The 72,089-nt window shown below is 42.2% G+C and overlaps 1 protein-coding gene and 1 pseudogene across 5 annotated transcripts; one reads left to right on the top strand and one right to left on the bottom strand.

Moving 5' to 3' along the window:
* Positions 1 to 2,207, top strand: part of LOC121395507 — a 7,989-nt pseudogene extending 5,782 nt beyond the window's left edge.
* Positions 2,208 to 11,437: 9,230 nt separating this feature from the next.
* Positions 11,438 to 70,179, bottom strand: phldb3.L (pleckstrin homology-like domain, family B, member 3 L homeolog). Of its 5 annotated transcripts, none has more exons than XM_018226461.2 (16): positions 69,577 to 70,176; positions 64,987 to 65,159; positions 45,546 to 45,799; positions 42,938 to 43,069; positions 25,871 to 26,008; positions 25,333 to 25,461; positions 24,981 to 25,166; positions 24,588 to 24,698; positions 24,260 to 24,343; positions 23,583 to 23,673; positions 21,957 to 22,146; positions 21,573 to 21,651; positions 17,011 to 17,133; positions 16,410 to 16,623; positions 15,524 to 15,609; positions 11,438 to 13,771 (listed from the first exon to the last, which is right to left on the bottom strand). In XM_018226461.2, exons 3-16 carry the CDS (start codon positions 45,777 to 45,779, stop codon positions 13,637 to 13,639), a joined length of 1,932 nt encoding a protein of 643 aa, XP_018081950.1. In that variant the 5' UTR covers positions 45,780 to 45,799; positions 64,987 to 65,159; positions 69,577 to 70,176; the 3' UTR covers positions 11,438 to 13,636. The 5 variants fall into 5 exon arrangements, with proteins under 5 accessions (XP_018081950.1, XP_018081951.1, XP_018081952.1 ...); XM_018226462.2 differs by having other exon boundaries at positions 64,998 to 65,159; XM_018226463.2 differs by lacking the exon at positions 64,987 to 65,159 and having other exon boundaries at positions 42,938 to 43,066; positions 69,577 to 70,179.
* Positions 70,180 to 72,089: the final 1,910 nt, after the last annotated feature.

Below are 72,089 nucleotides of genomic sequence, written 5' to 3'. Positions count from 1 at the left end.
GGTGTAATATTTTTTGTTGAAATAGATAGAGGGTTGAGCTCGGCTGATGGGCTTTAATTAGAACTTCATCTGATGGAGAAATTTAGAAAATAGATGGGGCTGAAGGGCAGAGGTAGAAAGAGAAAATAGAAAAAGATCACGGTGACAAGAAAGAAGAGGCAATGGGAAAACCAGAGAAATAGAGAAGGACAGATGAGAGGAGACAATGGGGCAGATTCACTAAAGGGCGAAGTGACTAACGCTGGCGCAAATTTGCCAGCGTGACGTCATTTTGTAACTTCGCCAATTCACTAAGGGGCAATGGCGTAAGTTGCGCTATGGCGAATGGGACATAACTACACTAATTCACTAACTTGCGCATTTTACTGAACGTTACCTCTTGCGCCAGACTTGCCTTCGCCACCTCAGACCAGGCGATGTGCAATAGAGTAGATAGGGATTGCTTCAAAAATAGTTGAAATTATTTCTAAGTCCCAAAATACGCTGGAGTTTTTTCCTTTTTTAAGGGTGATAGGCTGAAAAAGATCGTAAATTTTTTTGGGGGTACCCTCCTCCCCCCCTACATTTCCTAACATACGGCACCTAAACTATACAGTGGGCACATGTATAGGGCAATATAACAACTCTATATTATTTTATGAAGGTTTCCCAGGCTTGTGTAATGTAATGTATTTGCAGCTACATATACGTCCATTCAACTTTAACTTGGTGCCGTATGCAAATTAGGCATCGCCAGCGTAACTTCACTTTGCTTGACGAATTAACGCTTGCGCAAATTCGCTACCGTTCGCCTCCCTGAGCTCAACTTCGGATTTTAGTGAATTAGCGGCGCCCTGGCGAAAAATTGGCCTGGCGAAGGGCGGTGAAGGCGTCGCTAGCACATTTTCGCTGCTTAGTGAATTCGCCCCAATGGTGGAAGAAAGTTGAAGAGAAGGACAGAGAAGGGAAAGACAAGATAAAACATGATAGCTAAGCATTGGCCAAAGGTTTTGAAAAACTAGAAGAAGAAAAGTACAAGGTGAGGGAGAATTAAGCACTGACCTTTGCCAGAAAACGATAAGACCAAATACAGTAATACTGACATGTTTTCATAACAGAGTCATTATATGTCACGTCTTGTGTGTGTGACCTATAAAAACATCACCGCAATTGTACATTCCAGAGAAGTCCACTCCCGACCCCAACAATGTCCAGTGCTACAGCTGTATTGGAATCACAGGCACTGAATGTTCTTCATCAAATGTCTCCATTGTGAATTGCTACGGAAAATAGGAATATTGTTTCAATGGAAATATCAATTTAACCACTGGTGAGTGACTGATGAAAATGAATTTTATATGTTAATCCTCTTTTTTATCAATTCTCTTTAGGTGTTATACAAACTTCAACAGTGCTTTGCTGTTTTCTACCATATTGTTTATTCAGATGCAGTATCCCAAATGTATGTGATTTAAGTGCAGTTGTTTAGTTTGTTCTACATGCTAGGCCTCTGTTTTACTGGCCTTAGTTGCTGTAACTTGTGTTCTAGATGCACAATTTTCCATCTCCAGAAAATTAATATTTAGGGATTTGCTGCTACAACAGTTTCATCAAAGTATCCTAGAAGAAAAACAGGCCCAAGTTCTAATTGTGTCCACAAATCCCAGCCGGCTCCTACTTGTATCCCTTCAAGTCTGCAAAAATATCACTAAAAATGAAAAAAGGCACAGGGGACAGACAAAACAGAATATAGGGTAATATTGTTTTACAATGTTGCCACCTGTGTAAAAAGCAAACAATTAACTCCACCTTATAAGTGTTACCCTCATTCGGTATTAACCACCAAAATAGGGTTAAAGAACTTCCTTAGAGACTTGTTTAGGTGGGTACTCACAAACATAGAATATCAACTTGTACGTAAAGGATCGTGAAGCACTTCTCCTGGTATAAGCTGTAAATTTGACATGCAGCAGCAAATAGTGTAAAAATACCTCCTTTTTTTTTAAATCAAAAATTAAAATGCACTCACATGGCAATGGTTTTTTTAAAAAAGCATTGCCATGTAATTTTTTAATTTTAAAAATAAAGAGGTATTTTTACACTATTTGCTGCTGCATGTCAAATTTACAGCTTATACCAGGAGAAGTGCTTCACGATCCTTTACGTACAAGTTGATATTCTATGTTTGTGAGTACCCACCTAAACAAGTCTCTAAGGAAGTTCTTTAACCCTATGGTGGTGGTTAATACCGAATGAGGGTAACACTTATAAGGTGGAGTTAATTGTTTGCTTTTTACACAGGTGGCAACATTGTAAAACAATATTACCCTATATTCTGTTTTGTCTGTCCCCTGTGCCTTTGGTGCTGGCTTTTCATTTTTAGTGATACAACAGTTTCATGAATGCAACATTAATGGAGGTGGGAACAGACCCTTGTTGAATGCATTCATTTTTCCCTATACTCAAACATGACTTTGTGGTCAAAAATGATTGCACGCTATCACCAATTGCAAGTCCAACACTCTGCAAGGGCTCCTTAACATGATAGCATATGGTACTGTGGGTATGGGACCCATTATCCAGAATGATCAGAAACTGGGGTTTTCCAGATGTGTCTTTCTATAATTTTGATCTCCAATTTGCCATACCGTAAGTCTATAAAAAATATCATTAAAACATTATTTAAACCCAATAGTATTGTTTTCTCCATTAAGGATTAACTGTACATTTGTATGCTTTCTGGATAACAGGTTTCTGGGTAACTAATCCTCATACCTGCCATGATATGTCAATGAAGCAACTGCCAATGCCCAGATGAGGAACCAATGAGGATCTAAACCCTTCCTATTGGTTTTCAAATTAAACAATCGTTTGGCGACTTGAAAACAGTTCTCTCAGCCCCATTCACTTACAATTGGGGGGTTTGGTTTCCCTTTAACTCTTTGGAAAGCCATGCGGCTTAGCTAATTGTTACCATATGTTACCTACCTCTACTCTAGCAATGGACTAAGCCTGACTGTGATTTGTAGGGTACCAGAATTTAAGGAGAATTAAATTCTAAAATAGAATAAGGCTAGAAATGCAGTATTTTGTAAACTAAAAATAAACATGAACTAATTACACCACAAGCCTAATCAAACAAATGATTTTGGCTTTCAAAGTTGGCTACAGGGAGTCACCATCTTGTAACTTTGTTATACATCTTTGCAAGACAAAGACCATGCACATGCTCAGTGTGATCTGGGCTGCTTAGGGATCGTCATAAATTATCAAAACAGCACAAGTTAAATAATATCTGCCAGGAGCCGATACAGCAAGACTGATTAATAGTCAGAATATACAGACTGCACTGGGTCCTGTGTTGTCATGTAATCTAATGTGGATTTTATAGTTTTTGTATTGTTTAAAACTTTCTCCAACTCTGCAGAACCAGTGGCTGCAGCAAAATAATCCTCCAAATAGAATCCCAGTTTATCTGTTTAAATCTGGCTCCATGATCTTTGTCCCTGCAGCTGGAGTTGGAAACAGTAAACGGGATCAAAAGGCAAAAATAAAATCCAATACAAATCTCTACACAGTCGCTGACTGCTCTACAGGGAAACAAACAAACAAAGCTGCTTGAGTTCTGCATGGCTGGAAAGTAAGACGAGGGCTCCCCCTGCTGTACATAAGTATGATTGTTTCCCTGCTCAGCAGTTAGGGACCATCTGACAATTCCTATCCACAGCAGTAAATGAAGGTAGAATTTCACTGCATACAGTCAGGTTTCTTATAAAAACAGCACATAGTGTTTAATTGAAGTATATTGGAGAATGGTTTCTTTTTCATTAAAGAAAGGAAAAATGGGATTTTATTATTTTGCTTTACATGCAATTTCAGCAAATTGAAAGCAGTATTTAAAGCCCGCCTAATAAGGTGCTATATAGTAATATTAATAGCTAAACCCATGAACTAGAAACTCAAGAGTTGTTTAGAGCAAAAGGTTCCAAAAATAGGGCTGGTGCAGATCTACCAGGAAGGGTCCAAAACTGTGCAGAGGTGGCCTCGTCCGAAGACCAGTAATAGCTATATTTACAATCAGGAACACTTCTAGTACTATAACATGGTGGTTTATTATGAGAATGTTTTTCAGGTCCTGACCAAAAGGATTAAAATTGTGACCCATTGTTGAGTGAATCAGAGTTCCCGTCACAAGTCGCCTTCTCATGTATTTTACAATAATTCTGAATAACCAAAAGAAAAAGTGTGGTCCCATTGATGCATGTGAGCTTTTATATTCTACATGAATGTTAGATACTTTGATTTAAGGAAAGGGATCATTTCAGATCATGTGCAGATTCCGTATATAACTCACTCTCACCTTATTTGCACAATGTACTGAAGGGTGACAGCTGTGCTTATTAAATTGTTGAAAGTGGAGGCGTAAAAGGAAAACATTTCCAAACAATTGATCTTTTCATTGGAGTATTAAAACCTAAACCCTGCCTCGGCTTAAAAACCAGTATTGTATTTACGAGATAAGGTTGAAACATGCCGAATCCTTGATCGTGCTGTAACATGACATGTCAACCTAAACCAACCTAAACAGAGTTGTGCAGAGAAGTGCAACTAAGTGGATAAAAGAAATGAAAACACTACATTATGAAGAAATACTGAAAAGAATTAGGTTTGTTTAATGTAAACAAGAGGTGCTTTTTAGGTTTAATGGGGACTATTTACAAACATGTTCTAGGGCAGGGGTCCCCAATCTTTTTTACCCATGAGCCACATTCCAAATTAAAAAGAGTTGGGGAGCAACACAAGCATGAGAAAGGTTCCTGGGGGTACCAAACAAGGACTGTGATTGGCTATTTGGTAGCCTCTATGTGGACTGGCAGCCTACAGGAGACTCTATTTGGCAGTACATCTGTTTTTTAGGCAACCAAAACTTGCCTCCAAGCCTGGAATTCAAAAATAAGCACCTGCTTTGAGGCCACTGGGAGTAACATCCAAGGTGTTGGTGAGCAACATGTTGCTCGCAAGCCAGTGGTTGAGGATCATTATTCTAGGACATTACAGACAAATTGGCATTTATGTAGAAAAAGAGCTCATTCCTTCATCCTTATAGAATCATATGCAGTATATTTGCTATTACATGAAACTATATTTACTAAAGCTCAAATTTTTCTTGTCAAGGTTTTAAGGGGGAAAACTAGAATTTTTAGTGGAAAAAAAATTTGTTAAAAGTCCAAAAATACTCCATCTCAAACCTGTCGAGGTCATGTAGAAGTCAAAGGCAGATGTCTCTTTTACAATTTGACGATATTGTGATCTGTAATGGGTTTTGTACAAGGGAAATAACCCAAAAAAAAAAAACAAGCGAATCGGGTGTCAAATAAAATAATGAGATACATTTGTTTTAGTAAATAGCCCCTTTAGGGCAGAGACACATGCTGCGTTTCTGGGAGATTAGTCACCCGGCAGCAAATCTCCTCTACTTCAGGGCAACTAATCTACCCGAACTACTACCCCTGCATTCTCGCCGGCTAGAATGCAAAAAGCTTTGTTTTCCGAAGTTGAAACCTCAGGCGACTCCGGAAAACAAATCGTTCCATCGAGTGCCATCCCGCCAGGCTATTTACATTATAGCCGGCAAGAAGGCAGGGGAGGCAGTTTGGGGAGATTAGTCGCCCCGAAGAAGAGGAGATTTGTCGCAGGGCTTGTCTCTGCCCTAAATGTTACTATTGCAAGTTCTTTACACTGTGGCTGCTATAGGCTAAAACTGGAAGAGTATTTTGTTACCTGCATGTTCCTACACACCTGAATTTTTCATAATCATCCCTTGCCATTCAACATAGACAGGATTAGGATTACCAGATAATCCCTTTGACAATAGAGGAATAATTCGTAATTATAAAAAAACTTTTTATTTGCTCACCAGGTAACCAAACAGTTGTGATACCGATCACTAAGATCTCGGTGCCCTGTTCACACTTTATCATCTGAAAGTCTCTTCCCTCGAGATTAGAGCGCATGCTGTGAAGGGAATCTTTGCAACCGTGACCTCTTCAACAGGACCCAGTACGTAGACTTGCCACCCCTGGTTTTGCTTGAGGATCTAACCAGCAAAATGAACAGTTCTTTAAACATGACAACTGTGTAAACCTTTCTGCTTTCAACTGTCAGATTCAGATGGAATAACCACCGGCATGGACACAAAATATGATCATTATCAGACTCTACAATGTCTTCTTATGTAAATCATAAGATCATCAAGGAAGACCAATGGAAATAGCTTGGCAGTTCCTCTCTGTATAATGTTTTTTACTATTCTGTTTACATGTTAAGTTGACTACATTTTAATTTCCTCCTTATGCGTTTATGTATGACTGTCTATTGTGCTGATGAGGCTTGGGGCATAAAGATATCCTACAGCAGCTAAAGGCCACCGCTTGGTCAACCATTATATGAAGTATTACTCTCGTCATCTCCTTGTTCTTCTGTTTTGCCCTGGTGACACCACCTTACTCTGTTGTATCTATCATCCATAAATTGTGCAAATAAACATTGTCAGCACAAGTTTAAAATAGGGAATGAAATGTCAGGCTCAACACCAATGGGAAACACATCACTGATTCATTTCTTAAAGAATACTAGAAGAATTTAAGGGAAGATGTGTTGATGTTGAAATATATTCATGTAAATGATCCAATAGAATTTTTATGGTGGTGGAACACATTTTGAGGTAGGGTCCATGGTCTGTGGGTGTAAAAGTGTGCCACAAAGGTCAACTTTGTTTGGACATTTTTGTTCCTTCAAACTTGGGCCATATTGGAGCTCTGTGTAGTTCCTTCAAATAAATAATCTGACTCAACTTGAACCAGGAATCCACGCTAGACTTTATTTTGAAGGCTAATTATATAGAATCACTTGTCATGGGAAGCAAACCACAGATAATACAATATAATTATTCAAGGTTGTGGAGCTGTGTCTATAAGAAAAGTATTCTCAGTAAAAATAAGACCTTAACTGTAAGAGACTAGGGATGATTTACTCACATAGGTGCAGTTACCAATAGCAACCAACCGGCAATTAGTATCTGTAATCTGTAAGACATAATTAAGGGTATCTGTGTACTCATCACTCTAACATTAAGGTCAAATAAGATTAATGGGGGAATGTAATAAAAGTTGCAAAGAGCAAAAAACTTTGCCCAAATAAGAATTAGAAATCCGCATTTTGCAATGTAATACTCTTCCTTTAACTGTTATTGCATTGCGAATTTTTATTGCGCATTGCCCACTTTTAAGAAGTGCTTGAAGGTGTCGTAATCTTTTGGAGCAAACGCAACAACTTTTTCAGCAAGAAGTTTTATTACATTCACTGCGCACTGGCGCAAACTCTAAAATTCGCAAATCTTCTTCCACTGTCAGAAGTGGTCGCTTAACAGTTTACAGGTTCGCAAAAGCTATATTAAATTTGTGCAAAGGAAAATTTGTTCGCATGAGGCATCACTTTTCGCATTGTTAAAGGGATACTGTCATGGGAAAAAAAAAAATTTTCAAAACACATCAGTTAATAGTGCTACTCCAGGAGAATTCTGCGCTGAAACCCATTTCTCAAAAGAGCAAACAGATTTTTTTATATTCAATTTTGAAATCTGACATGGGGCTAGACATTTTGTCAATTTCCCAGCTGCCCCCAGTTATGTGACTTGTGCCTGCACTTTAGGAGAGAAATGCTTTCTGGCAGGCTGCTGTTTTTCCTTCTCAATGTAACTGAATGTGTCTCAGTGAGACATGGGTTTTTACTATTGAGTGTTGTTCTTAGATCTACCAGGCAGCTGTTATAAGGGCCGGCCTTAGGCCTATTGGACCAATTGGGCCCAATATGGCCCCGCACCTCTGGGGGCCCCGCACCATAGGGCAGCACAGATAGTATTTCCCCCAGCACATGATGCTGCCTGGCCTGCCCCCAACTTTGAGAGTCCAGCCCATCCCCAAATCCATAGGTCCAGCCCACCCCCAACTCTGATAAGGCAGCCTATGCCCCAACTCCATAGGTTTAGCCCGTCCCCAACTCTCATAGGCCCAGCTTTCCTCCAACTTTGATAGGCCCTGCCTGCCCCCAATCCAACCAAGCCTGCTCCCAAGCTGAATCGGCCCAGCCTGCCGCAAACTAATTGGTCCAGTCCACTCTCCTATTTCCTCCCTCTCTCTCTTACCTCGTGTGCCCCTATTATGTGCCCCTATTTCATCCCTCTCATTCTCTTACCTTGTCTGCCCATTTCCTTTCTATTTTGTGCCTGTATGCCCTTATTTTCCTAAATACTTGTTGTGTCAGTAGCCAGCAACACTTTGTCTAGGGGCCCCGCCAACATGGTTCCAATTGGGCCCCACATTTGATAGGACCAGCCCTGTCTGTTATCTTGTGTTAGGGAGCTGTTATCTGGTTACCTTCCCATTGTTCTTTTGTTTGGCTGCCGTGGGGTGAAAAGTGAGGGGTGATATCACTCTAACTTGCAGTACAGCAGTAAAGAGTGATTGAAGTTTATCAGAGCACAAGTCACATGACCAGGGGCAGCTGGGAAATTGACAAAATGTTTAGCCCCATGTCAGATTTCAAAATTGAATATAAAAAAATCAGTTTGCTCTTTTGAGAAATGGATTTCAGTGCAGAATTCTGCTGGAGTAGCACTATTAACTGATTCGTTTTGAAAAAAACATGTTTTCCGATGACAGGATCCCTTTAATATTTTTTCCGTTACCGACTTTAAATACACTCCCCCATAATTGTTCTTGTCACTGGCTTTTTTTTAACCTAGTTTTTTTATTTAAATACTCATTCGGATTCTGATATATAAGGCCCTCTGTGATTTAGTATATAGTGAACATGAATTTACTAATACTGGTGTAGAGTTGTGAATAGGTTTGAAATGGAACAAACATCACCATCATCATCATCATCACGTTTTGTATCAATAAATAAATGTTTAAAAATATAGGGAATGGATTTTGATGGACAAGTGAATCATTGGTTTCTCTATGACAGAATTGGTATGTTGCTTTAAATCACACAGAACAAAAACAACTTCCTTTTTTTCCAAGAAATACCACGTGATGGGACCACAGAACCCAGAAAGTAATGCTGACTCAGCAAGTGAGATGTTTGGGATCATGTACAGTCGTTCTTCTCTTTCTCCCACAGCAATTTGCAAATACATTTTTTATGTGTCACAACAATGAATGAATAGGTCCTTGGAAGCCAACTTACCAAACAGCAAAGCTGCGAACAGACCAGGGGAAATGTGTAACAACATTTGGACCATTTTGTGATTAGCACACATCCCACCAATTCGCCAGTCGCAAATTTGCTACCACTACGCTAATTCACTAATATGCATAGTTGCGCCCTGGGTGCCGAACGCTGGCGACATTGGCATTGCGAGCATTTCATAGCGTTCGTTTGTGCCTAGCGAAAATTCGCTAGTGATCTTGCGCTTAGGTCAATTTGCATATGGCGGGTAATTTAAAGTTGTATGGACGTCTTTATTATAAATGTTGGTGCAAATGCTTGAAGTTACCACTTTTTATTACACATGTCCAGGGAACCTTAATAAAGACAAGAGAGTTAATATATAGTTAATATATATAACATAGTGCCATATGTTATAAAATGTGTGGAGAAAACCGGTTAAAAAGTCTAAGTTAGGACTTCTGCAGCCAATCCCGCTTCAAAAAAGGAAAATTCTCCAGCGTTTTTTGAACTTTAATGCATTTTTAGCTCACAGGATATGATGTAAGTGACAGAAGTAGGGATGCACCAAATCCACTATTTTGGATTCGGCCAAACCCCCTAATCCTTCGCGAAAGATTGGGCCGAACCGAATCCAAATCCAAATTTGCATATGTAAATTAGGGGTGGGAAGGGGAAAATATTTTTTACTTCCTTGTTTTGTGACAAAAAGTCATGAGATTTCCCTCCCCACCCCTAATTTGCTTATGCAAATCAGGATTCGGATTTGATTCGGCTAAAGGCAGAATCCTGGCCAAATCCCAAACCTAATCCTGGATTCGGTGCATCCCTAGACAGAAGATTGAGGAAGATCTGGCTTCTTTTTAGCACTTCAACTGGTCTGAGGTGGCGAAATCAACTCTGGCAAAAGAGGTAACATTCAGTAAAATCCACACTTTAATGAATTTGCAGAGTAACGATTGTTCGCCAGAGTGAAAAGTCGCCTGGCAATAGAGTGCGATTGAACGCTTGCGACGGTCACGTTCACTACCAAATTGGCACCTGCGTCTGTTAGTGAATTTACGATGTCCCTGCGGGTGGCAACGATGGCGAAAAGTCACTAGCGTTAGCCACTTGAGAGCCAACAAGCGACACCTCCCCAGGGACAACAACTAAGATTTAAAGCTGGCTATCAGTTTTATTTCAATTTCCCTGAATTAAATCCCCCAATTATTCACACACACTCACACACACAGTGCAATACTAATTCAATCTTCTATACTGTTCAGGGTGTTGTTGTCATGCCAATCAACGTACGTTGAGCAATAAGCTTTCTCAAGATTCAATGTCGATCATCAATGATAGAAGAAAGAGCACACGCCGCCATGGAACATAGTAGACTAATTGGAGTATGTTCCCTGAATTGGCATTGTGTGCTGAGGAGACCTGTGTTTGTTCAGGTTGACTACAAGGGGGTTATTTATCAAGCTCCGAACATCTGAACCTCGAATAATTCGCAGTTTTCGGAGGTAAAAAAAAACTATGAATTTTTTGAGATTTATTAAAGTCTGATAGTCTAAAAGCTCCAAATCTGAAAACCCGGCATCTAAAAGCTCTCGAGGACCTGTATAAGTCAATGGGGAAGGTCCCAGTGTCTGCACTGATGTCTGTACTGATATCTGATGAGTTTGTGGTTTATTCTTCATAAATAAGGTCCATTCGGGCAATCGGAGTTGCTCGGATTTCTAACTTAGAAATACTGAGATAAATTCGGACCTTGATAAAAAACGAGGCGATTAGTCGCCAGGCGACCAAATCTCCCCAAAACACCCAGTGTGGCCTGACCCTAAGTGTGCTTGTCATAGATACAGATAATAATAATATGGAAAGACCTTCAGTTGTGGCCTCTAATGATACTGCTTTGTCCTCACTTTTAAGTAGGACACAGAGTTGTGATCCAAGAATTTCACACTTTAAATGACAATCTATCCATAATTGCATTTTGTGTCCCAGCCCTCAGGTGTTGAACCCCTGTCTTTGTGAACTAAAGACAGACAAACAAATAGAGAATAAATGATGAATGGTTACTGGCTAGAGATCAGACAGAGACTCATCAGGGGATATAGTGCTTCAAAGTTCACTTTGGGTCTCATGGATAATCTACACTGTAGGACTCCAGCACATCAGGTTTGTACAGTACCCCTACTAAACAGGTTAAGATGTGTTACCGAAATCAAAGCCACAGTGGTTTTCAGTTTTTAATGTTGCTAGATACAATAACACATTTATTAGCAACACAATAGCTTGACCTTCCCAAAAATATACCATACATGTTTATTTATATATAATAAATAGAATACTATGCTGTGTTCATAGCAGACAATTCCAAAGCTTGTTCCAGTACAGAGTAAGCATTTATATACACAAATCTAGGAACTGTACAGAAGTGCAGTGGCACAAAGGTTCTGGAACAAACTTTACACTTTGTAACACACACACACTGGCGATAAAATATGAGACAAAGTTAGTTCCGTTTTCTCCCTCCAAATAATTCCACCCATCTACTGGTTGTCACATCAGGCCTTTTGGATAATGAGTAGAACATAATTGCTCCAAATTAACCAATTATCACAAATCGATGAGCAATTATGACTAAGTGCCCACAAGGCACGAAACGAGTAAGGCTTTTTATTTATATGTTGTTCTGCTGAATAAACTACTTTTTTAACTACATCGAGTAATGGAGTGAAGTCCAGTTTGTGCCGGCCTACTACTACATATAAGTATATTGATTGACTTCCCAAGCTGAAGGTCTGGGGCTTGAGCACCTGGACACCCCATCACTTTTGGTAAGTTAACCTTGTTTCCAATGTCCAATACTGGATGCCGCTTCAAAAATATTTATAGATGAACAACTGTCTCATCCAAGAGGACAGGTTTGAACACATTTGCACCACCTTAAGAATAGTCAGCCTTTCAGGATTCTTGTTCAAGTTTCCAAGCTTTAGAACAGTGTTCCCCAAGAACAGTGGCTCACAAGCAACATGTTGCTCACCAATCCCTTAGGTGTTGCTCCCAGTGGCCTCAAAGCAGGTGTCTGTATTTGAATTCTTGGCTTAAAGGCAAGTTTTAGCTGCATAAAAACAAAGTATACTGCCAAACAGAGTCTCCTGTAGGCTGCCAGTCCACATAGGTGCATTTGGATGTGGTTCACGGCTACAGGAACCCCAGTTTTAGTAATCTGAGCTTGGAAAACAGACACGTTCAACAAACAAATGAAACATTAATCTGATAACCAGGATCAGAACTGCTACATCCCATAACTTAATTACAAAATTAAATAGTTTTGGTGTAAGCAGTAAATCAAGGGCAATAGAATCAGTTGAGAGCATGAAGTAGGTATTGTAGCATCGATGTGTGATTTATAATACATTATTAAAAGACCTCAAAATGTAATTCTCTTTGTCTCCGATAACAGACAAAGGTTCCTTGGCCGATAACTTTAATTATGTCATCTTTCTTCTGCACTGAAACATTAAAGAATACAAACAGATGGTCTATGGTCCTCCAGTTCAAACATGTCTTTGGCATATTGCTGCACATGAGTTTCACACTCAGCCGTCCAAGGCACATTGGGTCCAGGTCCGGACTGAGAATTAAAATAGGCCCTGGAATGTCACAGAGGCCCATTCAGCCCACATAGAGGCCCAAACAGCCCCAACCAGCCCACTAAATATTGACTTTCAATGGGACCTTATAGCAGCCCCTCTGGCATTTGCCAGAACCCATAGATAGCCAGTCCGGGCCTGATTGGGTCTTGTGGTTTAGCAGAGTATTTCCAGAGTGGTGGAAGTTCCAAGGTTCCCCAGGGTCAACCTCCATATGCACATTATAGTGTTCATTCTACATTTCTTGATTATTTATGAGCATTTTACACCATCAGGTCATTCAATGGCAATGCCATCCGTAATTTCCTGAGAGTTTCAGTAACTAAAAATGTTAACAGCTTTGCAGTCTTCCATGTGGCAGTTGCCGGTCTTTGTTTTCCCAACACATTAAAAAAACCCACAGATCATGTTATTTCCAACATATTTAAATTATTCACAAGGCACAATTCATCATCATGTCATCATTATTTTGTCTATTTACATGACTATTTAGTTCAACTCTCTGCAGAGCAAATGTCAGTTCATGGGACAGTATGAGAATGTATCGCAATATCAATGTTGTCTCTTCTTTAATACCAGCTCAGTCAATATGTGGTTTATGTAATATCCAGCCAGCACTTCACTTCTGCAAAGCCGTCTCTTCCTGAAACCACATTTCTTTCACATGTTCCTTTTTTTGTGATTTCCCACCAGTTCCCCTTTCTCATCCTGTCAGTATCTTGTCTTCTCTTAAACCCCCGTGAGTCCCTTGGCTCAGGTCCTTAGACCACTTGCTCTTAGTATCGAGAGTTTTCCTCGGCAGCAGTGACCATGACGTCCATCCAGATCCTCATAGCCTCTGGCGTAGGTGCTACCATGCAGAAAAGGCGTTCAAAGGTTTTCAAGCAGAACGTCAGCTTTGGATGCGGACTCTGAAAAACAAAATATAAAATAGAGTTTTTGTTTTCTTTAAGCTTTCACTTCCTAAGAGGAAGTCCCCTGAAATCAGTATCTGAGCTGAGTGTGAGATAAAAGAAACGCTGTGCAGTAATGGGCACTAAAAGGAATGAACATGTTTAATTGTATTATTGCATTGCCCTCCTAGAGCAAAGACTTTATGGGACATTTAGGTATGCAAGTGCAGTGTGAAAAGTACAGTTTTGGACACACTTTCAGAGTGGGGGTTGTTGTAGCAACCATGGAGCTATTGACAGGTCCTGGGTGGTGGAAGCTCCAAGGTTCCCCAGAGTCAACAGAGCCTGGTCTTCCAGCAGATATAAAGACTATAGGTGGAACCCTACACACTAGTGATGGGTGAATAAATTCGCCTGGTGTGAATTTGCAGCGAATTTCCAAGTTTCTCCACTGTAGAATAAACTTGTGAAACTCCCGTGAAAATACTCCAGCATCCGAAAAAGTCACTCGCATCGAAATCGCTGCGCATCAACACTATTCAGAAGCCCATCGAAATTTTGAGTTTCACAAGTTTTTCAAGATTTTTTTGCCATTTCGGCGAAGCAAAACAGGAGAAATTCGCATATCACTACTACACACTAAAAACTACTAAAAAGCTACACTAAGGGGATTATTTATCTGCCTAGTTCATGTAGAAGTCAATGGGGCAAATTCACTAACCGGCGAAAATTCGCCAGCGCTGGCTTTGCGCACATCGCAGCACTTCGCCAGGCATAAATTCACCTGGACAACGCTACTTCACGAAGATCAGAAATTGCACACAGGGTACCGAACGCTGGTGAAAGTATGCCCAGCAGTTCGAAGTTACGCTAGCGTTGGCTAATTCATACGGCGTGTAGTTAAAGTACAATGGATGTGTATGCTGCAGCAAATACATTACACTACACAAGGCCAGGGAACCATATGTTAGCAAATGTATGGGGGAAAGAGGGTACCCCAAAAAAAACATTTACGATCTTTTTCAGTCTATCACCCTTTAAATAGGAAAAAACGCCAGCGTTTTTTGGAACTTAGAAAAAATGTAAACTTTTTTTTGAGGAACTCCTATCTACTCTATTGCACTTCGCCTGGTCTGAAGTGGCGAAGGCAAGTCTGGCAATAGAGGTAATGGTCAGTAAAATCAAAAACGTAGTGAATTTGCGTAGTAATGCTCTTTTCGCCAGACCGAAAATTCGCCTGGCGTTAGAGTGCAAAATCTCCTTGGCGAAATTACGCCAGCTACAGTTAGTAAATCAGCAAAGTGCCGAAATGACGTTAGCTACTTCGCCCTTTAGTAAATCCGAAGATTTTGAGGTTTTTGGGCAAAAAATCTAAAAATTTGAGTTTTCGAGGGTCAAGCCCGAAAAATTCATACAATTTGAATTTTTTACGATTTTAGCAAGTTTTTTCCTGCACAGGAAATTTTCAGAAAAATGTATTGATAAATAAGGGGAAAAATCGGTGCGTATTTGGTCGGACTATTTTAGCGAAAATTATCATAAATTTTCGGCTTTTGATAACTAAGGCCCCACATGCATTACTATGACGGTTCCCTATTTCCAAGTGTCAGAGATCTGCTTTTCTGAAATGTTTTTCCCTAAATGGGTCCAAAAAAGCAGTTGAGCTTTTCTGCATTGGTTCTACCTCACTAACTGATCGTTATACCAAGCATCCCATGCAGATACCCTGAAAAGTCCCCCTTCTTGAATGGCACGCAAGCAACAAATTACCTTAAACGCACTCCGGAGGTGATCGTAATACACTTCTTCAATAGCCTGGAAATATATCACACCCTTCAGCTTCTGTTCATCTTTATCTGCATGGAAAGGATACAGGGTTTTCAGCAAACAATCCATCTAGAAACATATAGGGGCCGATTCACTAACTTCGAGTGAAGGATTCGAAGTAAAAAAACTTAGAATTTCGAAGTTTTTTTGGGCTACTTCGACCTTCGACTACGACTATCGACAGCGCCGGATTTCACTTTTGGGCGCCCCTAGGCCGTGCGGTCCGACCAGGCGGCCGCGCGGTCCTAGCGCCCGCCTTCCCAGCGCGCCGGCGAAAAAATGCCGGCGCAGCTGGTGCAGTTGAACGCCGGCTGGGCGGCATGCCTCCCCTATTTCTTTGCCGCCCTAGGCCCGGGCCTATGCGGCCTTGCCGCAAATCCGGGCCTGACTATCGAAGGATTCGAAGTAAAAATCGTTCGACTATTCGACCATTCGATAATCGAAGTACTGTCTCTTTAAAGAAAACTTCGACCCCCTAGTCCGCCATCTAAAAGCTACCGAAGTCAATGTTAGCCTATGGGGAAGGTCCCCATAGGCTTAGCTAAATTTTTTTGATCAAAGGATATTCCTTCGATCGTTGGATTTAAATCCTTCGAATCGTTCGATTCGAAGGATTTAATCGTTCGATCGAAGGAATAATCCTTCGATCGTTCGATCGTACTATCTGCGCTAAATCCTTCGACTTCGATATTCGAAGTCGAAGGATTTCAATTCCCAGTCGAATATCGAGGGTTAATTAACCCTCGATATTCGACCCTTAGTGAATCAGCCCCATAATGTGAGAGTGTTGGTGGGCAATGACAGTAAAGGAAAAGTTACAGTCAGATACCTGAGTAATACGCCAGTCTTCTCTTTTGTCTGTCAAACACAAACCATCGTTTCCGCCATGTCTTTATCCGGCCGCCCATCTTCACCAGATAACCTTTACAGCAAGTGGTATTGACCCTGACGTGGGGGCAGGTTTCTACACTGTGGCCCGATGCCTCCAAGTGTGATCGCAGGTCTAAGGTCGGAGGCGAGTGCAGGACCGAAAGGACCTTCTCCTGAAAATATAATTAGACATCCACTTCCATTATACAACTTAATTGCTGGTACAGTCAAACTGGGGTGCCTATTGTTTGTAGGGCCCCGAGTAAAGCAAACTATTGTAGGGGCCCCATTATATATATGGTGTAAGGTAGGACTGTACAGTCTATGGCCCTTCATCATTGGTTGAAATACAACTTAACATCAACAACGACTGAAAGGCTGTTTGTTAAACTGCCACCATCTTGCCCCATTGTCACTGTGCTTCACCACTATTAACTTCAACCACTTTTTGTTCTTTAATGTGCAGAATATGCAGGACCTGGGGAAGCCAGAATTATTTGCAACCCCCTTAAGACATCTCTGTAGAGAAGAGTAGATTCCCCAATATATGACACACTTACAGGTTCTGCTTTGGTCTCTGGCAGGACTGGTTTCTCTGGGACTGGCGCTGGTTCTTCAGTCTTCACCTGGTTCTGACTTGATTCTAAGCGCCGGGTCATCTCTTTAGCAGCTCTCTTCTCCTCCTGAGGGGAAAAACATTGGGGGTTACTATTTTTTTGGATATTTCATAGACATACTCTGTAAGTGCATGTACACATTTAGGGGCATATTTATCAAGGGTCGAATAGAAAAATCTAATTTTTAAATTCAAATTTGGAGCTAATTTTAGTGTACTTCGAATTTGAAAAAAAAATCAAAAATAGGAAAGTCGAGATTTATCATGTACCATCTCTTTAAAAATTGGACTTTGACTATTCGCCATCTAAAACCTGCCAAATTGCTGTTTTAGTCTATGGGGGACCTCCTAGAACCTATTTGGAGTCATTTGGTGGAATTTTTTGGAGAATCCTTCGATTAAAAAAACTCCCATCACCTCGAAATTCGACCCTTGATAAATCTGCCCCTTATAGTACAGGTATGGGACCTGTTATCCAGAATGTTCCTGGGGTTTTCCATTATTCGGATTTTCTACTAAAAAATAATTTAAACATAATTTAAAGCCAGTAGGATTGTTTTGCCTCCAATTAAGATTTTATTTTAGGATCTTAGTTGGGATTCAGTAAATAGTACTGTTTTCTCATTGCAGACAAAAAATAAATAATTTATAAAGTTGGTAATTATTTGATTAAAATGGAGTATATGGGCATATTCAGATATTTGATATGGATAATGGGTTTCCAGATTACGGATACACAAGTATATGTGGAGTAAGTGTGTAGTGGCCTACAGATCTAGATATTCATAGTAAGTTCAAGCCCTTGCACAAGCTTTCAGCAGGAGAATTGAGAAAGCACCCAGCTTTCAATATCTAACTGGAAGTCACCCCAAGATTCTTAGTAGGGTTCCCATCTCACCCCTTTAAAGCTGCAAGTTGGACAGATCCTTGATCCATACATTCAAGTTGCACTATGTGTATTCAATGAGTGTAGCAACTCACACAATACGTTCCACAACCCAACACCAAAGCTGTCCACGTTTTTCCATATCACATCCCATTCTGACACTTTCCAGTGCTTATAATAATATATAATATATAATTCTTATAGTTTGGATATCTGCCGGATGTCCAGTGCTCGTTCAGACCTACCTATTGTTTAAAAGATGTATTGTATCATTCCCTTCTTCATCTCCCTCACTCTTAAGGTGGCCATACATGCTACAATTATGCTCTTTTCCAGGAAAGATCATTTGTTTCAATACACACGAGTAGAGCTGAATCGTCATTGTAGAAACAATAGAATTCTACCTGTATCTGATGATTCAGCAGTAACAATGGCCTTCAAAGGCGCCCACTCAAAATTTTACAACCAGCCCAATCAACGAGCCGCCCAATATCCAAGTCTTCTGCCTGTATTGACCTGTTCATCTCCTGCCATACCTGTACATGCACCGAATATCGTATGAAAAATAGTTTGGTACGATAATATCTGTGGATTAGCCAAATGCTGGCTTCTGACTTCCGGGTTCGTTTTTTATAGACGCTGCGCCTGCTCGCCCCTCCCCTTTTGTGATGTCATCGGCAGGGCGGGTCAGCGCGGGTCTATAAAAGCTACCTGGAAGTCAGATGTGGGCGACGCGGACTAAGGTAGGACGGGTTAGGCTCGGGTGCACGTATGGCCCACCTTTACTCTCCCAAATTCTCCCTTCCCTCCTCTCTGAGTCATCACTTGTGAAACCAACGTTTCGGCCCGCATTGGGGCCTTTATCAAGGACTTTCTATATATATATATATATATATATATATATATATATATATATATATACACATACAGTTATAAAGGTGCACTCCCATGTGACCTGGGTGCCAAGTGACAAATATATCACTATATATATAGGGGCAAATTCACTAAGATTCGAAGTTGCGCCAGGCGCAACTTCGCCGCACTTCGCCAGGCGTAGTTTCGCCAGCGCTCCGCAAATTCACTAAAATCCGAAGTTGCGCACAGGGGTAGCGTAAGTTTGCGAAGTTGCGCTAGCGTTGATTCGCCAAGCGAATCGAAGTTTCGCTAGCGGTGGTTCATTTGCATACGGCGCCAAATTAAAATTTCAATGGAGGAATACGTAGAATCACTACAAATTCCTGGGAAACCTTCAAAACATCAAATAAAATTTTTATTTTGCCCTACACATGTGCCCACTGTATAGGTAAGTTGCCATGAGTCAGGAAATGTAGGGGGGAAGGAGGGGAGCCCCAAAAAATTTTTCGATCTTTTTCAGCCTATCACCCATAATGTAGAAAACACGCCAGCGTTTTTTGGGACTTAGAAAAAATTTTGACTTTTTTTGAAGCAATCCCTATCTACTCTATTGTGCTTCGCCTGGTCTGAGGTGGCGAAGGAAGTCTGGCGTAAAAGGTAGCGTTCAGTACACTGCGAGCGTTAGTGAATTTGCGTAGTTACGTCCGTAGCGAAAATTCGCCAGGCGTAAGGGTGCGAAGTAACACTAGCGAATCTACGCCAGCGTTCGTTAGTGAATTTGCGAAGCAACGAAAATGCCCAACGCTAGCGAATTGACGCTAACGTTCGGCGCTTAGTGAATCTGCCCCATAGAGAGAGTGAGAGAGAGAGAGAGAGAGAGAGAGAGAGAGAGAGAGAGGGAACAAACAGGCATATATACAGTATATAGATATATCTATAAAAAAGCAAGTTCCTTGTTCTTACCAGCCCAATCAGTGCTACACAGATAAACATTGGACACACTTTGTATTTCCCTATTCGGGCAGAATATGAATACTGGATACTATCCCTGTGTTTTATGGCCGTAGTAGTAAATCAAGTCAGAGATGAATTTGTATATCTACTAACAAGGAAATGAAATGTATCGTGTATAAGGACTAAAGAGCGCAAGTGAATATCAAGTGAATATCAAAGGTTTAATACGAAGGTTTAATAAAATTGAGAGAAGACAGAGAAGAGCTAAGGACTAAGAAATGTATAAGCAGAATAATTAAGTGTTTGGCTCAAAGCCTCAGTGCACACAGGGTCCAGGTGCTGAATAAGAGAAATGTGTTATTGAGAGAGAAGCAGGGACTATCTGTCAGCGCCTGTCAGTGTGATGGCAGTTGTACCAACTACTTGTTAATCTAATCTAGAGACAGAGAACAGAAGAGATTTAAAAAAACATATACATTGCCATTTCATAAAGCTGAGAGATATGGATATACTTACAGCATTATGATCATATAGTTATAGTCATTGCTATCTTCCCGTAGGCTGCACCTTTATACATACCCCCATTTGCACTGTAGGGATCCTGCCTGCCTTCCAATCTGACACAGAGAGAGGAACAAGCGCCCAACCCTCGAACGACTTCCCCAAAAACGAGAAACCCAAGTGTAACCATCATGTGACCTGCCTGGAGGCTGCACTGCTGAGAAGCACGGGGAAGCCTGTATATAATGCAGAGCCTGCCTGGAATAGGGAAGAATTCCCCGAAAATATGATCTCTTGGCTCCTAGTGTCTGCATTGTTTCCTGACTCCTCATTTGGGTGATCTGATTTATTTTTTCAACCGGCAGATATTGGTGGAATTAGGTCCAAAACAAATTCAATTAAAGGGCTGGTTCACCCTTAGAGACACACGCTCAGATTCGGGGAGATTAGTCGCCCAGTGACAAATCTCCTCTTCTTTCGGGGCCACTAATCTCCCTGAACTGCCTCCCGCCGGCTAGAATGTAAATCGCCGGCGGAATGGCAATTGGTGCGATTCATTTTCTGAAGTCGCCCCACGAGGAAAATTTGGAAAATTAATCGCTCCGAGTGCCATCCCATTGGTGATTTAGATTCCAGCTGACAGGAGGCAGTTCGGGGAGATTAGTCGCCACGAAGAAGAGGCGAAATCTCCCTGAATCTTTGCGTGTGCCCTTACCCTTAAGTTAACTTTTATTATGTTACAGAATATCCTATTCCTAGCAACCTTGAAATTGGTCTTCATTATTTTTTTTTATTTTTTTTTTATAGATTTTGAATTATTTGTCTTCCTCTTCTACATCTTTGCAAATTTCAAATGAGAGTCACTGACCCCGACAGGCAAAAACTATTGTTCTGTTAGCTTACAGTTTTATAGTTATTATTACAGTGTATTGCTTATCTTTCTAGTCAATCCATCTTCTATTCATATGTCAGCCTTTCATTCAAACTACATCCTGGTTGCTAAGGAATACAAGACCCTAGCAACCAAATAGTTGCTGACGAGCGTTGCTGAACAAAAAAACTAAATAACTGAAAAACTACAAAAAAAATAAATAAATAAACCAATTGATTATTGTCTCAAAACAGGATTTCCCATGAACTAAAATAAAAGTTTATTTAAAGGTGAACAGCCCATTTAAAGTACCCAGCTTGTAGGTTTTTGGAAGCTCCCAGAATCCTCTGCTAGCTATAAGAAGCATAGAGAGGCTTTGAATTCCTGGCTTACAGCCTATACGTGGCATGGGAAGCCTTACAGATAACTCTTTACTCACCCGAGCCTTCAGTAGTCGCTCTTTCTCTGCCAAGGCCTCTCGCAGCTGCCGTTCTATTTCTGCTATTTTGGGCAACGGTCTGGAAAAATAAAAATAACATAAATGAATTTAAGATAATCAGTTTCCTTGTATTCGTTGAAAATAGCATATTCTCATTTTATTGGGTACCCTGCTAAAATGACCCATAATTGCAATCTAAGCAACTTTGCAGCTGTTTTCCGTTCTCTCTTTCTCTCTCACTTTATTTTGAACTATTTATTTTTTTTTTTGTTACTTCAGCCGTCTCCTATTCATTCATCATCACATTATTGTGTCTGGTTGTTAAGGCAGAAATAAGATGGCAGCTATAGATCTCCTTTAATAAAACGGTCAACCCATAATTACCCATAGCTCAGCTGCAGTGTGGAGATGTCACCTGGAATTTTCTCCCAGTTGGATCCTTTTCTGTCGTCGCCCTGCGGGAGCCGAGTTTGGGTTATCTGCATATTTGGGCTGATGGCTAGTGCAATCTGGCCACCTGTATTGTGAGAGGACACGGCCAAGTGCAATGCAAGCCCTGCGCTTTCCAAGCAGGCTGGAAGAAAACACATTTAATTGTCACTGGATTTAACTGAGCATGACTTTAGCAGCACGGTAATGTTTAATAAAGATATTTCTTTCATTTATAATTGTAGTTATAAATATAGGCAAGGCTGACTTTAGACCGACTGAACTTATTGGGCCCTGCATCCATGGGTCCCTGCACAGTGATATATCTCCCAGCTGCCCACCTGCGCAGAGTTTGTCACAGTCACACAAGGTGAGAAGAAACCATGGGGATCACTGAAGTCTGTACTGTAAACTGCTTGTGTTTTTAAATGTTTGGGGGTCACAGTGGTGCCTGATTGTGCCATGAAATGCTGATGGGTAATGGAGCAAGAGAGAGGTGAACAAGCAGCACTACAGTGGAAGTTATCAGAAGACACCTCCAGACAGTGTGGGAATGGCCCACTGGGGCACCGGTAAAAAACCTGGTGGGCCCTGGTCCTGTTGGGCCCCTTTGTCCCAGGCATCTTTGCAGGCTGAGTGATGGAGTACTAGGGAGCCTAAACATGGCAGTTGGTAGTCGGCTGTGCAATGATGGCAGGTAATCATCAGGGGGTGGGTTGGCGTTAGGGATGCACCGAATCCGCTATTTTGGATTCGGCCGAACCCCCGAATCCTTACGAAAAATTAGGATTCGGATTCGGTTCGGCCGGGAAGAGGGATTTGGTCAAATCCGAATCCTGCTGAAAAAAGGTTGAATCCTGGCCGAATCCCAAACCGAATCCTGGATACGGTGCATCCCTAGTTGGCATGCCAGAGCTGTGAGCCATTGGGGTGCGACTGGAGAAGCGGGCCCTTGGGGTGAGAAGAGTGTGACTGGAGTGGTGGGTCCTTTGTTTGCCTGGATTTTCCGGTGGGCCTCACAGGCTTCACCAAAATGGTCCTAATGGAGCTTTACAGTTGATAAGACCAGCTGAGAATATAGAATATTGGATGGTTGCTATGGGTTACTGCACTGAGATGTAAAAAAGTTGGGGAACAACAAAAGCTGGAATAGTTCCAGGGGGTACAAAATAAAGGCTGTGATTGGCTATTTGGTAGCCCCTATGAGGACTGGCCGCTACAGGAGACTCTGTTTGGCAGTACACCTGGTTTTTATGCAACCAAAACTTGCCTCCACGCCTGGAATTCAGAAATAAGCTCCTGCTTTGAGGCCACTGGGAGCAACATCCAAGGGGTTGGAGAGTAACATGTTGCTCATGAGTTACTGGTTGGGAATCACTGGGTTAGATAATGAGCCCCGGCATCTCTCAGACACATTAATAGTCCTATTATACATCCTTTTATATTCATTCTGTGTTTCAAGGGACTCCATGCAAAGATATTACTGTGCTGCACTGATTTCAAGAATAAAACATTCTACTTTGGAAACACAAGACGAAAATCAGATTTACAAGGAAGTTTTTTTCATTGCTCATTACTCACTGGTGCCATGGAGAGAAAGTGGACGGTCTGTAGGACGGACAAATGGAGCACTCGCTCTTCTTTTGGGTAAGCTGTTGGTTCTTTGAAGGACCTAGAAAGAAAGAAAGTATGTATTAAGAAAAGTAATGGGAATGATAATGGGATGGAGATCAAAAATTACAAAAACCTATGCTGCATCACATATGTGGTCAGTGATGCGATTCAGTGAACGTCCAATAAGAAATGATTATAGTATATAAACTACACATGTTCCAGGATTAAGGGATCAAAAGAACTTTTCCAAATATATCAAAGGCTCTGGTTCCAGTTCTACCAAAAGTGCCTGGGGCAGGAGTTCTTTATTACATAAGCGTTGCCTTAACAGCTGACTGCCTTCCCTTCTGCAAATAATTCCATTATGAGTCACACCACCATCCAACGGCTCTCCTGCATGCAGCTAGTGTCCCTCTGTTGCTAATCCCCAAATAATTAAAAAGAGTTTAATTGTAAAAGAAGTGGGTTTTTCACTTGTGGGATTACAGAGCGAGGATTAGGCATAATAGGCATATACACAGTACATTTTCTATTCATGTGGCTTTCAAAATCAGTTGTAGTCAGCATGATGGCCACTAGGTGTCAGAAAAGGCAACATATAAATGATATGATGGGGACCCCCACGAGGTCCTTGCTGTACTTACTTTTCTAGTGGAGCTTTTTGGCTTCTCATTCTGTCCCTGGTCCTTCCCAGAGAGAGCATTTAGTGACTGAAGTCTGTCCTTCTCCTTCAGAAGAAACACAGATTTAGGCTCGGGGGAATCAAGATACACTTACCTGCCAGTCATTCATTAAAATAGGAAACATTGGTTTATGACAGACACTAGCATTATCATTATCATATTCATACACATCATAAAGTAACTGGCCATAGAACATCTATCTAATATCTCTACATAACTGCAGTATGTATAGAGTCAAGAGTTTGGTTTCCCATTATTCCCATTAATTCCTATGTTACTGACCCATTACCTGATTGAGAGACTGGAAGGCTCGAGTATTTTCCTCGCTGAGCTGTTGCCTCTCCACTTGTGCTTGATCCTCGGCTCCTCTTATCTGCTCCTCCAGACACAGCACCTTGTCCTAGAGAAAAATTACCCTTAAATATATAGTCATGGATCTTGTCAGGCAACAACACTGCAGTAATGACAGGTCTCTCTGTGTTCACACACCCCAGGATAGATGACTCTATTTCACCCTTTACTGTCGGATGTTAGAAACAGCAGATTCAGAGCAATGTGGGACATTCTAACTGAGAATCATTTAATGCCCCAGAAAGTCCTACTTGGTGGTTACGTGGGCATTTAATGCAACAGACTCCAGACATTTCTTCTTAGTGCATATAAATCCAGACTGCCTTCTCACCTTCCTTCTGTTGAGCTCATTCTGATGTTTGGATATTTCCTGGGAGATCTGTCTGTAGGATGATTCCCTCTCCTCGTCCCTGCTGCTCTCACTCTCCAATTGCTGGAACTCCAGGTCTTCAAAGGACTTCACGGCAGCCTCCATCGTTTCCGTCATCTGGTAGAAAAAGGCTGGCACAGTAAAAGCCTGCCCATTTGGTAACGTGTAATTGCAGGCTTCTACAAAAATAGCCCAGATTATTAACACCTATTGATGTTGGCGTCAGAACACAAATATATGGAAGTGATAACTCGGCAAGTCAGTGAATGGCTGTTTTGCACTGAACTGAACTATGCCTGCTGTCCCTACTCACCTCCTGTATATTCTTTCTTTGCTGCTCCCGCAAGCTCTCCGGTTGCTTCTCAAGCTGGGACTTGCCCTCACTGATCTTCTGCTCCAGATCCTTGATTTTCTTCTTCTCCTCCCTAAGTTTGAGCTTATCCTGAAGGAACAATACAAACCCAGAGTGAGGTCATCTCCAGGAGCCATTGGTTAAGCCTATGAAGCACCTGCACCCTTGATATGTCTTCAGATAACTATGTGACAACATTTCTGAGGGTTTGAAGCACCAGAAGGACCAAGGTTTCACTGATATGTGATGTCTGGAGAAATTTTATGGCAAACTCACACAATAAGCAGTGGCCTATAATATACAGTCTCATGCAACCAATATCTAATGAGCATCTGGCTGGGCAGGCACTACATGGGGTGTGCCGGGACTCTTTGATAATTTGCCAGGCCTTCACTAGGTCTGCGGTAATAACATGAGCTGGTGATAACAGTTTGGTGAATTAGCTGCTGATGACAAGACATGTTATCCATTAAGTTTAATAGGTGGATTCCCTTATCACCTTGTCTTTCTCCTCCTGCCACTTCCCCTCCGTCTCTCTCAGCTTCTTGTGCAATGATTTTATTAACTCCTCCTCTTTTTCCATTTCCTTCCTTTCTGTCCTGAGCTCCCCTTCCAGCAGGGCCACTTCCATCTCCACCTACATGGGAAAAAGAGAGCTTAATAGCCAATGTTACAGACTACTTCCCCAAAGAAACAAAAAATCACAAGCAAGGTATCAATTCCTTTTCTTATTCCTCAGTTATGGGGGGCTATAGTGGGCAGTATAACATTCCCTACCTCTCTTATTATTAGGGATGAACCAAATCCACTTTTTGGGATTCGGCCTTATCCCCAAATCCTTTGTGAAAGATTCAGCCGAGAACCGAATCCTAATTTGCATATTTTACAGTATGGGCGGGAAAGGAAAAGGTGTGAGAAAATTTTTTTTCTTCCTTGTTTTGTGAAAAAAAGTCACATGATTTGGATTCAGTTCGGCCATGCACAAGGATTTGGCCGAATTCGAATTCTGCTGAAAAAGGCCGAATCCTGGCCGAATCCTGCACTGAATCCTGGATTCGGAGATGCTGGGATCTCACAAATAAAAGAAGCTTTTTTCAAAAAATTTTTTTGCAGAAGCAGTATGTGGAGTGTGCCTATGTTCTATTTTGTTTTGATTCGGAGATGGTTGTTGACTTTAGGAAGACTAGGAGTGACCACCTGCAACTGTACATCAACGGCTCTAATGTGGAGATCGTCAAAAGCACCAAATTCCTTGGTGTCCACCTGGCAGAGAACCTCACCTGGTCCCACAACACCAGCTACTTAGCCAAGAAAGCCCAACAGCGCCTCTACAAGCTGCACAAGCTGAGGAAATCTCATCCATACTCAAAATCTTCTACAGAGGGACTATCGAGAGCATCCTGAGCAGCTGTATCACTGTATGGGCTGGGAACTGCACTGTCATGGAGCACAAGATCCTACAGAGGATAGTGAAGACAGCAGAGAAGATCATAGGTGTCTCTCTTCCTTCCATCACGGACATTTACACCACTCGCTGCATCCGTAAAGCCACCAGCATTGTGGCTGATCAAACACACCCCTCACACTCACTGTTCACACTCCTGCCATCTGGAAAAAGGTACCGAAGCTTTAGGGCCCTCACTACCAGACTGTGTAACAGTTTCTTCCCCCAAGCCATAAGGCTCCTGAATACTCAGGGACCGGACAGATCTCTCTCACACACACTCCATCTGACCTTACTATATACCACAACGTTACACAGCCACTGTACGCCATTGTTTGGATGAATAGCCATTGGATACAGTTGTTCCCTATGAGCACATCTGCACATCTTTATCATGTTCTTGCTACTGTCATGTCACAATGATATACCCATCATGTCTGACGTTTAGCATTATTTACTTAACATATTACATCTGCTGAGTGTGCTCTGTATTGTCCTGTCCCTGCACTGTGCTGACCTGTCTTGCAGGAGTTGCATATTTTTGCACTTGCACTTTTTGTCTGTTGTCTGAACATCTATGTTGTGTTGTGTAGCATCATGGTCCTAGAGGAAGGTTGTATCGTTTCACTGTGTACTGTACAAACGTATATGGATGAAATGACAATAAACTCATTCTTGACTTGACTCTTGAAAGCATGTATGGTCCAACCAAGAGCACACAAATTTTTGACTACTAAAAGATGAATACCAAGTCCTTGCAGCCATATGGCAAGTTCAATGTTTCCCACACTCTAACCCAGTGATCCCCAACCAGTGGCTCATGAGCAATATGTTACTCATCAACCCATTGGAGGCTTGGATTTTTCTCCCAGTGGCTCAAAGCAGGTGCTTATTTTTCAATTCCAGACTTGGAGGCAGTGTCGGACCTGTCCCCCATGAAGAAATAAACATACACTCCGTGTTCACGCATGCGCCCGCATCGGTGGCGGGCCACGGAATCGGAGGTCGGGATGGGCCCCCGGGGACTGCCAGGAGGGTCCTTAGTTTGCAGCCCCGGTGGGCCCCCAAGGCTCCACTCCGACCCTGCTTGGAAGCAAGGTTTGGTTGCACGAAAACCAGGTATACTGCCAATCAGAGCCTCCTGTAGGCTTATAGTTTACATTGAGGCTACCAAATAGCCGGTAACAGTATTTATTAGCATCAACCAAGAACATTTTTCATGCTTGTGTTGCTCCCCAACTCTTTTAACATCTGAATGTTGATCTTAGATAAAGAATTTTAGGGACCCCCACTCTAAACCATTGTCCCATTAAGTGACACAATTGTTCTGAAGCTTCCTAAAAGCTGCACAAACACTACCGGTAATGTCATCCTAACTCTCTCTGATGAAGTGCCAAAGAGAGGCACGAAACGCGTCAGGTGACTAGACACGTCATGGTTTAGTTAAAGAGCTCCAGGAGGATGCCTGTTTGTGTTTTTAAAGATGCTTGGAAATAAAGATGTCTTTTTATCTTAAAACTACCCTTGGTTATTACGGCTCCTGTCTATGTACTATAACTCTCCCTACGGCCCACATATTCTCAGCCAAGCAGCCAGTTCCATGCATCAGTGCTACAGAAGCTCTGCCTTCTTGGCAAACAAAGTGAAGAGTGTACATAGATAAACAGAAGCTCTGTTATACACTGACACTTATTCCTTGGGGTCAAGTGTTGGGGTAGAACAATGGAAAGACATGAATCCAACTGTGCACTGACCTCCTGCACTCTGCTCTCACTCCATGGCTTTTCTCAGGGGAAGGAGTTCCGATTTCTCTGGTGGAAATGAACTAGCCAAGTGCAGAGGCTGAATGTACAGTTGCACACATGACGGCCTATGTTTTGTTAAGTCTCCCTATTGTTTTACTGTCACTACACCCACTTTGTGGTGCGCACCTGTTTCAGCCACAAAAGCCCCAAGAGCAGCTGATCACTCAGCAGAAGGAGGAGTCCGGATAAAACAGATGAATCCTTGTGTTCTACATGGATAACTCAGTATAGAGAGGAAGCCTAATAATAAGAGAGATCCAACCCACTGCTCTCAATATTCAGTAATAGCACTGTATTTAGATTGGAGAACGATTCCTGATTCACTGCATACCGTGGTTTTCTTTTTTTTCTGAACTTTATGACTTTGCATTAGTTTTCTCTCTCTCCCACCCTCTAATTGTACCCTTTAGTGTGATGTTGAGAATTCTATTCTGACAACATTTGCAGTTGGTCCTCATTTTTGTTCAGCGGCTCTCCAGTTTGGCATTTAAAGGAGAAGGAAAGGCTAAAATTAAATAAGCTTTATCAGAAAGGTCTATATAAATACACCAGCAAACACTCAAAGTAATGCTGCTCTGAGTCCTCTGTCAAAAGAAACACAGTATTTCTTTCCTTCTATTGTGTACTCATGGGCTTCTGTATCAGACTTCCTGTTTTCAGCTTAAACCTACAGGGCTAGGGCTTGAGCATGCTCAGTTTGCTCCTTCCTCCATTTCCCCTCCCTTTCCCCCCCTCCCTGCTATAATCTAAGCCCAGAGCTATAAGTGAGCAGGGAGAGACTCAGGCAGGAAGTGATGTCACACTAAGCTAATATGGCAGCTGCTATCCTAAACATACAGAGAGATCTTCTAGAGCGCATTATCAGGTATGGTAAGTATTCTGCAGAATAAATATAGTCTTATAGCTTGCACTATTGTGGCTAATCTATTGGCAATAAACTGCTTCGGTAGCTTTCCTTCTCCTTTAACCAGCTATCTGGTTGCTAGTGTTCAGACAGGAATATGAATAGAGGAGGATGTAATTAAAAAGATAAGTAATAAAAAAAAATAAAAAATAAAAAAGATTTTTTTGACTGCTGGGGTGACAGTGACCCCCATTTGAAAGATGGAAAGAGTCAGAAGAAAAAAAGCAAATAATTCCAAAACTATAAAAAATAAATACCGAAGACCAATTGAAAAGTTCCTAAGAATGGGCCATTCTATATCATACCAGAGTTAGGGAACATCTACAACAGCTCTGGTGGATATTTTATCACCATGACATCGGCCCTTTAAAGAATCAGAAGCTTTATAAGTTACCAATCATTTTAAGACAGTAGAAACAAAAAGGAAGGATCTTGCTGTGGCATTTGAACTTTTCAATTGTAACTAAAGAGAATTCGCCATTCATCAAAGCGAGAGCATTTCGGCTCGTCTATGAAAGTCAATCAGAGTTGTATTTCTCAGTTCTCATTCGTTAAACACAATGTAATGGGTGACAGATGTGCGGGAGCCGTGCTGTGGCTTTATATGTGTATATTATACAGGGAATGTTTCCTCTGGCTGTGCATGGAAATGGAAAATCCCTGAAAGGGACACAATCATCAAACAGTGTTTGTTTTAGAATTAAACCAATGTATACAGTTTAGTGAATGAGAACAGAATTGCAACTTTGTATTTACTTTTTGGAAAAAAGCAAGAGCTGCTGCACAACTTATGCAGAGTGTCCTGGGTCTCATTAAAGGGGCTGCTATCCTTTGAGTTCATGTTTAATATCATGTAGAGAACCATATTCTGAGACCATTTGCAATGGGTTTTCATTTTTTAATATTTGTGGTTTTTGAGTTATTTAGCTTTTTATTCAGCAGTTTGCAATTTCAGCCACCTGGTTGCTAGGTTCCCAAATTCCCTAGCAACCTAGCAATAATTTGAATAAGAGACTGCAATATGAGCAGGGGAGGCCTGAATGAAGAGATGAGTAATAAAAAGTAGCAATAACAATACTTTTTTAGCCTTCTGGAGCATTTGTTTGTAGAAGGGGTCAGTGACCCCCATTTGAAAGCTGGAAAGAAGAAGGCAAATAATTCAAAATTATACAAAAATAAACAAATAATGAAGACCAATTAGAATTGGCCATTCTATAACATACTAAAAGTTAACTTAAAGGTGAACCACCCCTTTTGAAGGTTTGCTGGTAGGCCACCATACTATTTGCTATCCAACCAATAGGCTTGTGGGCCAAAGAGACCAATACGGTATGAGTGGCCATATACAGCATGACCATCATTCTGTTGTACTGTTCATTGGGTTCATTTACTTACGCAACTTACTTCATACCTCCCAACTGTCCCGTTTTTCTCAGGGACAGCTCAACCGGCAGTGCCAGATTGTTACTGAAATGTCCCAACTTTCTCTTTGACCTGCACTGAACAGCCAGAAAAAGTTTCTAACTTAATTTGCTTTTGGCAAATTCACTAACCGGCGAAGATTCGCCAGCGCTGGCTTCGGGCACATTGCAACAATTCGACAGGCGTAAATTCGCCTGGACAACACTAATTCATGAAGATCCGAAGTTGCGCACAGGGTACCGAACGCTGGCGAAATTATTCTCAGCCGTTTGAAGTTACACTAGCATTGGCTAATTAGCACACGGCGTGCAGTTAAAGTACAATGGCCATATATGCTGCAGAAAATACATTACACTACACAAGGCCACGGAACCTTAATAAAATTATAAAAAATTGTTATATTGCCCTACACATGTGCCCACAGTATAGTTTAGGTGCTATATGTAAGCAAATGAAGGGGGCAAGGAGGGTACCCCAAAACAAAATTTACGGTTTGAGGCAACTTTGGGCGAAATTGAAAACGAATCGCCACATGTGCATTAGCGCAGGAGACATTTCATTCTAGCCTATGGGGAAAAATGCTGAGGCAGTTCGGGGAGATAGTCGCTCAGGCGACAAAATCTCCCGAATCTCCTCGTGTGGACTAGCCCTAAATAGGAAAAGACGCCAGCGTTTTTTGGAACATTTTCAACTTTTTTTTGAGGAACTCCTATCTACTCTATTGCACTTCGCCTGGTCTGAGGTGGTGAAGGTAAGTCTGGCGATAGAGGTAACGTTCAGTAATATCAAAAACTTAGTGAATTTGCATAGTAACGCTCTTTTGACAGACCGAAAAATTTGCCTGGCGTTAGAGTGCGTAGTTGCGCCAGAGTCTATCTCCTTGGCGAAATTATGCCAGCTACCGTTAGTAAATCGGCGAAGTGCCAAAATGACATCACGCTGGTGAATTTTCTTCGCCCTTTAGTAAATTTCCCCCTTAGATAGTTTTAAGTTTAAGATAAGCAGGTCTCTTGGGAGAACTTAGACTCACATCTTAAGGGCAATTCACCTTCATTATCAAAACTGTAATAACAAATAAAAACCACAGGAATGTGTTCAAAGTTTCATAACCTGCCAAATTTTGTAAAATGAACATGGTAATTAGGGGGTGTGGACTTAAAATGGGCGTGGTCAAAACAATTTGCAGAGCTCCGCGCAGCAAATCTTTTTGTCCCTCTTTCTGTTTCCAAAATGTTGGGAGTTTTTGACCACGCCCATTTTTTGGCCACACCCTCTAATTACCATGTTCATTTTAGAAAATTTGGCAGGTTATGAAAGTTTGAACACATTCCTGTGGTTTTTGTGTTATTACAGTTTTACTAATGAAGGTAAATAGTTGCTTTGCCTATTTTAAATTGTTACAATTGCTTCTTTGCTGATCTTAAATTGTTACAATTGCTTCTTGGCTTATCTTAAAATGTTACAAAAGTATCTAAGTGCACCTGCCACATATTCTGGACAAAAGCCAAAAGCCAACTAAACTTTGTATCTTTTTCTGGCTGTTCAGTGCAGGAGATCAAAGAGAAAGTCGGGACATTTCAGTAACAATCCTCGACTGCGGCTTGAGCTGTCAAAATCGGGACTGTTTAAACGGGGCAGGTATGGTCTACTAGAAAATCATTTAACATTAAATAAACCCAATAGGCTGGTTTTGCCTCCAATAAGGATTCATTATATCTTAGCTGGGATCAAGTACAAGCTACTGTTTTATTATTACAGAGAAAAACTTGGATTATTTGGATAAAATGGAGTCTATGGGAGACGTCCTTTCCTGTAATTCTGAGTTTTTTGGATAACGGATCCTATACCTGTTAGTACAAGATGGTCCAATTTTTAATGTATATATTAAAAATAATGGATAGCACGACCCATGTCGGTGTGCAATCCATTATTTTTAATATTTGCAATTCGATATGGAGACCCTTATGGGGAGTCACCTATGGATTAGCACCCCGTAGTTCGATATAAAGGTGTGTGCCTTCTTTCTTTATTCAATTTTTAATGTATGGCGCTTGTAAGACACAAAGAAACAAAGTTAAATAGAGAGCAAAGCTGAAACAACTCACACTTGCTCTAACACACAACTGCCACTATCAGGGGACAGATTTCATCAAATAGATATTAGGGGATATTTATGTAAGTCGAGAGAGAAATCGAGTTTGCCAGGGGTTAGGGTTAATTCTAAGTGCTGGCACACAAGGCAGTGGGATGAGTTGCAAGTGGGAATGTATATCAGTGTTTATGTTCAAGCCTGGGAGAATAGAAGCATTCTGGCGGCAGCCCTGAGCTAAGGTGGGGACACTTTGGGTGTGTAATGACACAAGTACCGCAAAATAAACAGCATTGCCTTTTAGGTGTCAGGAAGACAGAGCCACAAATAAAGGCAGGGGCCTCCTTCATGTTTGCTAGAAATTCCTTGGAACTGTGACAAAGCAACCAAAGCACCGCAATTATTAACCCAATTCCCACTTCTTTAGAAACCTACCCCCAGGCTTCTGAGAAGCCTCTGTGTCCCAGGAGGGTTTATGGGGTTGGTATTTTGGGCATATTTTATAGAGCTGTGTACCATAAGGACATGTATACAGGGTCTGTACTTTATTCAGCATCTGATATAAATTATTTTTCATATATTTCATTAGATCATTTTGTCCCCATTGCAAATATCAGCCTTTGTTATGTGTCTGTTTACAGCCACAATGCAGAATATAATCCCCACATCCTTCCACGTATTCACCTGCAACAATACCAACGACTGGAAGTTTATAATGACAGTATATATGCCCCCTTGCACACTGAGAACATAAAGGTTGTAAATGAACTTTATCTCAATAAAGGGGTTGCCAACACTTTGGAAATTGGGGCAGTGGTGTGTTTCATTTGCACACAGGGTTGGACTGGGCTCACGGTACGATGGGGAAAAACCCGGAGGGCCCCGTCCCTTCTTTGACACAAGGTAAGGGGAGGCAGCATTTGGAGGAGCTGTAGCCTGAAACGTGGTTGGGGGACCCCCAGGCAGCAACACCGGTGAGCCCTGAACACCCCAGTCTGACACTGTTTTCCCATTAAGTACAGTGTGTTGTGTAGGTTGTACAAAATCAAAAAAAGGAAGATTCTTTGGCTGAAATGTGACCCTCAAACACTCATGAGTCATATCTCCCTACATTTTGGAAATAGAAAGAAGGACCACACCCCTAATTAACAGCCCTGCTTATCTTAAATTGTTACAAATCTTTCATTGATTATCTTAAATTGTTACAAAAGTATCTAATTGCACCTATTCTGGGCTCTTTGCCAAAAGGCAATTAAGTTTTAGAAACTTTATTGGCTGACTTTTGGCTGGTCAGTGCAGGACATCAAATAGAAAGTCTGGACCTTTCAGTAACAATCCGGGACTGCGGGTTGAACTGTCAAAATCGTGACTTTCCCGCGAAAAACTGGACAGTTGGTAGGTATAATGGGTAGTGATGGGAGAATTTATTCGCCAGGAATGAATTCGCAACAAATGTCCGGATGGTGAATATTTTCACTAAAGTGCAGTGAAAATTCGCTGTGGGAATATTCCCAGTGAAAAAATAATTGTCATAAAAACTGTTGTAAGTCAAAATTATTCTGACGCCCATTGACTTTAATGCATTTGTACAAAAGGTAAATAAATTGTTGCTTGTGTCAAAATTGTCACGTGTCAAAATAATTTTGACACCTATTGACTTCAATGCTTTTCGCAAATTTTTCCCCATTTCGCAAGTTTTTTTGGAGTTTCGCTAATTTTCTTAGCAAAGAGAAATGGTAAAGATTCGCCCATCGCTAATGGCTGGGTCCTCACTAATACTTACTCAGGCTTTTAATGGATATAAAATTGAAGCAGTTACAGAATGCCAGTGATCAGTTGGCAGTTACAAGATAATACATTATCTGTCACATGATTGCTGACTGTCAGTTTCCTGATTATCAAACGATTATGAAGAGTATCAGCTGCCCCGAGGTGCATTTCCACTCATCTTAAAGGAACAGTTCGGTATAAAAATGAAACTGGTTAAATAGAAAGGCTGTGCAAAATAAAAAAATGTGTTTACTATAGTCAGTTAGTCAAAAATGTCATCTATATAGCCTGGCGTGACCAGATGTCTAACATAATTGTCAGATCACAACTTAGTGCTTTTTATCTCTGCAAGGGAACAAGCTTCAAGGAGATGTAAAGCCAAAAATACAGTTTGGAAAACAAAAGAAAATATCCTTCTAAGCAACCTTCCAAACTGTCAGGGAGCCGGGAGCCCCCTCTGGGGAGTAGTCCGGATCTAGGAGGAAGCCCCTCAGGAGGGATCAGGATCGTGGTATCCAGGGATAAAGCAGAAAGGGTAATCGAGTTCAGGCAACAGGTCACAAGGCAGGCAGAATAGAATCAAAGTCCAAAGTCCAGGCAGGGGGTCAGCAACAAGAGATCAAACAGGAATATCCTCAGGGATAACAGGAATAGGCAACAGGGAACCCAGGAATCAATACAGGAACAGATCCTATTTTCGGGCGCCATCTTGGCGTCTCAGGCGTCCTTTTATATTTGAATTTGGCGCCCTTGCGCCAGCGTCAGCGCGCCTGCGACCGTCGCGCCGCGCTGACGTCACGGCGCCGGCGTCGGAACCCACGTGGGTTGACTGGGCGCCGCCATCTTGGATTCTTCGCCGCCGGGAGCGGACGCGACTCCTCGCGCTCCCGGCGGTCTTGACAGTACCCCCCCCCTCACGGGGGGCCTCAGGACCACCGGGACTTGGTTTCTGGGGAAACTTGGAGTGGAAGTCTCTTACCAAACGAGGAGCATGCACATCACGATGTCCCTCCCAAGAGCATTCTTCGGGGCCAAAGCCCTTCCAATGGATGAGGTACTGAAGGGACCCTCTGGAGATTCTGGAATCAAGGATTCTCTCCACCTCGAATTCTTGTTGACCCTCCACAGAGACAGCAGGAGGAGGAGATTGGACACCAGAGAAACGGTTGGAGACGGTGGGCTTCACCAGGGAGACGTGGAACACGTTGGGGATTCTCATCTCTGGTGGGAGTTGAAGTCTGATGGCTACAGGGTTAATTATCTCCAAGATGGGGAATGGACCCAGGAACTTCGGACCCAACTTGGGAGATGGCACCTTCAAGCGAATATTCCTGGAAGAGAGCCAGACAGTATCACCCACCTTATAGGGAGGAGAGGGCCTTCTACGGCGATCCGCGAAAGTCTTGTGGACTAGAGCACACTTCTCCAGATTAGACTTGGTTGCAGCCCAAATAGCAAGCATATGGGCTGTCAGATCATCTGCAGCCGGGACGTCCGACAACACGAAGTCCTGAGGAAAGGCTTGAGGGTGCTGTCCATACACCACCATAAATGGAGACCTTCCTGTGGAGGAATGACATGCATTATTATGAGCAAACTCCGCCCACGGGAGGAGGTCAGACCAATCGTCCTGGCAAAGAGACACGTGGTTCCTCAGGAACTGTTCTAAGGCTTGGTTCACACGTTCAGCTGCCCCATTCGTCTGCGGGTGGTAGGCAGATGAAAATTTAAGTATTATTCCCAAGTCTTTACATAGAGAACGCCAGAACTTGGCGGTAAACTGGGTGCCTCTGTCGGAGACGATCTCCACCGGGAAACCATGCAAGCGGAAGATGTACTTAATAAAGAGTTGGGATAATTCCACCGCAGAGGGTAACTTCTTCAAAGGGATGAAATGGGCCATTTTGCTGAAGCGGTCAATGACAACCCAGATCACAGTATTCCCACCGGAGGGAGGAAGTTCGACAATAAAGTCCATAGAGAGGTGCGTCCACGGACGAGAGGGAACCGGCAAAGGCTGTAACAACCCGCTGGGGCGGGAATGGCTAGGCTTAGAAGTGGCACAGACATTACAAGCAGCCACAAAGTCCTTTACATCCTTGCGGATATCAGGCCACCAGACTAGGCGCCTCAAGAGTTCAAGGGTCTTGGCCGGACCAGGATGTCCAGCTTGTCTGGAGCAGTGGGTTTGTTGCAGGATGGCCAGGCGAAGTTCTGGAGGGACGAAGGCCATGCCAATCGGAGTATCTTGAGGAGCCGAGGACTGCCCAGCCAGAATCTGGTCGGCAAATTGGGGATACAGAGAGGCAATGATCTTGACTGGTGGAATGATTGGTTCCTGCCTCTCAGGGTCACGGTCCACCGGAGTGAAGCTACGAGACAAGGCATCGGCTTTCAGATTCTTGGAACCTGGGCGATAAGTCAAAACAAAGTTAAAACGGGAAAAGAAAAGGGCCCACCTGGCTTGTCTGGGATTTAGCCTCTTGAGGGACTGTATAAACTCCAGATTCTTGTGATCTGTGAAAATCTGGACAGGAATTTCAGAGCCCTCCAGGAGGTGACGCCATTCTTCAAGGGCAAGCTTGACTGCTAAGAGTTCTCGATTTCCGACATCATAGTTCTGCTCTGCGGATGAGAACTTCTTGGAGAAAAACGCACAGGGGTGCAATTTTCCATCAGTGGAGTGTCTCTGAGACAGGATAGCTCCGGCTCCGACTTCAGAAGCATCAACTTCGATGCAGAAGGGTAGTGCAGGATTGGGATGTCGGAGAACAGGAGCGGACGTGAAGGCCTCTTTCAAGGACTGAAAGGCTTCTATGGCGGATTGAGGCCACAGGCTGGGTTTACCCCCTTTCCGAATGAGGGCCAGGATAGGTGCAATGCGGGAAGAGAACCCCCGGATGAACTGTCGATAATAATTAGCAAATCCGATGAACCTCTGGATTGCCTTGGTACTCAGTGGGAGAGGCCACTCCTGGATGGCCGACACTTTCACGGGGTCCATCTCAAATCCCTCTGGAGAGATAATGTATCCTAGGAAGGGGATCTTGGATACCTCGAAGACACACTTCTCCAACTTGGCGAAGAGAGAGTTCTTCCTCAGACGAGAGAGTACCTCCTTCACCTGGGAGCGATGACTTTCAAGGTCCTAGGAAAAGATCAGGATGTCGTCCAAGTATACGACTACGAACCTTCCTAGGAGATCTCGGAACACATCATTAACAAACTCCTGGAAGACGGCAGGGGCATTGCATAGGCCGAAGGGCATAACAAGATATTCATAGTGCCCATCCCGAGTGTTGAATGCCGTCTTCCATTCGTCACCCTCCCGGATGCGAATGAGGTTGTAGGCCCCCCGGAGATCCAACTTGGAGAAAATCTTTGCCCCTTTCAGCTGGTCAAAGAGCTCGGCAATCAGGGGCAGGGGGTACCTGTTCTTCACGGTGATCTTATTCAGACCCCGATAGTCTATACAAGGCCGAAGGCCTCCGTCCTTCTTCTCCACAAAGAAGAACCCAGCCCCTGCAGGAGAGGTAGAAGGGCGGATAAACCCCCGCTGGAGATTTTCTTGGATGTACTCCTTCATAGCGGTAGTCTCTGCAGGAGAGAGAGGGTAGGTGCGCCCTCTGGGGGGCATAGCTCCTGGCAGGAGTTCAACCGGACAATCGTAGGAGCGATGTGGGGGAAGGAACTCTGCCGACTTTTTACAAAAGACATCGGAAAATCCCTTGTAAGTGGAGGGCAAAGTTTTTAATTCCGCAGAGGAGACATTCACCTTCTCGAGGGGTTTTGGCGGAAGGCAATGTTGCAGGCAAAATAAACTCCAACGAGAGATCTGCCCAGTGGACCAGTCTATGGAGGGGTTATGCAGACGTAACCACGGAAGACCCAATATTACTGGAGTAGAGGGACAGGGAATGATGAAGAATGAAAGTTTTTCTTGATGCAGCGCCCCAACTTGTACAGAAAGTTCCGCCGTGAACTTTGTGACGAATTCAAACTCCAGGGGTTTGTCATCTATGGCGGTAATTCGCAGGGGTGAAGACAATGGAAGCAGGGGAATCTTCATGCGTTCGGCAAAAAAGGCATCCATGAAATTGCCATCCGCTCCGGAGTCGAGGAAGGCCCTTTCGAAGATAGATTTACTTGCCAGGTGAATCTGCAAAGGAAGGAGGAGTCTGCGTGAATTTTTTTGATACTTCTCCTGAGGCCCTCGAGTGATGCCCCCTACATGAGAAACCTGAGACATACCTCGGGGTACAAAACTCTTGGCTTTGGCAGGACAGGTGTTGGCAAAATGGGAATGCCCACCACAGTACAAACAGAGACCTGCCATACGTCTTCGGAGTCTTTCCTGCTCGGAGAGGCGAGCCTTTCCTACTTGCATAGGTTCCTCCAGAGGAGACGTGGACACATGAGTCACAGGGACAGCGGGTGCTTGCAGAATCGGCCTTTGAAAGCGAGGGGCCAACATGGGAGAAAATCGTCTGCTGCGCTCTCTCTCCACCTGGTGTTCTCTGAGACGGGTGTCAACCTTAATGGATAGAGCGATCAGCCCTTCCAGGGTGTCAGGAGTCTCTCTGGAGACGAGATCATCTTTGATGCGGATGGATAGGCCTTGGTAGTATACGGCCTTGTAAGCGTCATCACACCAGGAAGTCTCCGCCATCAGAGTTCGGAAGTCTATAGCGTACTCATTGACACTGCGGCTTCCCTGCCGGAGCTGCAAGAGACGGGCAGGGGCGTTCGTAACCCGACCTGGAGCATCAAAGACTATGCGAAAAGCTTGGAGAAAGTCTTTAACATCGTAAGTCACCGGGGAATTCTTCTCCCAAAGAGACGTTGCCCACTCCAGTGGCTTGCCCTCCAATCGAGACATCACATACCCCACCTTGGAACGCTCACTTGGAAACTGTGTGGGTTGGAACTCAAATTGAATTTGGCATTGTGTGGCAAATCCCCTGCAGGCTTGTGGGTCCCCACTGAAGCGAGGGGGAGGTGGAATGCGAGGCTCACCTGTCGGGTAGCTTGCGTTCGTAGGGGCTGCCGCCATGGGGGGATCTCCAGTAGGTGGAGCAGTGGAAGGCTCAGAAGGCACTTGAGCTAGCAGGATATCGAGTGCTTGCCCAATGCGAACCTGCTGGTTTTCGTAGTCCTCCATGCGGGATGCCAGTCCGCGGAGCGCTCGTCCGACATGAGGTGTGGCTTCCTCAGAAGGATCCATGGCCCGAAAATAATGTCAGGGAGCCGGGAGCCCCCTCTGGGGAGTAGTCCGGATCTAGGAGGAAGCCCCTCAGGAGGGATCAGGATCGTGGTATCCAGGGATAAAGCAGAAAGGGTAATCGAGTTCAGGCAACAGGTCACAAGGCAGGCAGAATAGAATCAAAGTCCAAAGTCCAGGCAGGGGGTCAGCAACAAGAGATCAAACAGGAATATCCTCAGGGATAACAGGAATAGGCAACAGGGAACCCAGGAATCAATACAGGAACAGATCCTATTTTCGGGCGCCATCTTGGCGTCTCAGGCGTCCTTTTATATTTGAATTTGGCGCCCTTGCGCCAGCGTCAGCGCGCCTGCGACCGTCGCGCCGCGCTGACGTCACGGCGCCGGCGTCGGAACCCACGTGGGTTGACTGGGCGCCGCCATCTTGGATTCTTCGCCGCCGGGAGCGGACGCGACTCCTCGCGCTCCCGGCGGTCTTGACACAAACAGATATCAGTGGTTTCAAAGCCTGTCCCTCTCTGCACTGGTGGTTCAGACTCTTGAAACAATATAGCAGAAGTCATTTCCCATCCGTCCTAGACAGGCCCGCTAATCAACTAGCTCCTCCAGCATTGATTCAGAACTCAGAACCAGCAGTGCAGAGAACAGAAAGGGACAGACAGACGCTGCTTCCTAAAGCAAATATATTTACAAATAACTTTAAAACCAATAGAAAGGTGTAATGAATGTATATTGAAAAGTTGCTCAGTTTTGTTAGGCTAAATTTTATTTTTAGGTTTATATCCCCCCCTTTAAAAGCGTACATAAGTAAAAACATAAGAGTGTAGCAGCCACAGGAGAAATGAATTCTGTAAATACAGAGTCTTCCTATAAAAGCGCTAAATACCGGTTTCAATGTCTGTCATCAACCCTGGGCCCACCCCTTCCCGACTGCAGTTTCATTCCTCCCCTCAGGGCGTGGGGTCTGGAAATACAGGTTTGTCGGGATGCAACGCGCTTTGTACGGGGAGGGGTTATAGAAAGGAACAGGTCAGTAATGAAACCAAAACACAGGAGAATGGTGAAGAGAAAGAGAGAGGGGAATGTTCAATGTGATTCTGTGATTATTAAAGGTAAACTAAACTCTAAAAATTAATATGGCTAAAAATGCCTTATCTTATATACTGAGCTTATTGCACGAGGGTAAAGTTCCAGCTTGTCAATAGCAGCAATGATCCAGGACTTCAAACTTGTCACAGGGGGTCACCATCTTGGAAAGTGTCTGTGACACTCACATGCTCAGTGGGCTCTGATTGGCTGTTGAGAAGCTAAGCTTAGGGCTCGTCACTAATTATCCAGCAGAAAATTAGTTTCCCCTGTAATATAAGCTGATGCTACAGGGCTGATTATTAAATTCTGATGCTAATTGCACTGGTTTCTGTGCTGCCATGTAGTAATTATCTGTATTAATTACTAATCAGCCTTATATTGTGACATTTCTATTCCATGTGTACTGTATATTGTGAGTGGGTCCCTAAGCTCAGTAAGTGACAGCAGCACAGAGCATGTGCAGTGAATCAGCAGAAAAGAAGATGGGGAGCTACTGGGGCATCTTTGGAGACACAGATCTTTACTGCTAAAGGGCTGTGGTTGCCTTGGGCTGGTACAGAAGCACAAAACCTAATGTACAACATTTCTAGCTACTTCTTTAGTTAGGCTTTAGTTCTCCTTTAATAGGGAGAATTCACTTGATGTTTACACTAGCATCACTACAATGTGATGGGCATGAAGCTTATGGGGTTACACCAAACATAGGTATTTAGTGACCTATGAAATATTGTTGAACTAAATCGGCTATCAGTGGGATCCTGGGAGCTGTTAGTAAACAACATCAGAAGGGTGGCAAGGTGCCCACTATTGGATTAGGCAACTGCAGGGCACACCTTTCAGTGGTCACCATTTAGTTCAGTTCCAAATAGCGGGCCCCAAAAGGTGACACAGCTAACCAGGAAATTGGGTGGGGGTTCAAGGGAATCAAGGGCATGTCCGAGCGTAACAGGGCATTGTTGGGGTGGATAGAGAGCATGGCATAAGCTGTACTGGTAGTAAATAAATTGGTTGGTTACTAGAGACTTACAAAAGACTTATTAAAGGCAGGTATATGACACACAGGCAGGAAAATAACTTTGCAGGCCCTGGCAACCCTGCAAATATTATATTTTTCCCCAACCCTCATCCAATTACAGACCTGCAACCAGGGGTGCTCCGCCAACGAGTCGAGGTGAGAAATTCGCTTCAGGTGGCAATGCCCCGCAAGGTACCAGGGGCGGCAAAAATGCCGCTCCTGTTACTTTAAGAACCGAATTTACGGTTTTCAAACGGGAAATTCGGCTCTTCCAGTGCAGAGAGCGCAATTATGCTCTCTGAACTAGCGTCCTGGCCCTCTCTGCTGCCCTTGTGGACCCCCCCCCCCGACCAAAAAGGTGAGCGCCCTGGGGAGGGAGGCGGCTGCAACACCAAGCTTGCCTCACCCCCTGTTCTCACTTGTAGTGCCAAGTAGTTATTGCTGATAAATGCATACCCAGGTAATATCCAGACATTACTATTGGCTGCTGGTGTAGAAAAGCCATTTGTATTTTTACCAAGGGCAGTTCATACCCATTGAGCCCATGATGTTACAATCTGATCAGATCCCTGATATTGGTCCAATGGATGTTATTTTAGCCTCATAGTTGGGTCGGTAAGCTACGCACTAGATCAGGAGTGGGCAACAAGATTTCAGGAAACTAAAACTGAATATTTTGTTGTTGAAAATAATGTGATTGTGATGGCCAAGCATCACTTACACCTCAGCATGTTCTGGTGAGATAAGATATTGGGACTGCTGAAACAAAGAGACTCATGGGGTGCAGAATGGTCCTATATGTTACCTCTATGTTCAGCTCCCTTCTCTGCAGCTGCAACTCCCGCAGGTTCTGTTCCAGCTTTGAAATATGGTTCATGACCTTCAGCTGCTCAGTCTCCAGGCACCTCTGAACTGCATTCCCAATGGTCTTCCCCTGCTGGGGAAAAAAGCAAGAAATCAAAGACATATAAAACCATTGTATAAGCTTTCCATGAAAGCATTCTATGTCTCAGACTACACCCACCCTCTCTCAGAATGACTGCAGTGTTGGAGAATTTATAAGATTGGTCATATCAGCAGAGCTGTGTTAGGAGGTCCAGGCTTTTAAGGATACCCTGGGTCCAGACCATAGTGGTTTCCCAGAGAGCAACTATTGGGATACCTCAGTAACTCACCATATATATTTACCACTTAATCGGGAAGACAGCATCAGTGCCTATAGTAACAGTGGGATAATAGTCTCTGGGAAGGGAGTGTGACTGTGGGATAGCAGGTATAGTAGGGAGAGATGGTGCCTATAGTAACAGTGGATAATAGTCTCTGGGAAGGGAGTGTGACTGTGGGATAGCAGGTATAGTAGGGAGAGATGGTGCCTATAGTAACAGTGGGATAATAGTCTCTGGGAAGGGAGTGTGACTGTGGGATAGCAGGTATAGTAGGGAGAGATGGTGTCTATAGTAACAGTGGGATAATAGTCTCTGGGAAGGGAGTGTGACTGTGGGATAGCAGGTATAGTAGGGAGAGATGGTGTCTATAGTAACAGTGGATAATAGTCTCTGGGAAGGGAGTGTGACTGTGGGATAGCAGGTATAGTAGGGAGAGATGGTGTCTATAGTAACAGTGGGATAATAGTCTCTGGGAAGGGAGTGTGACTGTGGGATAGCAGGTATAGTAGGGAGAGATGGTGTCTATAGTAACAGTGGGATAATAGTCTCTGGGAAGGGAGTGTGACTGTGGGATAGCAGGTATAGTAGGGAGAGATGGTGTCTATAGTAACAGTGGATAATAGTCTCTGGGAAGGGAGTGTGACTGTGGGATAGCAGGTATAGTAGGGAGAGATGGTGCCGATAGTAACAGTGGGATAATAGTCTCTTGGAAGGGAGTGTGACTGTGGGATAGCAGGTATAGTAGGGAGAGATGGTGTCTATAGTAACAGTGGGATAATAGTCTCTGGGAAGGGAGTGTGACTGTGGGATAGCAGGTATAGTAGGGAGAGATGGTGTCTATAGTAACAGTGGGATAATAGTCTCTGGGAAGGGAGTGTGACTGTGGGATAGCAGGTATAGTAGGGAGAGATGGTGTCTATAGTAACAGGGGATAATAGTCTCTGGGAAGGGAGTGTGACTGTGGGATAGCAGGTATAGTAGGGAGAGATGGTGCCTATAGTAACAGTGGATAATAGTCTCTGGGAAGGGAGTGTGACTGTGGGATAGCAGGTATAGTAGGGAGAGATGGTGTCTATAGTAACAGTGGATAATAGTCTCTGGAAAGAGAGTGTGACTGTGGGATAGCAGGTATAAAAGCCATATTGTTTGCGGTATTTTTTTTTTTTTTTTTAAAGAAAAGAACAAAGTTCTGTTTCCACTGCAGAATCAGGAAGTTCAATGTATATCTTTGAAACACATGAACAAAGGGGAAGAAGAAGTAAAACCTTGACTTACTATTTGTATTTTTATAATTTGTTTTTCATGTAAAAGCAGCCCCAAGGCTTATATTTATTTGTGAAAATGCTGACTATAAAAATGTCTGGACATTAATTGGTTACTGGTGTCCCTCCCTTTGGGTTTCATTCCGAGGTATCAGGGTGACATCAGCCAGGGCACAGGGAGAAGTCAGAAGAGATATGATGAAGTGTTTACTTTAAATATACATATTGTGCAAGCCGTGCACAGTCCTGTTTTAGTTACTGTCATGTCAATTCTATGATTCCTGGATATTCTATTAAGAAAGCTATACAAGGCTATGGAAGCTCTGGGTTTTCAAGGGGACATTATTTTATATTTTTCTAGGGGCAGCTCTAGATTCAGGCCTAGCCCAAGAATTTTTCATATTGAGTTAACTATTACAAACACGTAAATGAAACAGGTATATATGAAATACTTAATCACAATTAGGGAATATAGTTAGCTTCTCTGTAAAACATGTTACTATAATACAACATAATCGAAATAGTTTCCCCCAGAAGCCCTCTGGCTCCAGATTATTGCTCCGTCCCTCATTATCACCCTGTCACTTGTAGAGTTTAAAGACGTCAGCAGAAAGTGTGAGGCTCAGATAAACTTTACGGTTGGTCTTGCTCTATCCAAGGCCTGTCCTACCATAAGCACCTTATACAGGCACGGTGACACCATTTATCTCAAAGTGCTGTTCAACAGCTTCTCATATCTGGGAGCCCAGTGGTCTCACATGATGGACATTTTTAACTCTGAACTCTGTCTCCATTTGTAGAACGTTCCATCGTTCCACTTTCTAAATAAGATAAATGCAGAATGTCCAGCTTTTTGCAGGAGTGGCCTTGGAGCCTCAGCTAAAATGCAAATGTTTCAGGATTAGAGAGGGCATTTTCTTTGGATAGGTTCCAAGGTCAAAGGACCTCCTTGGGGGAAAAAGGTTCCTCCTGTGATGATACTCACCTGGGCTGGTGCACTCTCTGTGCTGCTGGACTCCTCCTCATCGGTACTGTCAGTCACACGTCCACCCTCGGAGGATACAGAATCTCGTTCCACTTCCTCTGCCGGGAGCTCACACCGACAATCCTCCTCACTCTTTCGCTCAGGGGACATAGGTTTTGTTTTCTGGTTGACTGGATCCCTGGGGACTGGAAGCTCTGATTGGCCCAGGAGGAATCCTGGGTTTCCTACAACCATGAGTTACTGCAGTAGGCCCTCTGCGTGGAGAGTGAAGGAGAGTTAGGAATTGAACAATATAATTCATTCTTACATTTAATATCTACAGCTTTGGGATGTGGTACAGTAGCTATTTAGATGGCCAATCAAACCAATGGAAGACAAGCTGAAGCTCCTCAATTAACACTTCTCCTCCTCCCTGACTATCCCCAGTAGATGAAGGCCACTCACCATGCTTTTCTTGACATTCTTTTTCAGATATGGCCACAAAAGTCACCTTCTTCTCTTACTCACTTTTCCTGATTTTGGCCGAATAAAGTAATTCCTATCTTTATATGGTCATGTAATGTTAATAGTTACTTCTCGTTCCTACTTACAACTCTTCTTGCCTAACCCTTGCAGACCAAAGGTAGTTTTCTCCCTTACCTAGATAACTTACTCTTCTCTTACTGACTCTCCCCTGCTTGTATGAGCATGTCAGGTGATTTCCTTTCTTACCCACTTACCCTTCTCCCCACACGTACGGGAACACAAAATAATTTATCAAATGAGCCTCACTGAGGAATTTTGCTTCATTTATCCCAACTCATGCAACTTGCAAAATATGAGAAGACCAAGAAAAAAATTAAAAGTAAAACAAACTAAACCTTCTAAGAAAAGACAAGAGCTTCAAAAAAAGTACTCTCGCTGATCTGGAGATTTGTTTTCCCAGCAGATTTGTATCAGGGGATTTCCTTTCAGTTCCAAGAGGACATTCTCAATGATCTGTGAATATGCTGATCCAGCAACAAGTTATGGGAATACCCACAGTCACTGTTCCATTAACATCTATAAAACTTCATCTACTGTGTGGCAAAATTCATCATTACAAAGAAATTCCGGAACAACGTTTACAGCTACTATTCTAGGGACTTCCCACGGTTCCAGGAGCTTTCTCTTCCTCTCTCACATGTCTGACATAGCAAGTTCTCTTTTTGGCCAAAAGGGAAAATAATGGCAATATTGTGAGTTGCTTCATTATAAATTAAATGTCACAAGTGGCATTAAAGATCCCAGGATCTGCTATTACCCTAGACCAGTGGTCCCCGACCAGTGGTCCCCAACCAGTGGCTCGTGAGCAACATGTTGCTCACCAACCCTTGGATGTTGCTTTTAGTTGCCTCAAAGCAGGTGCTTATTTTGGAATTCTTGGCTTGGAGGCAAGTTTTCATTTGTACTGCCAATCAGAGTCTCCTTGAGACTAGCAGGCCACAAAGGGGCTATCAAATAACCAATAACAGTCTTTATTTGAATATTTCCATGTTTTGTCCCCAACTATTTGTACAATTGAATGTGGTAGAAAAGTTTGGGGACCCCTGCCCTAGATTCTAGAAACAATAAGCAGGATTGAACTTGGGCATTTAATTCTCAGTTAAGGAAGTAATTTATAAAAAGTTGAGTTGGTCAGTTTCCCTCAGTGCTCCTGGAGAGCTATGGGGAGATATCTAGCCCTTAGACAAAATAATTTGATAATAAATGTAAAAGTCCTGCATATGGTAAAATATGTAATTTGTAATTCTTGGTGCTGTATTATGATCACATGCCGACATTGGATCAGCCATATATCTACTGGAAACACTGAGAATATCCCATTGGGAGGTCCTCATCTAGAGTAGACATCTGCATTGTGATCAGTTCAGCCCGCCTAGACCTGCCACCTAGAGAAGCTCCCTGAATTCTTTGCAATTTTGACTTTCATGGTGTCTGAATCTACTGCAGGTGAGTGTAGCTCAGTAACCCTGACTATTCCACCCAATGTAAGGCATGGCTCTGGGGCTCTATGCTACTATATGCACCATGGAGTTTTTGGGATGCCAATATGATTACACTTTTCTCTTCCTACTATTCTGGCCTTTGTGTTCAACAATCCAAAGTAAAGACAAAAAAAAAAACAACATTTGTCCATCTATGACTCCATTGTTTTTTATTCTTTTCAAAAAACAGATAAGCAAGTTTCATGGTTTGTGTCCCCGAAGATCGGCCTCGGTCTGGAAATATTTAGATCTGTGTATCTAGCAATGTATAAGTGCATTCTGCCATACAACACAAACTCACGTTCCAGCATTTAACTTTTAGGAATGTGTGTTATCATACAAAATATACAGTATCAGCGGAAGAGCAAACAGTTGCCTAATAATAGCCATAAAGACTACATTAAGCACTTCTCTTTGCTTTCTCACACCAGCCCCATTGTAATATTCAGCTCAACCTCATCCTTGTAAATGTACAATTTCACCTTGCACGGCACACCTTTCCATTGTCAGGCTGAACTAGTAAGAGTATTTTGTATGCTGATCCTACAGTATTGGAATATGCAGATATTTTTATACCTGCTTAATCCTCACTTTTATTCTTAGACACCTGACAAGTCAAAAATCAACAACTTTTAAAGTTGTAGTTAAGTTTTTAAGTTAGTTAGGAACGGTCCTTAATCAAAGGGATAAAATGTTTTTCTAAAGGTTTTCAAAACGCTTCATTGAAATCCATTTTTTAAAAGAGCAAACAGATTTTATTATATTCAATAAAAAAAATCTGACATAGGGCTAGACATGTTGTCAGTTTCCCAGGAGCCCCAAGTCATGGGACTTGTGCTCTGATAAACTTCAGTCACTCTTTACTGCTGTACTGCAAATTGGATTGATATCACCCCCTCCCTTCCCCCAGCAGCCTAACAACAGAACAATGGGAAGGTCACCAGATAGCTCCCTAAAGGTGGCCATACACTGAGAGATCTGCTCATTTGGTGATGATGAAATGATGATGATGTCACCAAACGAGCAGATCTCTCCCTGATATGCCCATCTTGAGGTGGGCGAGATTGTGCTGATCCGATCATGGACCCTAGGGCCCAACAATTGGATCATAATGAAGGGTAATGGGCGGTCGGATCCCGGGACCACATCAACGAACAGATGCGGCCACGATCCAACGGGATTTTAAGTCCTTTCTAATCGACATCTGCCCGACTTTCGGCCAGACATCGACCAGGGAAGCCCGTCGGAGGGCCCCATACATGGGCCAATAAGCTGCCGAATCCGTCTGTCGGCAGCTTTTATAGGCCCATGTATGGCCACCTTAACACAAGATAACAGCTTCCTGGTAGATCTCCCACTGAGACTCCTTCAGTTACATTTAGTAAGAGAAACAACCGCCTGCCAGAAAGCAGTTCCATAGTGCAGCACTGGCTCTTTCTGAAAGCACATGACCAGGCAAAATGACCTGAGATGGCGCCTACATACCATTATTACAACTAAAAAGAAAATACTATTTTGAGCATGATTAATTTATAAGCATCTGGGATACACTATACAATAGAGCAAATAAATGTGCTCCGCCTGATTGTAATTTTAATACACACTTTTCACCCTGGTTCATTTTTTATTTTTAATATATACCAATAAAGGTTAAATTTTATCTTTTTGCTCTTGGGAGTTATGGAATATTAAATGGGATGGTGCAATATTTTAGGTCATTCTTTCCTCTCAATAAAACATTTGCTATATTTCACTTGACCCTGCACACCATTTTTGGTTTTTTGGTTGGTGGGAGGTGCTGCAGACCCCATTACACTTGTATTACCTAAAAAGAAAATACACCTGATAAGTTAAAGGAGAAGGAAAGCTACGGATGCATTTTATTGCCAATAGATTAGCTGCAATAGTGCAATCTAGAATGCTATATTTATTCTGTAGAATGTTTTACCATACCTGAGTAAAAAGCTCTAGAAACTCTCTGTTTGTTTAGGATAGGAGCTGCAGTATTAACATGGTGTGACATCACTTCCTGCCTGAGTCTCTCCCTGCTCTGGGCTCAGATTACAGTAGAGAAGGGGGGGGGGGAAGAGGAGCAAACTGAGCATGCTCTTGCCCAGGGCAATGAGGTTTAAGCTGAAAGCAGGAAGTCTGATACAGAAGCCCATGTGTACACAATAGAAGGAAAGAAATGCAGTGTTTCTTTTGACAGGGGACTCAGAGCAGCACTACTTTGGGGGTTTACTGGTATATTTAGATGGACCTTTCTGATAAGGCTTACTTAGTTTTAACCTTTCCTTCTCCTTTAAGAATGAAATTTTACATGGTAGAGTGAATTATTTGCAGTATAAACAGTGTCATTTAGAATAAAAAGTACACCATAAAAATCATGATAGAATCCCTTTAAGGAACATTGTCACTTTTGTTTTTCTTGTTGGTTTTTCTTTGCACCGTTTAGAGTTATATGTGAATATTTATAAATATGAATAAATTCTGCCTTCTGCCACTAGGTGGAGCATGCTGTGAAAACTGAAATCCTTGGGCAACGGCATTGCTGCAAAAGCTCCAGATATCATTGAAGGCAGCCATATTGGGATTACTTAAACTTCTCCATAGATTATTAGGCAGGTGGCTGCAAATTTTGCTTATGTTTAATGTTTTATGGAGAAAACCAGACCCTAATATAATTTATAAATTATTGATATGTTTATATATCAACGTGCATCAATCTGCCATAGTGTCAGATAACACAGCCTGGCATCAATGGTTGCTCTAACAAGAACCACTGACTCTAAATAGGACTGTTAATGTCTAAATTTGATTCATGGCTCTTTCCCTTTGAACTTTCAAAGATAAAAGTTCTGGTTTCATCCCAACCAAAAGAAGACATTGTGACATGAGCAACAATGGAGGATCAAGCTGCTCCATTAAATATTCAGATCCAAAATCTCCCTTGGGCTCCTCTTTTTGTTTATAGAGACACAACAGCTGCAAAATAGGAAAGTCACTGGCACCTGTAATGTTGGACTCTTATTAACACTTAAAGAAACAGTAATAATATACGGTTGCCATGCACTGGTAAAAGTTACGTTAATTTAAGTTATGTGACTACTAAAGTTGATATAATCAAGCTGTTGTGTAGCCATTCAAGCTCAAAAAGGAGAAAAGTCACAGGTTACTTAGCAGATAGCATATAAACTCTGTCCAATACAATGGTATTCTGCAGAGTGCATCTGTTATCTGCTAAGTAACCTGTGCCTTGAACGGCTGTCCACATGGCTACACAGCAGCTTGTTTATATAAACTATAGTAGTACTTATCTGTTATCTACTGTGTATCCTGTGCTTGAATGGCTGCCCCCATGGCTACACAGCAGCTTGTTTATATAAACTATAGTAGTACTTATCTGTTATCTACTGTGTATCCTGTGCTTGAATGGCTGCCCCCATGGCTACACAGCAGCTTGTTTATATAAACTATAGTAGTACTTATCTGTTATCTACTGTGTATCCTGTGCTTGAATGGCTGCCCCCATGGCTACACAGCAGCTTGTTTATATAAACTATAGTAGTACTTATCTGTTATCTACTGTATATCCTGTGCTTGAATGGCTGCCCCCATGACTACACAGCAGCTTGTTTATATAAACTATAGTAGCACTTATCTGTTATCTACTGTGTATCCTGTGCTTGAATGGCTGCCCCCATGACTACACAGCAGCTTGTTTATATAAACTATAGAAGTGTTTCTAAAGCAAACACAACAGTTGTACCAGCTCCTTCACATGCTTCATATAGAAGTAGAGGGCAAAGGGTAAAAAGCAATTAGTTGATGCTCAGTGTTGGAACTTGTAGTTGAACAACACATGTAACACCACAGGGTGCACAATCCTTTCATGTGGCCTGTCAAGTATGCATCAAGTCTAGTAACCCATAGCAACCAATCAGCAAGTATCTTTTACTGGACATTTTAAATGGATGCACTCTAATACCTAGTGTCAACTGTGTCACCCTATAAGGCCCAAGATTTGGCCAGGGTCACCCCTAGATTATTTCAAGGTTGAGAGTTGACCTGGGGCATGTGACACTGGAAAAAAACTGGTGGGCACTGCTGAGCTAGGTCTGCTCAACATGGCACTGTAGATTCATGGTGGTGGCATGGGGTCCCTTGAGGTTTTAGCCCCAGTGGGCCATGGTGGACACCCCAGTCCAATGCTGTCAATGTTGGAAATATTGCTGAATCTGGCACAGTTTCAAGAATAACTAAGACACCAAAGAAGCGTTTACCCAAAATCTTGTTCTCATTGGACATCGAAAGGTTCATGTAGTCCACCCCCTGATCCTAACTAACAGTGACCTCAATCTGACGACGAATCAGGCTGCCTCCCAGAGTCCACCAATATATGGTAATAATGGATATCCCAAATAGCCACAGATATGGCCAATAACGGGCTTATTTGATTCTAATTGGTTTGTCATATTGTTTTTAGATTTCCTCATTCTGTCTTCATTCAGGAGTTGGGTGTCAGATGAATGATCCAATCTATCTTATAGGGGGGCTCATTTTGCCTAGAAGGTGTATTAGAGCTCACTCTATTAAACTCACCAGACATTTTGTCTCTCTACATGCAGGATTTGTGCAAAAGGCAGTTATTTTGTTCGATTTTGTTTGTACTGGAATCAGTTATTTGAGTGAGCTCTAATACATCTGCTAGGAAAGGAGCCCCCCTATAAGATATATTGGATCTAACTGTCAATGAATATCTGACACCCAACTGCTGCATGAAGAGAGAATGAAGAGAAACAGATGCTGAGAGAGGGATAGTGAATATATATACGTATATATTTATATATATATATATATATATATATATATATATATATATATATATATATATATATATATATATATATATATACTTGATTATTTCAGAAACTATGCAGAATATTTGATTGATTGTATTTAAAAGGTTTATTATTTCAGTACGAGGAAGCTTATGTTATTTTTTTTATTTTCATGATAGTTCCCCTATAAACAATTCTAGACTCCATTTATCTTACATCTCACCACATCTGTATACATATCACACAAATCGGGAAGAAATGCACGAACAAGATCCTCTGTAATAAAGGGAATTTATTGACCCCCCCATCCTTGTAAAATTTTGAATATGTGATAATATTACTGCAAAAATGAATATATATGGGTGTAAAAAATAAAAACAATTTAAAAAATAGATATTAGAATTAGAATGGTGCAATCAGCTAGCAGGATGTTGGCCTGCCCTTTGCAATCATAAGGCAAACTGAAATTATCATAATTTAGAGTAAAATGACCAATAGTGGAGCAAAGAAGCTCAACACCCCCGGTAGTGCTCAAAAGACTGATTACAGGGAAAGGAAGGCAGAAAAGTAAACAGTTTAACCAAGAGAAATCTCAAGTGTATTGAGTCATGCGTTTGTTTGCCATTCATTTTACAAGGATGTTTATACCTTGAACTTCATGATGACAATGCTGTTTGTTTCTTTGGTTTAGTCTGTGGTTTGCACTAGCATTATGTTTGATTGCAAAGAACTGGGGACCATATGGGGCTTTGAGAATGTTTCCATATTGAAAGGTTTCTGTACTTTAAATATTGTGGGCCATGAAAGTGCTGCCCACGGACTACTAGCTGGCCATTACCATAGTGTCCGAAAACAATCTGCATTTTATATTGTTTGTGTTTTTTCAATTTTTTTGTTCTTCTATTTACTAGTTTGGTATGAGTGGAATTCTAGTGACAGGGTCACTGACCCTAGCAACCATAGTGTTCAGAACAGAAGCTTTTTTTATGCAAAAATCTAAAAATTTAGCTCACAGTGCATTCTGTTTATTTTGGGGGGTCAGTGACCCTAGTAGCCTTAAAGTGACAGGTTAGAGGAAGAGGTCAGAATAGCAAGAGAATCACCACTATGTAAGAAGCTAAATAGGCATTTGTTGCCCTATTGTTTGTTCTCTACTTCTTATATCCCTAGAGACACACACACTCAGATTCGGGGAGATATAGTCGCAAGGTGATAAATTGCCTCTTCTTCGGGGCGACTAATCTCCCCAAACTGCCTCCAACCAGCTCCTAACTTTGGGCGACTTCGGAAAATGAATCGATTTAGATTCTAGCCGGCAGGATGGCACTCAGAGAGCTTTGCTTTCCGAAGTTGCCAGAAGTCTCTTCGTGAGACAACTTTGGATGACTTCGGAAAACGATGCGCACCGATTGCAATCCCGCCAGCGATTTACATTCTAGCCGGCGGGAGGCAGTTCGGGGAGATTAGTTGCCCCGAAGAAGAGGAGATTTGACGCTGAGCGACTAATCTCCCCGAATCTGAGCGTGTGTCTCTGCCCTTTCCCACTTTAGGACTTTAATGGTGCATGAATACAAACATTCTGGTCACTTTACATTCTTCCTTTTACCAGCACTTCACCACACATCTCTTTTATTCTAACAAAAAGGTTTTAGATTATTTTACTGCTTTACAAGGTTGGGAGGTCACAAAGTAGAGAAAGCTTTTTTTTCCAGGATCTACATACATTTCCGGAAACTTATAAAATAATCTCTGCCTCAACGTGAGAGTAGGAAATGTTGTTTGTTCTCATTGGTTGGGCGTTAACAGCCGTTAAAGTTTAGGGGTCAGACAATGCTATTATTCCATTTCATGCCTGTCCCGACGCGTTTGTTCCCATACACACCTGCACATGGGTGCACACCTCCGTTCTCCATGCTAATTACTAATCCATGCACAAATGTCAGCCTACGGGCACTTGGTTGGGAAGACATCAAGAGGCAGGAATATTGTGATATCGGCACATGATATGATATGGTATGATAATTACCTCTTTAAGAGACCCTCTTGGTGCCCAATAATAGTTTCATTTGTCTGTATATTTTCATACTGAGCACCCTATGATATAAGGAACACCACCCAAGTGTTTGCCATGGTGCCATGCAGTCCTGGGGCTAACAGGATTTACCAGACTTTTTAAAGGAGAAGGAAAGGTTAAAACTAAGTAAGTCTTATCAGAAAGGTCCATCTAAATATACCAGTAAACCCCCAAAGTAATGTTGCTCTGAGTCCTCTGTCAAAAGAAACACTGCATTTCTTTCCTTCTATTGTGTACTCATGGGCTTCTGTATCAGACTTCCTGTTTTCAGCTTAAACCTCATTGCCCTGGGCAAGAGCATGCTCAGTTTGCTCCTCTCCCCCCACCCCCCTCCCTTCTCTACTGTAATCTGAGCCCAGAGCAGGGAGAGACTCAGGCAGGAAGTGATGTCACACCATGTTAATACTGCAGCTCCTATCCTAAACAAACAGAGAGTTTCTAGAGCTATTTACTCAGGTATGGTAAAACATTCTACAGAATAAATATAGCATTCTAGCTTGCACTATTGCAGCTAATCTATTGGCAATAAAATACCTCCGTAGCTTTCCTTCTCCTTTAAATCTGACCCATCACATATTTAAAGGAAAAGTACTCATTTTGACCCATACATGAACCAATAGGCTCCTGACACAGGTCAAGTTTGGCATAATCTGACTAACTAGGTTGGTTATTGGGTAATATGACCTTCCATGCAATGCCCCAAACAAGCAACTCTGAGAGAAACAAACTGTATCAGGATCTTCTTCAAAAAGGGTCTGTACAAGACAATTGTAGATATGCAAACGTGCTCAGATGGTTGGGCATTATGGTCAGTATTAGCAGGGCCGCATTTAAGCCGGCTGGTCGAGGATTCGTGTGGGGAGAGTCCCGACATTTTTCGTCCAGTGGAGATCGGTTGTTTGGTCGATCGGACAGGTTAAAAGAATTCTGTTGGCTGCGGTAATATCTCTGCGTGTATTGCCGATCGTACGATTTTCTGTGATTGATTGTCACTAGCTTTGGTTGGACATAACTTTCGTACGATTGCTGTCAGGGGCAGAAAATCGGCTGATCTGTTCTTTTCTGATTTATTTGATCGTAATGGTTAGTGGCAGGTCGGGAGATGGGGAAGTCCGATCATACGTTGATTCGTATGATCGGATCTTTGCGTCTATGACCAGTACTGGCTTTAATGTTGCACCAAAGTTGTAGCCAGTCTAAAGATTGCAAAAAGTAATGATATAAATATATATATATATATATATATATATATATATATATATATATATATATATATATAATCCTCCTCCAAAGAAGCCGCACAACTCAGGACTTATAATAAAGTGATGAATTTATTAAGATACACTAACGTTTCGGCTGCCACACCAGCCTTTGTCAAAGTAACAAAATGTTAAAACATTTACCTATAAATACCCCACCAATGGCGCGAAAATAACCCAAACCCTCCCACTCTGACGTATATGCATGTAATTATATTACCCCCACCTAAAAACTCCATAAAATTTCAATCAACAAATAAATATCGTTTAAGTTAGTGAAATCCACCCTGTATGGTGAAAAAGTATCAAAATGCGAATAGCTTCAATGTCTCCTAAAGTGCTGTTAGTGCGTCAAATCTGTGTGTGGGTCGATTAAAGGGCGCACGGGGTGAGATATTCTGACACTGGGTGATTGAGCTAATTACGGGCCCACTGGGACCGCAGGATCAGAGAGATTGTTTGCACTTAGCGGTATTAAGCCGGGTAAATATGAGGCTGACACGGTAAGGGTTTATCACATGGGCACGGCGGTTGTCGCTACACAATAGCGGTAAGTTTGTTTTGATTCAGTTGTTTAAGCCGACTATTAGCTTTTTAATGATGTGCATTTTAACTGATGTTTATTAATAATTTATAACATTATCCACGATGGGCACTACAGATCATCAGCGTGCTGACACTTGTCTTCATTACAACAATGTATCGGATGGTCACTTTAGGAGACATTGAAGCTATTCGCATTTTGATACTTTTTCACCATACAGGGTGGATTTCACTAACTTAAACGATATTTATTTGTTGATTGAAATTTTATGGAGTTTTTAGGTGGGGGTAATATAATCACATGCATATACGTCAGAGTGGGAGGGTTTGGGTTATTTTCTCGCCATTGGTGGGGTATTTATAGGTAAATGTTTTAACATTTTGTTACTTTGACAAAGGCTGGTGTGGCAGCCGAAACGTTAGTGTATCTTAATAAATTCATCACTTTATTATAAGTCCTGAGTTGTGCGGCTTCTTTGGAGGAGGATTGTATGCAGTACTGCGAGGCATGCACCTAGGCCCTGAGTGAACATTTGTCGTGAGTGCTGGGATTTCGGGGGATTATATATATATATATATATATATATATATATATATATATATATATATATATAGCTTTTTCTGTATTGTTTCCTGAGCACAACTGTCATAGTCTGGTTTCTAAAGAGTAGTAGCTGTTTCCCTTTAATAAGCCACAAACTTTGCTTTTGTTTTGCTCATATAACTATTACTTATATCTGCTTTGAATACTCCTTTGCAAGTTGGAAACCGATTCCTCATAATTAACATGAAAGAGAAAGTGAGAGATCTTGCCCAGTCTGTGCCAAATGCGGTGCTTTTATTTCAGTGAAACCCCCTTCTCATGTTTCCCGATTACAGTCTGTTCAGCCTCCACTTCTCCGAAAAACACTTCCATGTTAACTTCAGACACTTCTGAACCAATTATGAGATTGTCTTATTATACTTTTTATTTAACACTAATATACCGTACCCTGAAGCACCGAACTGACATTACACATCATTTCCACCAGTCCCTGCCCCAGTGGAGCTTACAATCTAAATCCCTGTCACGCACACTCTGGTCTGTTTCATTGGGAGCCAAACTGCCTGTATGTTTTGGGAGGAAAATGGGATTGTCCAGAGGAACCCCACACAGAGAACATACAACATCCTTGCACCCTAGTGCCTTAACTGGGATCAAAATTAGTGTTCCAGTTTTGAAAGGGTGTAATCGCTGTGCCATAGTAAATCCCCACGTCTGCAAAGCCAGACACAATTCTTGGTGTTTTAGGCTAGGGCAAGATGGGCAGAAATCCTGGGCCGGATTTACATAGCGGGAGCCCCTAGCCCACTGCCATACGTCGCCCCTGTCTAGCGTTGTCTAGGGTTGCCAGGCTGGGGCCGGTATTACAAATTTACAGGCAATGTAGCTGCCGGCAGATTTGTAATACCCCTAACAAAAGCCCTTGGCCCACCCCCAATCCACTCAAAACATACGTTTTCTCCGCCTTCTTGTCATTGCACGCTGTGGCTCCACCCCTTTTTACATCATGGCCCGCCCCTTTTTGTTCCCACCCCCCACTTTGAGGTTGGCCAGTGGGGATTTCTGCTATCAGTTTTCTGCCTCTATGTAGCCATAGTCTTTATGCTCTTGCACTTAGGCCTGGGTTTTTGGGCTGCATGGCACATGTAAAACGCAGGGGGGCATAAATTTTATTAGAACTGTGCACCAAAGTAGAGATATACAGCATGTTGTGTTCTGCTGCATCTGGCACAGCCGTGGCCACGCTTTTAATGTATTTGATACCCTGGGTGTTTAAAGGGGATGTAAAGGCAAAAAAAATTAAATCCCATTTTTATTTTCTTTAATGAAAAAGAAGCCTATCTCCAATATACCTTAATTAAATTTTTTTTATAATAAACCTGACTGTATGCAGTGAAATTGTCCCTTCATTTTATTTGCTCTGAGAGCTTCGGATAGGAAACTTCAGATGGTCCCTAACTGCTCTGCAGGGAAACAATCATACTTTCAAACGGCAGGGGGAGCTCCCCTGCCTTACTTCCCAGAACTCGAGCAGCTTTATTTGTTTCCCTATAAAGCAGCCGGCGACTGTGAAGAGATTTGTATCCACAGATCCAGTACAGTCTGCATATTCTGAATTCTGGATTCTTAATCAGTCTTGCTGTATCTATGGCTTCTATGGCAAATATTATTTGACCTGTGCTATTCTGATAATTTATGACGATCCCTAAGCTTAACCTCCCAACTGAAGCCCAGACTGCACTGAGCATGTGCGTAGTCTTGGTCTTGCAAAGATGTTTAACAAAGTTACAAGATGACAGCTCCCTGTGGCCAACTTTGAAAACATAAATCATTTGTTTGATTAGGCTTCAGGTGCAGTAAGTTCATGTTTATGTTTAGTATACAAAATACAGCATTTCTACCATTATTTTAGACTTTAGTTCCCCTTTAACTGCCTGTATACATGAGTCCATGGGCATACACCCTATTCAGTGAAAATTAGTGATCAACGAATTCATTCTCAAGGCGCGAATTTGCGCGTTTTGCCGTCAGCTAATAAATTCGCGAATTTGCCATGATAAATTAACGGCGACGATTAATGGATTCCCATTGACTTTAATGGCCGCCAGTGTCAACTTTGACACCGACGACCATTTTGACACCATAATGGAGTTTCTTAACTTTTTCGTCTGTTTCGTGAATTTCTTGGGAAATTCGCTAAATTCAGGACAAATTCGCTCATCACTGGTGAAAATACTTTATAGTGCATTCTAGGGCACCACAACAGCAGATGCCTCTCAGGCCTCACATGTAAATAACACACACATCACTGCCAATATAAACATATGAAAGTCCCATGCCTGAATTTCCATCTGTACTTTTATCAGTGAATCCACATGATAAAAAGCCTCAAGTGATACCTGAGGTTAAACAAATAACAAAAAAAAGGCAAAATACAGATTATTGGGCTTTGAATTAATATATTCATAGGAGCAACCCAAGGACATGACTTATTATAGCCCTTTTATTTGTCAGTTCTTGTGTTTATGGGTCACACTGTTGTACACAACACATTCCTAACAGCCAACCTGTATTTTCCATTCCTTTAAAAGGTTAAATGACACGCGCATCCTGGTCGCACACATGTCACACTCACATCGCATGTATTTGCATTACCTGTTTGTCTTGTGTTTTCTTAGTTACAACACCAGCTTCTGCCTCTGGCTGGCCCTGCCCTTAACTCTTTCCCAGTCAGAGCCGGATGAAACTTATAGTTCCACACAATGTGAAAGCACAAGGCACAGGTAGCAGCACATCTCACTTCTCTTTTTCTGATTGGTCCCAAAGGGGCTAAGTCTCTCCCAGCAGCTCATTCCAAGAACAAATTGTCCCATATATGCAGTGGAATAACTAGAGATAACTGGGACACAATAAATCCATCATATATAGATATACAAGTATGGGACCTGTTATCCAGAATGCTCTGGACCTGGAGTTTTCTGGAAAATGGATCTTTCCATAATTTGGATTTTCATACCTTAAGTCTACTAGAAAATAATTTCTCCGTAGAATTGTTTTGCCTTCAATAAGGATTAATTAAATCTTAGTTTGGCTCAAGTACAAGGAACAGATATGGCGCCTATCCAGAATGCTCAGGACCTGGGGTTTTCCAGATCTTTCCCTAATTTGGATCTTTATACCTTAAATCTACTAGAAAATCATGTAAACAATAAATAAACCCAATAGGCTGGTTTTGTCTTCCAATAAGGATTAATTATATCTTAGTTGGGATCAAGTACAAGCTACTGTTTTATTATTACAGAGAAAAGGGGAATGATGTTTAAAAAAAAAACCGATTATTTCATTATAATGGAGTCTATGGGAGACGTCATTCTGTAATTCCGAGCTTTCTGGATAACAGGTTTCCTGATAACGGATCCTATACCTGTATCATTAGCCAAGCATTTTCATGCAGTATTCCTGTAAAAATGGACAAAAAGATCTGCAGCGCTACAAGCCCATTTTGTGGCCACGCCCCCTGAATACCACATCGATTTTACAAAATGTTGCAGGTTATGGAAAGTTTAAACACATTTCTGGGGATTTCAGGGTCAAGTTTTATGTGTTACAGCAGTTTTACTAATAAAGGTGAATCGTCCTTTAAGCTGTAAGTCACAGTTTCCCCAAGAGACTTGCGTATCTTATATTGTTATTGTTACAATTGTATCTTTGCTTATTTTAAATAATTAAAAATGTAAGTGCAGGTGCTGCATATTGTGGGCTCTCAGCCAAAAAGTCTCTTATTTAATTACGTTTTAGAAACATTGTATCTTTTTCTGATATCAGGAGATGTTTTAGTAACAATCCGGAGCTGAGCTGCTAAAATCAGGACTGTCTCACAGAAGATAGGATAGTTGGGAGGTATGATACAGGTTATGGTGCTCCACATTGACTTATAATATCCTCAGTACAGAGGTACTTATTGTACATCACGAGTGCTAATTATAATCAGACACTATTTATATTGTGGATAATGTATCCCTTTTTGAGTCAAGGCATAAGGTTGAAGGCCAAGTGAGGTCACAGAACTTTGAGGTTGTTTCTAGTATTCTCATATATTACAATTTGTGGTACATTATTCTTTATACATACACAAGTTTCAAGTGACACAAATGACATCATTTATTCTAACTGATGACATCACGGTGTACCATTTATAAGGATAGAATTCTACATTCAAACCTTGTTACATGATCACTTTTTCTTTTTTTGTTTTCTTTTCGTTTTTTTCTATTCTTTTTCTTTTCTTCCCTTTTTCTCAGATATCAATCTGTCACCTTTGATATTTTGTATTATGGTTATTTAGTTCAAATGTAATACAAAACTCCAAAAAACTGATAATCATAATAATAATAAATATATATATATATATATATGGATAGAATTTCCAGGATATGCATGGCTCTTATGTATTATCTTATTATTATTATTATTATTATTATTATTATTATTATTATTATTATATTAACCCTACATTGGTACCATCCAATGACTATGGGGGGTACCAAGATTACTAGTATATGGGAAGGGGTAAGTGCCCATTAGACATTAGGAGGGAAGAAATGGGATGGTGACACTCCAATTTGTGTTGATGGGGATTGCTTGGTATTGGACAGATTATATTTCACCATAAAGGGGCAAGGCCATGGTAGATTGAGGTTAGGGTTGCTACCTGGCCGCTATTTCACCAGTCTAGCCAGTAAAATACAAAAAAATACGGAATTACAAAATTACTGACAATATACCTGAATAAATTTATAATAACTAGGGATGCACTGAATCCAGGATTCGGTCTGCCCGGCCGAACCGAATCCGAATCCTAATTTTCATTTGGTACAATCTACTTCTATGTGAACCCCCCGCTAATATAGTTTACAGGAAAAAATGGCAACCCTAATTGGGGGTGGGGTTGTTCTATTTGGAAAGCATTTTTAGGGCCCCATTCAACGGACAAAGGGGGGACCGGTGTAAAGCGAACTAAGAACCTGAACCCCCAGGTGGATAGTGCGCTGCTAAGTAGAATGGGGCCCATTAATTACTACGTTTCTGCAACGGCAGGACCACTGTCACTTCCTCATGTTTTTGGTTTGATATTAACTGCACAGGTGAAATCAAAGGGTTTTTATTTTCAGGGGAAAATGCCAACACTGTCACTGCAATGTCTGAACCGAAAATGGGAAAACTAGGGGCTTTGCAGGGGCAGCTCCCAGGTTGTTATGAAGTGAAAGACTATTGATGTTACAGGAAAATCTTTCAAATAAGAAGTGCAAGAGAGAAGCCTGCTGAGTGCTGAGAATTCTGGGAGCTGGCATTCAAAACAGCCAATCAGACTGCAGCTCTAACTGTGGGCGCAATATCAGTTATTAGAGCAGAAATAGATGTTTCATATCTATGTGACTATAGAAAAAGAAATATTTGTATTAGTTATTTTCTGTGATCATTTATACAGTAACCACAGTATTGGCAGGGACATTCCATGTTTTTTTTATTTTCTTTTTCAATAATGTTTTTTTTTAATTATTTGACTTTTTTCATTCCATAGCTCTCAGGTTTGGTATTTCGGTTTTCATTTCTACGTGGTTGCTAGGGTCCCTGAAGGTAGCAACATAGAGGAGTTTTAAAAACAAAAGAGAGGAAGACTTATGGTGGAATCTCGTTGCTAAAGAAACTGACATACAGTGTTTTTATTTTCCAGGTAAAAAGCTGAATTCTAACTTTAATTGAATCAGCTTCAAAGTTGCTTAGATTTCCTCCCCTGCAACATTCTTAGAATAATTTGAGGCCAACAGGTTAAGGTTTCAATAGGGTTAAGGCGATAACTAAGCATAATTTAATATAATTATACCCATGTGCTGTACACAGTGCAGAGTCACCTGCATACAAACATCTTGCTATTGGCCCTAGGAGGCTGCTGGGATTTGTAGTTAGTAACTAAAAATCCCCAATTAATAAGGTAAGAACCCCATTAACTATAGAATTGTTATTGTATATTGTGAGATGTTCTATCTGCACCCCCGACGAGCTCAATGACTTTTGAAGGATGCTGGGAGTTGCAGTTGGTCAGCAGCTCAGAAGCTGCCTGTCTCTTTAATGTTTGATGACACATTACAGTAGCATTTTTAGCAATCCCTGTTTGCCTGGACAAATTCCTGGTACAATTTAGTGCTGGCAGCAGAAGGACCTGTCTGACCCATACACATGATATAGCAAGGTTATATGCAAAGCGGTGCAGTCAGCAGCAGCACATAGTTCCCATCCCCCTAGTAGAACATGTATTTCTCACTTCCTAATGCCAAAGATTAGAGCCCTGAACAAATTGCTCATTGTAGCTAAATTTTGGAAAAGAACAGGAGTTATTTGCATTGAAAACTATATATATATATTTATAATTAAAAAACACAATGAAATGCTGCTCATACCATATATATATATATATATATATATATATATATATATATATATATATATATATATATATATATATATATATATACTACATATATACTATATACTATATATTAGGGATGCACAGAATCCACTATTTTGGATTCGGCTAAACCCCCAAATCCTTTGCGAAAGAAGGATTCGGCCAAATACCGAACCAAATCCTGATTTGAATTTGCAAATTAGGGGTGGGAAGGGGAAAATATTTTTTACTTCCTTGTTTTGTGACAAATAGTCATGCGATTTCCCTCCCCACCCCTAATTTGCATATGCAAATTAGTATTCAGTCAAATCCAAATCCTGCTGAAAAAGGCCAAATCCTGGCCAAATCCCAAATCGAATCCTGGTTCGGTGCATCCCTAATATATATATATATATATATATATATATATATATATATATATATATATATATATATATATATATATATATATATACTATATACTGTATATAGGTATTGGATCCCCTATGCAGAAACCCTTTTTCAAGACAGCTCTAAATTATTGCGAGAAGGCCATCTCCCATAGACTCAAATAATTCTCATTTTTAAAGATGATTCCTCTTTGTAATAATAAAACAGTAGCTTGTACTTGATCCCAACTAAGATATAATTAATCCTTATTGGAGGCAAAACCAGCCTATTGGCTTTAGTTAAAAATGATTTTTAAGTAAACAAGTATATATTTAGGTATGGGACCTATATATATACTGTATATATTGGACTTCTTTCTAGCCTCCCAACATGAAAAGAGAAGCTTGGCTAAGGTGACAATTAATTATGATGAGTTCATTAGCTCGTTAAATTAGTAATCCCTGATATTTAGCCTTTGCCTATGACTATGTTTAAAAGAAGCATGAAATGAGTCAGGCTGTGTTTTAGCATTATCAATAAATGCCTTTTGTCTTTGCAAGCCAGGTGTGGAGCAGCTCATTCACTATTTTTCCTCATACAATTCGGGGTAGCAAGCCCGTCATATTTGATTGAGTTATCTCAGGAAGTTACGTTTCCTAAACAGATCTGTGTGTGAAATAAAGGAGGTGGCACTGTGGCTGCTAGTTATGTGAGATGGGCTATTGTACCAAGAGTTTCACTAATATCGACTGTCTTTTCAGGTGCAGTGAATGAGGCACGTGCACACACCTTTCACACACAACAGCTTCGTTTTACACAAATGAACACACCCAGCGTCGTTGTCCCAGATTCCACAGGCTCTGACCAGCTGGTATTTGCTGGCGAGTGACAAAAGCATGGCAGGTGTATGCAGGCTGGACATCAACTCGCTGTATACACAATATATTCATAAATAAGAAGAATTTAAGATATGCAATGTTTTAAAAATATGACTGGTTGCTATTGACAACTGCACTTGAGCAAATTAATCTGGGCACATCATAACTGCGTCTTTGGTTACCGTTGTGCTTATGGGCCCATTGCCGTTCCTTATCTTCTCTCCTATACCCTGCCTCTTCTACCCACTGCTTAACTTCTACAGGTTTATAACCTATTGTAATTAATTAATTGTAATGAATTAAGTGAAATGGGTGTCTACAATTACTCTCTCTCTCTCAAGCCAGAATCTGGCTAGAAGTTGCCTGGGAAAATTTTAAGCCATAAGGGGTACCTGGCTAAGTATTCAAACTGTTTAAGTACATCTAAACTCATACAGTATAATATATAAGACAACTTGTACCTCTATCTCACCTCCCCTCTCTACTTTCTCTCTTCTTCTTCTTCTTCTGCTTCTTCTTCTTCTTCTCTGTTTTCTATTGGTTTTGTAAACGTTTAAATTTAAGTCTAACCGACTGTGCTGTGACAAGCCACACTCCCTTCCTCTACCTCCTCACCAAAGTGCCATATTGAAGCCTGCAAATAATTTACCGCAATTAGTGCATAAAACTTTTCCATAGCCCGGGGCAAAGAATCATAATGGCTTCGACCCCAGTTACTCCAGCATTGCATCTCCCAGCAGCCACCTGTAGCCTCCCAACATAAAAAGAGAAGCTTGGCTAAGGTGACAATTAATTATGATGAGTTCACTAGCTCGTTAAATCAGTAATGCCTGATATTTAGCATTTGCCTATGACGATGTTTGAGAAAAGCATGAAATGTTTCATAGCCTTATGTGTTATAGCCTTATTAATAAATGCCTTTTGCCTTTGCAAGCCTGGTGTGGAGCAACTCATTGACTGACAGCTTTTCCTCATACAGTTCCGGGTAGCAAGCCCGTCATATTTGATTGAGTTATCTCAGGATGTTACGTTTCCTAAACAGATGTTTGTGCGAAATGAAGGAGGTGGCGCTTTGGCTGCTGGTTGTGCCTATTTATGTGAGATGGGCTATTGTAACAAGAGTTTTACTAATATCTGCTGCCACCGCCAGCCACCTCGCAGAGGGATGATGGGAGGTATCGGCCCAAATCCGCTTTAAGGGTCAGGGCACACAGGCAGGTCCGGGGTGATTAGTCGCCCGACGACAAATCTCCTCTTCTTTTTCTCCCCGAACTGCCTTCCCGCCTGCTAAAATGTAAAACAACGGCGGGATGGCACTCAGAGCGATTAGTTTTCCGAAGTCGCCCAAAGTTTCCTCGTCAGGCAACTTCGGAAAACGAATTGCTCCGAGTATGCCACGGGCAACACTAGAGACCCCAGCCATAGACAACTACATAAATCAGTGTTTCCCAACCTGAGGAATACTATATGGGTCCCTCGCTCCAATAACCCGACTTCACATAGGTACTTAAATAGTTCAGCCCATGACATGCCCTGAAGCAACAAATCACTTTACTTCTTGCCTGTTATTTGTATTATCAGCAATGGAAAGCAGATCCCTCTTCTCACATTTCCCAGCAGGAAAGTTTAGAAATAGAGGACAGCTTTCCCCCACAGTCTGTCATCTGCTTCCACCAGAATTGTCTGTCTGACTGCTGCCCTGTAACAGGTGCACCAAATGGCCCCCTGGGACCAATTACTGGAAAAATGATAATAAAAGGACATTAGTTCCTACTGGACTCATTTACTAACACTGGGCACACTGGCCTCAAAGTTTGCCCCAATACATCAACGAATATCATCAAATATATAATCACTTTTAAGTGCATTTAAAAAATAATACTGGCTGCCTAAAACACTAAAAGTTGGACACCCCTTTACTGGAGGAGAACTAAAGCTTAACTAAATAAGTAGGGTAGATGTACATGATGTTTTGTGCTTCTGTACCAGCCCAAGGCAACCACAGCCCTTTAGCAGTAAAGATCTGTGTCTCCAAAGATGCCCCAGTAGCTCCCCATCTTCTTTTCTGCTGATTCACTGCACATGCTCTGTGCTGCTGTCACTTACTGAGCTTAGGGACCCACTCACAATATACAGTACACATAGAATAGAAATGTCACAATATAAGGCTGATTAGTAATTAATACAGATAATTACTACATGGCAGCACAGAAACCAGTGCAATTAGCATCAGAATTTAATAATCAGCAAACCTGTAGCATCAGCTTATATTACAGGGGAAGCTCATTTTCTGCTGGATAATTAGTGACGACCCCTAAGCTTAGCTTCTCACAGACACTTTCGAAGATGGTGACCCCCTGTGACAAGTTTAAAGAAGAAGTAAACCCTAAAAATTATTATGGCTAAAAATACCATATTTTATATAGTGAACTTATTGCACCAGCCTAAAATGTCAGATTGTCAATAGCAGCAATGATCCAGGACTTTAAAGGAGAAGGAAAGGCTTTGTACACTTGGGGGTGCCAAATATTAGGCACCCCCAAGTGATTGTATTGATTTACCTTAGACCCCATGCCGGTGCTCCTATCAGTAGAAAACTGCACTGACCCGGGGTTATTCCAGTGAGCACCATGGAGCGATGCTCTTCCGTGAAGCCTTTCCTTCTCCTTTAAGGGTTTTTTTTATCTCTGCAAATTTTCACCGCAGTTTCATGAAAAAAAATTTGCACATGGCGAAATTCAGAATTTCACTTGAAATCCATGGCTGGCTCATCACTAATTTTCAGTTGCAGCCTGTGCAGATAATGATTGTACCGGTAGATCTGCTTGGAGATGTAGATTAACAACAGATGGAGCACCGCTGGTTGACTAGTGTTGCCACTGGGGCCTGATGTTGAAGACCCTGATACTAGAGGTGCTGATCATTCAAAATTACGATCTTGGATTACTGAGGGGGGGGGGAGTGAAATAGGAAAAGTAAGTTTTAGGGGCCCACTGAATATGGAAAGGTTTTTACTGCAGTAACTGTGAAAGAGGACCATATTTATTCTTTAGTTGGAGCCCTCCTATCTTTTTTTCATGCTTGGGGATAACCAGTCTCCTGAGTTATGAGTACATACCCTTGCTGAATTCTAGGTTCCCTAGGCAAGTATACACTGGGACACTCAGGGGCTGGGTCATTTTATTACCATTACACATTTACAAATGCACTTATGTCCTTAGAGGACAAGGAAAAGTAGAATCACTGGGGATAGAGCCAAGTTCTTAGGCAACCACTAGCGATTCTAGTCACTTACTTCAGATACCAGGTGGGAGCTCCTCTTCATGTACAAGTGGACCAGGTCTAGACTGAGATTCAAAATAGGCCCTGGCATTTCAGGTACACAGAGACCCAAACAGGCCACATAGCAGCCCAAACAGCCTCCCACCAGCCCAAAATATAGTGACTGTCTATGGCAACTTATAGCAGCCCCTCTGCCATTTGCCAGAACCCACAGATTGCCAGTCCGGGCCTGAAGTGGACTAACCAGGGGTATAGAACTGTCACACTCTTCCAGTGCCCCAGCATCCCACAAGCACAAACGTACAATAGAAATTACATTTTCTGTACTGCACTGAGGATACTGCGGCACTGGATGAGTATGACGGCACATCACTGAGAAGAAGAGGAGCACCAGCCCAGGGTCTCAAGTAAGGGGTGCCTAACGACATGATTCCACCTTTACTTGTCCTTTAATATCCATTTGTTGAACAACACAGAAGCAACGCCACTGATGATGTCACATCAACTAAATAAACATTCCGTATGTCACATATCTCTAGCAACAAAGAAAAATATTGTTCAGCCTATGGCATATTCTGTGACTCTTTATGGACAAATTGTTGAAATGGTAAAAAAGAAAAACAGGAATATTATTCCAACCGTCCAACTCTTGTGTAGGGCAAACACTACTGAATTCAATGTGAATAACAACACCAGTGTATCCTCGGTCCAAAGCCACAAGGTTCTGACGGGTCGTGGAACTCGGTGACCTATAGCTGATGACATCACTACGCACCGTTTATAGTCAATGACATTTTGTAACACCTATTTAGAGCCGATGACATCACTAAGCACGTTCTCTATCAAATGCAATATTATATGGAAACAATTATCCAGAGTAGTTGTGGCTTTCTTGCATTGTATCCTTACGCTATACAATGTAACAAGACATATATATATATATATATATATATATATATAACAGTTTATCCAACAGATAAATATGTCACTTCCAAGCACTTGAACTGAGTCCATCTGTTTTCTATGTAGATGAGATTAAGTGGAAAAACGGAGCATTTTTCCATGTGTTTTTTTTTTTCCAAAATGGCACACATACATATAAACATAAGTTTCTCCTATATGCAGGGTTTGTTAGTGCTTACAGCAAACTAAAGTTACATACAGAAGCCACGGCTAACAAAAATACCGAACACTACCCAGCCAGTTGAAATGGTATGTCCCTAATTTACCAGCACCAACCTGATGACCACAGGTCAAAAGTCTTTTGGGGGAATTCTGTTGTAGTGCAATTTTTGGCAGCCTTTGGCTGTAGGTGAAAATGCTGTGAGCTACAGTTCCGTAACAACAAGAGGACAGCTGACTGCCTTTCTATATACCATAATGGATATTATTAATGTAGATCTCTGCAAAGCCAACATCACCCAGAGACTGAGGATTCTGGGAGTTGTAGTTAAGGTTTACAATCCTAAACATCCAACCTTATCTCTCTCTACCTATAACCTCAAGAAAAAAAAAAGCAGGGAGTGTTGTCAAGTGCAACTGGGGGAAACCTTGAACTGAGAGGTTAGATCTGTTTATAATTAATCATATCCCCCCCCCCCATATACATCTGTATGAGAGCTGGCATGTGCTCTTTGTACAGTAAGTCAAAGGTTAACAGTGATTTCTTTTTTATAAAATCCCACCTGTATCCCATTTATAGGAAATGCCTAACCAGAGAAATAACCAGAGAGAGAGAGCAGATGTACAGTATATAGATATATAGTTACCTTGGCAGGGGCTGTATTTAGCAGACTGATCTCTGACCCGCTGCTCTCCAGGACCAAAGTCTCCCTTGTGCCCAGTCAGTTCCTAAGTCGGTGTTTCCCACACGTCGTTAGCTTCTCTGTACAGTTCCACAGCCAGAGCCGGTACTGGTCTCAGTGAGTGAGAGAGGGAATGAGAATCTGATCCACAGGATTAAAGCCCTGCGTATCTTGTCGGTGCTATATAAATAAATGATGATGATGATGATTAGCTGAAATCTGTGCCGGGGGGGTGAGATGGTGACGGTTCTCAGGTGGTTAGTGGGTGCCTGTGCCGTGATGAGTGAATAAGGTGCCAGGAACAGAAATAATACCTGTGCCAGGGGTATAGTTGGCTAAGGAAAAGCTGTGAGTGGCATCCTCAGGTTCTGAGTGGTGGTTACCTGTGTCCAATGGCCAACAGCTGGTGAGTTTTCAGGCAGAACAGAGGAATAGGTGCAGCCAGCAGCCTGTGACAGAGTGAATCATTCACTTCTCTCCCTCTTGTGCCTGCACTTTGCAAATCCAGCCCTCTCCTTTACACACTCCTCCTCCCACTCCATTGTGCCTCCCCCCCATGCACTCATGTTCCCCTGTCTCTCTTCCCTCTCGCCTGCTGCCTATCAAAACAAACCTTATGTAAACTCCATTGTAGAAAAGGTTTCCTTTATAGTAAGTACAATAGGCTGTCTCTGCTGTGCAGCAAGTTTCTGTGTATTTGCACCGCTCCGACCAGAAACTAATTAAATACAAGCTGCCCACACCCCCTGCCTGGCTGCAGAAACCCAGAGGAACCAGAGAAGGTGGAGAGAAATCAGTGGAAACATACAAGTCTTAAGGCCCCTGTACATGGGCCAATAAAAGCTGGTGACAGACAGAGTCGGCAGCTTATTGGCCTGTGTGTGGGGCCATCCAACGGGCTTTCCCGATATATATCTGGCCAAAGGGCCGCCATCAGAGATCGCAGAGCCACATATGAAAAAATTTCCTGGGCCCCCTGGGCTGTGCCCACCACAAGCCCCACCTACAGGTCCGCCCACCCCACCCCACAGGTCCACCACACACTAAAAAAAAACAAAACATTGGTTGCTATGGTTCCCACATGTTAATAAAAAAATAAAAAAACATTGGTGGTCAGGCCCCCCCATTGAAATAAACATTTGTGGTCAGGGCCCCCCATTAAAAAATATTGGTGGCTAGGACACCAGATGGGCAAAAAAATTGGTGGCCAGGGTCCCCCCATTGAAAAAAGCATTTGTCGTCAGGGCCCCTCCATTCAAAAAAAACATTTGTGGTCAGGGCCCCCCATTAAAAAATATTGGTGGCTAGGACCCCACATGGGGAAAAAAATTGGTGGCCAAGCCCCCACCCCCACGTTATAAAAACATTGTTGGCCAGGGCCCCCCTTAAACGTCCATGTAAAAAAACTTGCCCCCCCCCAAAAGTTTAAAAAAAATGTGGTGCCCAGGGCCCCATCACACAACAGGGACCACAAAGGGTTACCTTTGGGGGGCCCTGCCATGTTACACTTACTTCATTAGCGTAGCCCACCTGCTGTCAGTGAGCTGCCAACTACAGAAGGGAGGAGGGGAGCACAGGTGGCTGCATTTTCTTCCAGTGACAGCATTTTCTTCCCTTATTGGTCACAGAATTTCAAGTCCTGGTAAAGCTGCATGGTGATTGGATAAGCTGGAGAAGAAGTTTAAACCTCAGCTATCCAATCCCTGAGCGGCTCAACCGGGACTTAAACTCAGTGACCAATAAGGGAAAGTAATGGACAGAAGATACCTCCCCTTGTGCTCCCGCCCCCTGCCTTCCCGAAGTCAGCAGCTCAGAAAGCAGGGGGGCCGGCTAATCAAGTAAGTGCAGTGTGGCCAGGCCCCCCTTACCCTCGGGGCCCCCTACAACTCTCCCCCCTGATGGCTGCCCTGTCTGGCCCTGCCAATCGGGCAGGGTAAAAAATCTCGTCGGATTGCGGCCGCATCTGTTCTTTGATGCGGTCCTGCAATCTGTCCACCCATATAGCCTCCATTCTGATCCAATCGTTGGGCCCCACGATAGGATCAGCCCGATATCGCCCACCTCAATGTGGGCATATAGCCAAATGACTGGATGTCCCTGTGTATGGCCACCTTTAGTTTTCTTATTATGGCCCCTGCACAGGCACCACCAACCAGCGTCAGACTGGCCCCCCAGCTGCTACATTCCCTCAGCACTATGCCCCCTCCCACCCCTGACTCGAGTGCTCGCGTGTACCTTTTTCCAGAACAGCACGTTAGTGCTTCCGGCTTCAGAGAGAGAAGGAGACGAAGTGCAGGGAGCAGGTCTGGGCCGGCGGGCCCAAAAGATCCGGGGCCCATGGGGTTTTTTCCCAGTGTCCCGCCGGCCCAGTCAGACCCTGCTACCAGTGTCGGACTGGCCCGGCGGGATACCGGGAAAAAACCCGGTGGGCCCCGACCCTCGTGGGCCTCCGCCAGGCCAGAACCTTTTTTTGGAAA

The sequence above is a fragment of the Xenopus laevis genome, chromosome 7L (genome assembly GCF_017654675.1).
Source record: "Xenopus laevis strain J_2021 chromosome 7L, Xenopus_laevis_v10.1, whole genome shotgun sequence".
NCBI classification, from domain to species: domain Eukaryota; kingdom Metazoa; phylum Chordata; class Amphibia; order Anura; family Pipidae; genus Xenopus; species Xenopus laevis.
The sequence above is the reverse complement of the archived record's forward strand: the minus strand, read 5'-3'. Positions and strand labels throughout refer to the sequence as shown.

Excerpts from the sequence above, each read along its gene's own strand:
- phldb3.L (XM_018226461.2), bottom strand. The coding sequence starts at position 45,779 with ATGGTTGTAGGAAACCCAGGATTCCTCCTGGGCCAATCAGAGCTTCCA. Across the intron at positions 25,167-25,332 it reads AAAGAAAGAATATACAGGAG|GCTTTTACTGTGCCAGCCTT; the intron begins GTGAGTAGGGAC and ends CCAAATGGGCAG. Across the intron at positions 24,344-24,587 it reads CCTTCCAGTCTCTCAATCAG|GAGAAGGACAGACTTCAGTC; the intron begins GTAATGGGTCAG and ends TTTCTTCTGAAG.